This window comes from Gopherus flavomarginatus, chromosome 5, assembly GCF_025201925.1.
Source record: "Gopherus flavomarginatus isolate rGopFla2 chromosome 5, rGopFla2.mat.asm, whole genome shotgun sequence".
NCBI classification, from domain to species: domain Eukaryota; kingdom Metazoa; phylum Chordata; order Testudines; family Testudinidae; genus Gopherus; species Gopherus flavomarginatus.
This window is the reverse complement of record NC_066621.1, coordinates 153,626,733-153,691,981: the sequence shown is the minus strand read 5'-3', so window position 1 is coordinate 153,691,981 and position 65,249 is coordinate 153,626,733. Positions and strand designations below refer to the sequence as shown.

At 48.0% G+C, this 65,249-nt stretch overlaps 2 protein-coding genes across 2 annotated transcripts; both read left to right on the top strand.

Moving 5' to 3' along the window:
* Nucleotides 1–5,070: 5,070 nt before the first annotated feature.
* PTGDR (prostaglandin D2 receptor) lies at nt 5,071–15,922 on the top strand. The gene is made up of 2 exons (XM_050954734.1): nt 5,071–5,886; nt 14,216–15,922. Exons 1-2 carry the CDS (start codon nt 5,071–5,073, stop codon nt 14,411–14,413), a joined length of 1,014 nt encoding a protein of 337 aa, XP_050810691.1. The 3' UTR covers nt 14,414–15,922.
* A 21,309-nt stretch (nt 15,923–37,231) lies between these two features.
* On the top strand, nt 37,232–48,956 carry PTGER2 (prostaglandin E receptor 2). Its single transcript, XM_050954730.1, has 3 exons — nt 37,232–38,140; nt 46,876–47,481; nt 48,509–48,956. Exons 1-2 carry the CDS (start codon nt 37,307–37,309, stop codon nt 47,119–47,121), a joined length of 1,080 nt encoding a protein of 359 aa, XP_050810687.1. The 5' UTR covers nt 37,232–37,306; the 3' UTR covers nt 47,122–47,481; nt 48,509–48,956.
* Nucleotides 48,957–65,249: the final 16,293 nt, after the last annotated feature.

Here is a 65,249-nt window from a genome sequence, read left to right as displayed (position 1 = left end):
GTTCATGTAAATTCTAAGCAGGGGTAAATATGCAGCAGATCTGCCCTATCTCCAGGCATTACCGCCTGTAGCAGGGTGCTGGTGCAAAGCACCTAATTAGCACCTGCCTGGTTAGCTCCAATCAACGGAAGCAGATTGGGGCTGATGGAAAAGGCCTGATGCCGGCCCGAGGATTGGCAACACCCGCTGGCCTGACAAGCCAAGGGCTATAAAGGCTGAGAGGGAGGCAGGAGGCAGCAAGGGAGAAGTCAGTGAGCTGAGCTGAGTTGAGCTGAGTTGAGCTGAGCTGAGCTGAGCTGAGCTGGAGGGTTTCTAGCTGAAGGTTGACTCTGCCTGTAAAGCCTGTATATAGATGGACACTGGTGGTGGGACAACCTTAAATAAATAAAGACATGGGTGTTGCACAACCCTGAAGTCTCTCTGAGCCTTATTGGGGAGAGCAAGTGGGCTCCGGGAAGAGGGGCAGGTCGTGGACCCTGTTACACTGCAAAACTGCAAAAAAGGGTCAGAAATGCACTTTGTTTTCCAAACCACTTTCTTTTTCAACCTAAACCTAATACGCGAACGACTGGCTAAGTGATTTTCAGAGGGGCCCAATCCTGCATTCTTTATACAGCTGGAAGTTGCTGAGCTCTCAGTGTGCAAGGAATGCAGGATCAGGCCCCAAATATGCAAAATATTTATTATAGCCCTATCTTCACAAGCATAAAATACATCGTCTAGTCAGACATTAATAAGCAGAGAAGAAGTGAAAAATGTGTTCTTAAGAAAAGCATTTTCTGTTCTTCATCTAAAAGATGCTGACATGTCGTCTCCCAGTCCAGCTTGCTTGGCTGCGCTAAAGAATGTAGTATGTTTCCTTTATAAGAGTTTGATACTATGTTCTCGTTTGGAAGATTTCATGTTCATTATTTTCACACTGAGAATTGTCTCCCCCGCCCTCTTTAGGCCCAGATTCAGGAAAGCATGTAAGTATATGCTTGTGCTCATTACTGTTCAGGCCAGTACTTAAAGATAAGCATTAAGAGAGACTTTCCTGAACTGGGGCCTTATCTTGTATCTGCCATAGAAATACAGGGCAGAAAGGGACCTCAACATCCCCCATAATGAGACAGGACCAATTTTACCTAGACCATCCCTGATATGTTTGTCTAACCTGTTCTTAAAATCCTCCAAGGACAGGGATTCCACAGCCTCCCTATGTAACCTGTTCCAGCAGTTAACTAGCCGTATAGTTACAAGTTTTCCGAAAATCTAACCTGAATCTCCTTTGCTGCAGACTAAGTCAATGACTTGTCCTGCCTCCAGTGAACATGGAAAGCAACCGATCACCATCCTCTTTATAACAAGCTTTTACGTATTTGTAGAGTTATCAAGTCCTCTCTTCCTCAGCCATCTTCTTCTCTAGATTCCACCCCCCAAGTATTTCAACATTTCTCTTGCTTTCCAAACCTCTTGATGTTGTTGTTGTTGTTGTGCTCTCATCTGGACTTTCTCCAATTTGTTCACATCTTTCCTACAGTGCAGTGCTCCAGACTGGACACGGTGCTGCAGCTGAGGCCTCACCAGTGCTGATATAATGCCTTAGATGTAATCTACTGGTATATTTTATAGACAACTTGAATATTAGTCGTTATTTTCCTGCAACATTTGAAATGTAAAGCAAACCCATTATACTCATACATCTAAAAATTTACTAAAATTGACACCTGCCTTTTTAGCCTAGCTTATATATTTCTAAGGCATCTGTCACCTTGGTACTTTGGGCAGGGGTGCATTTATTTAGATGTGCAAAAAAATGACAGAGCTGAAAACATTTCTTCAGACTTGTTCATTTCAAAAAACGTTAGTCAACAACCTGCAAACTACAATAACCGCACCTGGGTGTGTCTGGGACTGACACGTGAATAAGCTGGAAAAGCAAAATCAGTGCTAAGAAACAGCTGCTGAGACTTCTCTTACACACAAGTTTGTGACTTTTGGAGGAATGAGGATTGGTGGTGGTGCTGGGGGGGTTATGATTTTGTTTTGTTTTTTAAGAAGAGTACAACTGAATTTTGGGGATCCCAAGGAGCAGACATGAAAAAAATACCAGAACTTTACTAACCAGATGCCAGTAGAAAAGACTGGGGAAGGGTAGTCACCAGCAAGAGGGGGTGGAGGGCAAAGGAGAAGTGATGAGGATCTCTACCTCCCACTCACTGGAATCTGGCTGCGGTCCCTAACTCCTATTTGAGAGCACTAACTCTCTTATCAGCCTCTGCCTTGTAGCTATGATAAACTTGGGATCTTTGTCCACCATTAGCTGAAAGAAGATTTCTCCTTCCAGACCTTTGCTGGCTGCTGGAGGAGTGGATGTCCTCTCTAGCCCTTCCACTGATTTATTTGCCGCAAAGGTGGGGAGGGGGCTCTTCCACCTTCATGATGCTTTTGGGTCCTCTCGCATGGGTAGTTCCAGAGTGGAAATGTAAATGAATCTTGTCCCTTGCTCTGCCACCTACAGCGTTCTCAGCTGCTGTTGTGAAACTGAGCAGCTGAGTCAAAGAAGTGTGGATTGGATAATATGGTGGATCGAAAGCTGACTAGATCGTCGGGCTCAACGGGTAGTGATCAATGGCTCGATATCTAGTTGGCAACAGGGCCAACTTTATGAAGGGTGGGGCCTGATTTGAATACTTAGTGGCAGTCCAAAGGACCCCCTGCCACCAAAATGCCACCGAAACCCCGGAGTGGACACTCCCCCCCTCCCGCCGCTGAAGATCCAGAGCAGACCCCCAAATCCTGCTGCTGGGTGAGTAAAAAAAATAAATTTAAAAGACTCCTAAGGCACGGGGTCCTCTTAGGTGTGGAGCCCAATTCTGGGGAATTGGGGGGATCGACTTAAGGCCGGCCCTGGTTGGCAGCTGGTATCAAGCAGTGTGCCCCAGGGGTCGGTTTTGATCAACATCTTCATTAATGATCTGGAGGACGACATGGACAGCACCCTCAGCAAGTTTGCAGATGACACTAAGCTGGGGGGAGAGGTAGATACACTGGAGGGTAGGGATAGGATACAGAGTGACCTAGACAAATTAGAGGATTGGGCCAAAGAAATCTAATGAGGTTCAACAAGGACAAGTGAAGAGTCCTGAACTTAGGACAGAAGAATCCCATGCACCGCTACAAGCTGGGGACCGACTGGCTACACGGCAGTTCTTCAGAAAAGGACCTGGGGATTACAGTGAACGAAAAGCTGGATATGAGTCAGCAGTGTGCCCTTGTTGCCAAGAAGGCTAATGGCATATTGGGCTGTATTAGTAGGAGCATTGCCAGCAGATTGAGGGACGTGATTATTCCCCTCTATTCGGCACTGGTGAGGCCACATCTGGAATATTGTGTCCAGTTTTGCTCCCTCCACTACATAAAGGATGTGGACAAATTGGAGAGTGTCCAACAGAAGACAACAAAAATGATTAGGGGTCTGGGGCACATGACTTACAAGGGGAGGCTGAGGGAACTGGGCTTATTTAGTCTGCAGAAGAGAAGAATGAGGAGGGATTTGATAGCTGCTTTCAACTACCTGAAGATGGGTTCCAAAGAGTATGGATTGAAACTGTTCTCAGTGGTGGCAGATGACAGAACAAGAAGCGATGTTCTCAAGTTGCAGTGGGCGAGGTTTAGGTTGGATATTAGGAAAAACTATTATTTTTTTCTCGGTAAGGAATGGTGTCCCTAGTCTCTGTTTGTCAGAGAGCGGTGGTGGATGGCAGGAGAGAGATCACTTGATCATTACCTGTTAGGTTTACCCCCTCTGGGGCACCTGGCATTGGCCACTGTTGGTAGACAGGATACTGGGCTGGATGGACCTTTGGTCTGACCTAGTATGACCATTCTTACGTTACTGTTTGGAGGGTGGTGAAACACTGGAATGGGTTACCTAGGGAGGTGGTGGAATTTCCAGCCTTAGAGGTTTTTTAAGGCCCTGGCTGGGGTGATTTAGTTGGGGTTGGTCCAGCTTTGAGCAGGGGGGTGGACTAGATGACCTCCTGGGGTCTCTTCCAACCCTGATAGTCTATGATTCTATGAATTCCAGGTAGCTACTCCGTGGCAAAACTGCGCAGCAGAGGAGGCAGAGGAGCTGTCTTTCTGCAGACTCTGGGAGACATCAGTGCATCAGTTCACATTCAAGAGTTTCCCTCTGCGACCACAAGGGCCAAAACTTCATGTGCATGTCAACCTCGGGAAAGGTGGAGTTCTACAGACCCCCCCAGGCTGGCCCCCTGCCTCCCCCCGCAGCCTCTCAACGTGCTGGCAGGGAACTTTCCTCCCCGGGGGCGAGTGGCTTTCTCCAGCCCGTCGGAACGATGCTGCGGGCGCTTCACAACGAGAGCGGAAGCTTGACAACCCGCCCAGGCTAGATTAGAGCCCTGGGGGAAGAGGAAGCCGAAGCCACAGGCGAGCGAAGATGCCTGGTGTCAGAGCGCGAAACCTTCCGCGGAGGTGGCGGGCTGCCGAGCGAGCCGCGCACGCAGGCTGATTGGACGGACGAGTCTCTGCCTGGCGGTCCAGCCCCGTTATCCCGAGCGGCTCGGGAGACATCGCGGAGAACTGGAGAAACAGCGGTAACGGGCGAAGCCACGGCCGGGAGGCTGCATCGGGCCATGGGAGCGGGGGCTGGTTATGCCTCCCATGGACCTCCCGGAGTTTTGCCTGGGGTTTCCCGCGGGACCTCGCCCTGAGTCCGAGGGCGGCTGTGGCTGGAGCCGGCCACGCGTGGGTCCCGGAGCTCCGGTGAGCCGAGGAGACAAACGAGCCGGGGCAGAGCGGCTGCCAGAGCCGGGGACCCGTGGTTCGCCCGCAGCCGGGCGCCGCCGCCTCCCGGGCGGGTCTGAGCCCCAGCGCCCGGCCGCTGCCCGGGGGCCCCTCCTAGGCTGCACCTGGCCGCCCCGTCGCTGCGTTTCCCGGACACCGTCCCGCAGCGGCAGCCCCCGCTCCCCAGCCACCCCCGCCTTCCCCTCCGCGTCCGGCGCGGGCTGAGCTCCCGGACCCTCCTGGGCTCTGCCGCGGAGCCGGGCTCGCCTCTCGCTCCCCATGGACGCCGACGGCTACCGCTGCCGGCACAGCCGCGCCATCCAGGGCGGCGAGTCGGCGCTGCCCGGCTCGCTGCTCTTCAGCGCCGGGCTGCTGGGGAACCTGCTCGCCCTCTTCCTGCTGGGCCAGCAGCGGCTGCGGCGCGGGCGGCCCCCGCGGGCCTCCGCCTTCTACCTGCTGGTGAGCGGGCTGGCGGTCACCGACCTGCTGGGCAAGTGCCTGCTCAGCCCCATGGTGCTGGCGGCCTACGCGGGCAACCGCAGCCTGAGCGAGCTGTGGCCGGGCGGCGGGGAGCCGGGCCGCCTGTGCCAGCTCTTCGCCTTCCTCATGGCCTTCTTCGGGCTGGCGCCCACGCTGCTGCTGCTGGCCATGGCCCTGGAGTGCTGGCTCTCGCTGGGCCACCCCTACTTCTACCGGCGCCACCTCCGGCGCCGCCGCCGCGCCGCCGCCCTGCTGGCCCCGGCCGCCGCCGCCGCCCTGTGCGCCCTCTTCTGCGCCCTGCCGCTGCTGGGCTTCGGCGCCCCGGTGCAGTACTGCCCGGGCACCTGGTGCTTCATCCGCATGGCCGGCGGCGGCGCCCCCGCGCGGGGCTACTCCGTGCTCTACGCCAGCCTGCTGGGCGCGCTGGTCCTGGCCATCGGGCTCTGCAACCTGGCCAGCATGCGCAGCCTCTACCGCATGGCCCGCCGGCCCCACCGCCGCAGCGGGCCCACCGCCGCCCGGGCCCCCGCCGCCCCGCGCATGGAGGAGCTGGACCACCTCGTCCTGCTGGCCCTCATGACCGTCCTCTTCACCGTCTGCTCCCTGCCCCTCATCGTGAGTACCGGCCGGGAAGGGAGGGGGGAATTATCGGGTAAGGCCCCGATCCTGTAGGGGGCCCGTGCGCCCCACCCTAACTGTGGCCATCCTGATCCCAAGGGCCGTCTTCCCACTGACTTCAATCCGCGGGTTTTGGGTCCGGCTGGAGTAACATCTCCCTCGCCCCAGTACAGCCGTACACCGTCCTTGTCCCTGGCCCGCAGGCCTCACCCCTGGCCCTAGTCTAGAAGCACTGGGCAGTGGGACTGGTGCTTGTAGGGGCACCAGGCAAACGGGAGGGCTGGGGCGCTGTGTACCATTCAGGGGGCCCACTGCACTCCTGCCTCTCCACCTGCGGGGGTTATTCTGTACCCAGGGCTTGCCACTGGGGAACACATGGGTTTAAAATCACATCCACCCTTGCAAATCAGTTGTGAAGGGGCCTATTTCGAGGGGACCTTTGGAATGGGGGCTTTCAGGTGCACCCAGGCAAACAGGGTTTGGGGACACACCAGTCCTGCCACCACTGGGCCACTTTATTAGCCTGTGCAAGCCCAGTGAAGTCAAAGGAACTACACCAGTGGGTAAGCGGTTGCCCACCACACCCACCGAAAGGGGATCAAGGCTAGGGACTAAAATCCTCTCCCTGCTCATGTTACTGGCCGGGATTTCCCATCCTGATTCCTCTACCCCCTTTAGATTCCTCAGGAGGGCAAAATGGGGCTGAAAACTTAGTACCACTGCCCCGGTGTTAGTGGTGGTCAGGATGAGTGGGGCAAACCCCCTGTACGTACGCTTGCTGCAGTGAACGAATGCAAGGGAGTGAGTGCAGATAAAGTCCCCGTAGCTCTAACTAGAAGGATGCGGGTAACTTGTCTTCTGGACCTGATCACTTTGGAGGCATTGTTCTTGGGCGAGGAGGGCGGACAGAGGCACATGGGCTGATAAACCAGTGGAAGGCGCTGGGTGCTGTTGAAAGCTGACCAGGGCAGCAGTGACGGAGGAGGGTTAATTGTTTACCTCCCTGCAACCTGAAATAGATGAGTGGACCAAGTCTCTGTCTCTGGCACTCCTGCTGACAGCCACAGCCGAGATACCAAGGGCTGAGCGGACAGGGACATTGACCTACCCTCTCAGCTCTGCCGTCCATGCTGAGCCGTTTCTGGGGGAGCAATCTAGCATCTTTCCACCAACACTAAAAACTTTTTAAGAGCAGACAAAGGGGAAAAATAGAGTGACATGGGCATCACGAGGTGCCCGGAAAGATTCTCCTCTTCAACTGTGGGTATGCTCTCACAGTGACCTTAAAAATGACACTACCTTGCTCCATTTACTCTCTAAGCTCCATGTCTTGCTTGCTTGAATCAACTAAGAAACTCCCCAGTTACTCATAAAACAAGGGATGAGTAAGGAGGTGAACCCCTTGCAGATTACACTGTGTCATGGTTATTACCCCGCAGACTGTAAGACACTTTCACTACAGAGACAGTCATTAGAAACAACTGCATGTTTACAGTGTTACAGAGCCAGGACAGCAACTCTTGCAAGCTGCCCTTTTTCTCAGGCGCTGTCAACAAAGCTGACAGCAAAAGCTTTCATTCCAGAGTCACACTGTTGCGTATGACATATGAAGTATAAACAAGGCAACCTGACTTATGATCAGGGAGATTTTGTGCTAAGCCCCAGAAAGATCCTATTTTGATGAGTACACAGCGAAGTTTAGTACAAAGTTACTGGCCATTAACCAACAAGGAACATCAGTGTTTGTGTATTTCAGTCACTTTTCCACCCGTACACACAGTTTATAGGAGACTCAAGTCTGTTCAGGCATGTGCCCAATGTATTAACATTGTGAAAAATCTGAAACCTTTAGTCAGTCATCATTCACCTTCCACAAATCATTCAAATCTTACCACGTTCTCCTCACACGCACCTGATTTCTTATGTGAGGGAGGTTTTCATGTCCTTCTTTCTAAACATTATCCATTTTATTGATACATGTCTCCAGCACTGGATAACGCTCTGAACTTGATACAGCATTTTGCAGAAGATAGTTGGCTGTGCTAACTTAAGAACTACTCCTGCAAACAGTTATGAAATGGGCCACTCTCCTTACCACTTCAAAAGTTATTTTTCCTCCCTTGGTATCCTGCTGTTAATTGATTTGTCTCGTTAGGCTGACCTCACACTTGGTAAGGTAACTCACATCTTTTCGTGTATTTATACCTGCTCCTGTATTTTCCACTCCATGCATCTGATAAAGTGGGTTCTAGCGCACAAAAGCTTATGCCCAAATAAATGTGTTAGTCTCTAAGGTGCCACAACGACTCCTGGTTAGTCAGGCATTAGGTTACTTGTGTGAGTGCTCCCATATACTGCAATGGGGTTTAGGGACACTCATATTTTGCTGTCCCTAAACCTCTGACTGCCAGAAGCTGAGATTAGATGACAGGGGATGGATCACTCGAGAAGCTGCCCTGTTCTGTTCATTCCTTCTGAAGCATCTGGCACAGGCTGCTGTTGGAAGACTGGATACTGTGCTAGATGCACCATTGGTCTGACCCAGTACGGCTTTTCTTCTGGCATTATTCGTATGAGTAGGGTTACTACTCAGGATCATATGGATTTAAATAATCAAGCCCTTATTTTCTATTCACAACTTCACTTGTGTAAAGTGAAAACTGAAAACTGGCTTAATTCAGTGACCTATCTCATCCAGATCCATCACGTATCTTAATACTGTTGTATATACGAAAGTGGTTTGGAGGGGAAAAAGCCATTAAATCAAAATGCAGTTACATTAGTGGTGACCATTAGTGCAGCTTAAGACACCTCAATATTCAAAATTCCTTTGTCAGTGATTTACAGCTACAAAATCAAAACTAATCATCTGTGAGATCCTAACCACAAGAAGAGACTTTGGGGCTGAATTTGGAGGAAAAGATGCCAAAGAAACAAACCACATACACAATTTTAAAAGGTTTTATGTGGCTGGAAATACAATCTGGTAGATTTTGTACCTTTAATATGCTTCACCCACCTCCCACCCCAGTCACCCCTCTTTAACTCAGAGAGGTTTCTTTTTTTTTTTTTAAAGCATAATTTTGCAGGTAATCATTAGCCCTTTTGTTTCATGCTACAAGTTTTGAAGGAAAGCATTATTTTAAAAACAAAAGGAGCATTGTGCTTGGAAGAATAGGTTGTTACCTATCATGCATAACAATTTTTTTGATCTGCCAAAAAGTTAGTATATTTTTGGGGAGAGGGGATGTGATGCCACTTTGCATGAGCTGTGGTCCGGTTTAGTCAGTCAATTAGATTTTGCTACATACGTCAGACTAAAGTTTAGGATGTGCAGAGATGCATCTTTTAGCACCCAAACTACATTCTGGAACCTGGCCATATCACATATGCCATGGACTCCTGTGCAAGATCAGACGGAGTGTCGCAACTGATTTCGTCTTATAATCCGCAAACAGCTGGGGCAACATAAATAAGCATCCAAAAGCATATACCCCATTGACAAAGCTGTTAATCAGCCAAGGATAGCGGCTTTTATATTTCACATTCACAGGTGAATAAGCTGCACCTCCACTACACAGCGGATACAATAGATAGGACAAATATTTCATAGCCTGGGTATCCTATTCCTCAGTTCTCTTTTCAGATTCATCGTATGCCCCAAATGTATTTACTTATAAAATTGAAATGGACTCAGCACAAAACAAAGAATGTTAAAGGTTTGCTAAGACCACAAAAGAAAGAAAACGCACAGCTGAGGATCTTCCAGTATGCCCTATGTCCTTATCGATGTGTCTGTGTGTTGTTAGACCCTAATTGTAAACATCATTGCTTTTGTGGTCTTGTGTTAGCCTGTTAATGGGAAACCCTTTCAATGGGGTTTTTAATACATACATTTATAGCGGTTCTCCAAGACAATAAACAGTGGTTAAGTGCTGTATTTGTATATGGACTTTCCTATCCTTTTTTAGAAAAGGAGACAAACATACAATGTGTTGTTCCAGCTGAATAATACAGGTGAGATAAGGATCTTGTAAGAGAGTTCAGGAGTTTTGTTTTTAAAATACGTGTGCATTGCAAAGGGGAAAACATTCTGCTCCAAAGTATTGTTATGACCCCATGATCCAAGTTGTCAGAGAAGTTTTAGCAGTCTCTGGGCAGAGAAGATAAAGGCCCTGAGCTGCAGAAAAGTACCATAATCTCTCCTTCAGTATGAACAGTGACTAACGAAATAGAGCATGAATCTGAATCTAGTGAAAGTAAAGAGTGGGCATTGTCTGTGTCCCATAAATAGTGATTATTACATTTACAAGGGAAAATCAACGCCGCATACCAAAACTAAGCCAAAGAAGCACTTTGGGGCATGCATATGCTTTCGTGTGTTTACATGTGTTTTCGTTTTTCTCACCCACTATCCATTATTATTATTTATTTGTTTTGTGGTCGTTCCTAGGAGCTCTAGTCATGGGTCAGGGTCCACAAATGTGCTGCACAAACACAGAACAAAAAGACAAATGTCTGCCCAAAGAATTTACAGTCTATGTACTTAGAATCATAGAACCACAGGGTTAGAAGGGCTTTTTTAGAATCTAATCCCCTTCTGTGTATCCCATCTACACTACACTTCTGCATCTCACCAGGAGATCACATGCCTCTGCAAAGTAAAATAAAATGACAACTAGACTTTAAAGCTAGTTAGGCACCCATCTGTACCATTAGGCACCTAATTCTCAGTGAGAGCTAGGCATCTTTGAAAAAAATCTCACTAGGTGCTTCTCTGTATCCAAATGCTTTTAAAAATCTGTCCCTAGACTACGATGCCAGCCTCCAGTCCAGCTCTGCCTGATTCTGATCACATTTTTGCCACAGAAAACTCTGAGCAACTCCAACAAAGTCAATAGAGTTATCCAGGATTTACTCTGAGGTGGCTGAGGGTTTGTCTACACATGGAGCAATATAGGAATAGCTATTCCAGCGTAATTCCATGCGAAGACAAGCCCTAAAACCATAATGGAACTCAAAGGTGATACATTCCTGTGTCCACAAGGGGGCACTCTTACTGCACAGTAATTATCGTAATACTAAAATGTGCTGAAAACCAGTATTTTATAGATGATGACTTCATAGTTAAAATGGTGTGTATTTTTTAAAGCAACATTTAAGTTTCAAATAATTCAATGTTGCAAATATTTAGTTACTATAAAAACAAGAGAAAAGGTGGGTGAGGTGATATCTTTTGTTGGACCAACTTCTGTCAATGAGAGAGACAAGCTTTCCAGCTACACAGACCTGAAAAGGAGCTGTGTGTCAGCTCGAAAGCGTCTCTCTCTCACCAGCAGAAGTTGGTCCAGTCAAAGATGTCCCCTCATTCCCTTCGTCTCTCTAATATCCTGGGACCAACACGGCTGCAACACCACTGCATATAAAACCCAGCACATTTACGGTTATGGAATAGGTACATTCAAGGAAAGTCTCAAAAGAATAGGCTTCATTTTTCTTTCACATCAATTTTCCACCAGTGTTGTTCCATTAATTTCAGTGGAGTTACTCCTGATTTACACCAATGTCAGGGAGAGGAGAATCAGGTCCAATATGTTCATTTATGTAGGAATGAAAAACAGTCGCACCACCTGCCCATCATCTCTTTGAGATTTTTGCCCTAACAGTTTTTCCAATCCCTAGATTGGAGGCACTACAACATTTTGACTCTTTGTAGTCTCCAGTCTGCCACGGTCTTGCACAGAGGGATTATGCAATGATCAAAATTCAAAAAGCTATTTTAGCTGCCTGCCCAGAAAGCTGTTGCATGCCACAGAAGCAGACCAAAGATGACATAACATTTTACACATCCGGGGGAAGAAATGAATCCAGCCTTAACTCTCACCCAAGAAGCATCATTATGAATTCTTTCAACACGTACATCACTGGATTGTTTTTATAAACACAGTCTGCGATAAATGTACCTTAAGGATGGATATGCGGAAAGAGTTCATTGAACTCTTGCAGAAAGTGTTTCTACAAGCACTCTCACGTAGCCTAGAAAGGGTTAATGCTAAGTCGGGCCCATATGCAAAGTTTAAGGCCCCCTTTCCAAGGTTTTGCTCTCTTCCCTCAAAAATGTTCTCAGATGGTTCAGCCGCGGACCAATAGTTGTCTGCAGAGACCTGACTAGACACACGCGGCTAGCTCATCCTCCTCATTTCGATTGCCTAAGTGTTTGCAGGATTGGGACCTCACCTTGCTGTTTAATGCAACCAGTGATGGGATTTCCTGCTCCATTAGTAATTCCATTTGTCAGAGGATTCTCCAGATCAGTGGTTCTCAAAGCCAGTTCGCCGCTTGTGCAGGGAATGCCCCGGCGGGCCGGGCTGGTTTGTTTACCTGCTGCGTCCGCACGTTCAGCCAATCGCGGCTCCCACTGGCCGCGGTTCGCCGCTCCAGGCCAATGGGGGCTGTGGGAAGGGCGGCCGGCACATCCCTCGGCCCGCACTGCTTCCCACAGCCCACATTGGCCTGGAGTGGTGAACCGCGGCCAGTGGGAGCCGCTCTCGGCCGAACCTGCAGACGCAGCAGGTAAACAAACCAGCCTGGCCCGCCAGGGGCTTTCTCTGAACAAGCGGTGGCCTGGCTTTGAGAACCACTGCTCCAGATGACCTAATTCCAGAGCTCAGGTTTTGCCACTGCAGAGACATCTCTTTGCGCTGCATCAGAAAGGAGGCTGTTTCCTTCCCCAGCTGCACTGTGTTCCTATGTTCTGCCATGTTTTCTAACACTAAATAGTTCCTTCTATGATCTCTTTCCCGGTAGTTATGTTTCACAGAGATGGGGCCTGATCCTCCTTGCCCACCAGGGAAAAATAAATCACAGTTAACTCGATTGAAGTTAAGAGAGTTACGTGAGTGTAAAGTGAAAGAATCAGGGCCATCATGCCTTTCATTCAAGCATTCAAGTCTTCACAAATGTAGGTGCTATTATCTCGTATGTTAGGGACACCCTCAGCCTCTGTCGCAGGACCAGGATGTGGCAGTCATGCCGTGTGGTTGGAGATTCCTAACTGATGCAGCAAGCCTGGCTGGATCAGACCCAGGTTACCTGGAACGAGTCAAGGCAGGGACAGGTGCTGTCACAGCCATGGGCAAATCAAATGCTTTGAGCAGCTGGGGAGTTGCTGCTGCTGCTGCTGGGCTTAAGAGCTGGTCAGCTGACTCTTCCCACAATCACGGCCCGATCACCCTGTCCCAGCTGCTTTGCACTGCACTGCTGGGGATCCCAGCGTGGTATAAAGCGAGTGCAGCTTACTGGACGTCACCCACTCCCCTCAGCCATGTGGGACACGTGCCAGAGTACACAGCATGCTGCCTGATCCTTGGGCAGAGGAGCTCTCCTTAGGGGACTGCTCCAATGGCCATTACGTGGAGCCTTCCTTAAAGCTGCCTTTAGTTATGCTGAAGACTGTTTTGTTTCCTGGCGGCGCCAGGATCAGAGGAATGCAAAGGTTGCTTAGAGCCACCTTGCCCTCCCCAGCTCAATCCAGCTGAAAAGCTAGCCCGGGGAAACTGAGGCGCAGATAGTTTGGAGAAACCAGTTTATTTCCATTTTAGGAAGCAGCCTTTACACATCCTTTAATTTGGCACAAAATTCATTCACATAGGAAGGGCAAAACCGTCCTCTCAGATCTGCATGTCTGCTGATGACATCCAAGCCTGTGACACCAGGGCCTGAAATAGAGATTGAATGGGGGTGTCGATTAGTAGCCAACGCACAGCCAGAAATATGGGCCCCTTCTTACCTCATGCTAGTGCAACGCCATGATTTCAGTGGCACCAGTCTTAAGAGATGGAGATCAAAATCAGGCTGTTTTCCACATGAAACATTTAGTTTATCAAAACCCATCTGTGTTAGCCTTCAAAGGTAGTCCCATGGACCTTATCTATAATCCGCCGAGCACTCTTGTGCTCCCCTGCACACCAGCTACTGAGTCTGTAAGTTGTTAAACAATGAAAGCATATAGGGCCAGATCCTCAATTGGCACCAGTGGGCATCGCCCCATCACCAGCTGAGGATCTGGCCCATGAAGTGTAATGACATGCCCAGAAACTATTATTTTGTTGCCTGATCCCAGATTGTTTACTGACCGATTCATCCGCCTGCCCAGTTGGTGTTAGTTAAGTTTGATGTCGATCTAAGCGAAGCGCAGGCTCAGAATGAAACATGCTGATTCAGTGCTGGAAAGCAGTCGAGTACGATAATTGCATGTAGGGCATTTACTCGAGTCATTAACGAAGTGCTATACTTTATAATAATTAGATCTTTTTATGTAAAACAGGTCCGTGCTTATGTGGGAGCATTTGCCGCTGACTTTAATGAAAAGGCAGATCTTACAGCCCTGAGGTTTATATCTGTGAATTCCATCGTGGACCCCTGGGTGTTCATCATTTTCAGGACATCAGTTTTTCGCAAGTTCCTTCATAGGGTTTGCAGAAGACTGAATTCTAAAAAAGCCGCAACGCCTCGGCTTCTATGAACTAGGCACCAAAGCTGCAGGAGTGAAGAGCTTTCTGCTTTCTTTGGTAACTCGAATTGAAGGAATATTGTTCCAGTAATTGTTTACATAATCAAACTGATCACACTAATTATGCCAAATGTGATTGTGACACATGGCTCTTCTAGAAACACTGTAAGAAAATATAAGACTGTATTGTGGGGAAGGTGAAGTGCCTTAGCCGCTCTGCTGTGGACATGCAGTACGGAGCAGAAGCATTCCTCCGTTACTGCATTTTTGCCTTTCCTGGCACAGACTGGAACTGAAAGTGAGTCATGTGAGTAACAGTGAATCTTACGACGTGACAGCACTCCACTTCCCAGAGAACTTTGTAAAAAGAATGTGTTTGTGGTATAAAGTGCTGCTCTCTGATCTTCGGGCCCACCTGATTCTCCACTCCTATCAGAGTACAGCCCCGATCCTGCAAGGTGGGCCCCATTGCCTTTGGGGGTTCCCATTGATTTCAACAGGCTGCAGGCAGACAGACGTGTCTACCCACAAGGATCAGCTTGGAGGAACAAGGGCTAAATCAGGAATCACCAAAGTCTGATAGGGAAAAATAAAACTCTTCATTTTTAAAAGAAATAAAAGCAGCGTACAGTTTCTTGTAGCTGCCTCCCCACCCCAATAAATTGATCTTGTCATCCAGTAGCCAGATAGTATCCAATGCACAGTACATACAGCGTCAGACCCAGCAGCAATGATTCTCTGGGCTTGTCTGCACTGTCGAGTCAGCTCCAGGTATAACTCAAGTGCACACACAAAAACCTCTAGCCTGCAGTGCTTGAACACAAGCAGTTGGCCAGGCAGGGATGGGTGGGCTGACCCTCCAGTGCTGCTTCCCTTCAAGCTAGCAAAGCTATTTTGTGCTGCTAATACAAAGGCTCTGTGCTGCTGCAGTGTGATGGCTCTTGCTGGGGCTAGTAGATAATGCTCTGTGGTGAGGATGAGCCCTTTCTCCTGCCTTAGATTTGCACACAGAACTCCTGCTGGTATTAGAGACAAGGGGAATTCTTTGTGCAGAACTCCTGCAGTACCCAGCCCCAAGGGAACCTGCAGAGATCTACCCCATGAGCATATCAGGGTGGGAAGGGACCTCAGGAGGTCATCTAATCCAACCCCCTGCTCAAAGCAGGACCAATCACCAGACAGATTTTTACCCCAGTTCCCTAAATGGTCCCCCTCAAGAACTGAGCTCACAGCCCTGGGTTTAGCAGGCCAATACTCAAACCACTGAGCTATCCCTCCCCTCCCAACTTTATTCCTCTGAGTAGTCCATGAATAAAGTTACGCAGGGGAGGGTAGCTCTTTGCCAGGTTGGGTCTTAAGACAGTAAACAGGCTTGCGGTGGAGTAATGCATTTACATTTATATGCTACAACCGTTCAAGTGCTTTAACTATTCGCTGGGGACAAACAAAGGCTGAAAAATATATCTTACAAAGCGACATCATGTTGCATTGTACGGTTTGTTCAATAAATTATTCTTTAGCCAGCGCTGAGATTTATACCTAGTTCGTGATTTCCATTGTTTGGTCAACAAACGTCACTGATCTTTTGCTTTAACAATGGAAGTTTATGCTACCTGGCTGGGAATTATTGTTCTTACCTGATGCATTTTAGAGGGGCCCTCTCCAAGGCATTGTACAACGTTGACAAGTTAGGGTCAGGTGAGTCCAATAGCTAGTTGGCTCACTGCAATTATTTTAATACTATCTGTATGGCAAAATTACTTGATGATTCCCGTTCTGTTCATTCCCTCTGAAGCACCTGGCATTGGCTAGATGGACCTTTGGTCTGACCCAGTATGGCCATTCTTATGTTCTTAAAATAAGCAGCAATTTGATGAGCAAAGGCCCAAATGCTCAAAATGGGAGCAGCTGGGGGAACAGAAAGGTCATTTAAACAGGTTTGGTCTCCTTCTGTGTCACATATATAACTGCCATTAATGCTGATGCGAGTTACAGACATGTATCAAAGACAGAAACAGCCTTACAGGAATATTTAGAACATGAGACCATGCAGGTATTATTGTGGTCCCTGTCTGGTAAAGGGTCTGTTTCAATCCGTGTTTACTCGGCTAATCTATACACAGGTGCAGTCCGGTTTTACTGTCGTATCATGTGATATTTATTCTGCTATATCTGGGCTGGAGTGAGAGTTTTTACAAGGAAGAAACCTGTGCAAATATTTATTGTAAAACTTTGTACCTTAAAGGAAGAAACTTGATGTAGCTGTTTCACAACAGGCTGGGGAAGACTTGTCACATTCCCATAGTCTACGAAAGATTGTGCTTGGCACGCATTCCAGTAGGAGACTTCCAGGGCCTCCCCTCCACCCCAGGCCGGAAGAAAGTCTATGTTTGTCTAGGGCCCAGCGATGAGATAATGCAGCCCTGGTGGTGACCCACCTAGAATCTACCCACACCCCACTGGCAGGTCAGGACACACTGTTGTAGACAAGCCCTCTTCAGGTGGTACTTTCCCCTTTAAGTGCGGAACCAGTGCCCCAGAACAGAGACGGTGAGCCCTAGTGGATTTAGAAATGATTAAAGGAAATACATCCACGGTTACATTAGATAAGGGATATAAACCATTTTGCTTCAGGGTATCTGCCAACTACTAATCTGCCTGGGATTAGGAACAAGCTTCTCCAATTATCTGTTAATTGTACACTGCGAGGTTTCTTATTTTCCTCTGATGTGTCTGATAAAAGCCATTGGCAGAATCATGAGACTGGAGTAGACGGTCCCTCAGCGATCTGGCGTTTTCCTTCCTGTGTTTGCGTGACGTTAGAAGACACAAACCAGAGGTACTCAAAGATCTATGAGTAGCGCCCTACCAAATTCACGGTCCATTTTGATCAATTTCACGGCCAGAGGGTTTTTTTAATTGGTCAATTTCACATTTTCAGATGCTTACATCTGGAATTTCACCATGTTGTAATGGGGGGTCCCAATCCAAAAGGCACCCGGAGGTGTATCTGATCTCTCCCCAAGAGTGGCCATGCAGGGGAAGGACAAGTCTTGTCTCTCCCAGCCCAGCCGGGAATCGCAACTAGGAGTCCCCAGCAGCACGGGGGACATAAGATTTCATGGGGATGGGTTATTTCCCATGAAATAGGTAGGGCCCTACCTGTGGGACTTCTTTAAATGCAGGAGTGTAAAACTAGGCCAACATTTTCAAAGCTGGGATGCTAAAGTAAGGCTAGCTCCCTACGTCCAGATTTAGACACGGAAATAAATTTGCTGGTTTTCAGAGGTGCTGGGCACGCACCGCCTTTAACTGACTTCAGGAGGACCACTTGAAAATCTGGCTATTTAGTTAGGTGCGGAAGTATGGAGTTAGGGACCTCTCTCTATCTCAGGTATTTAGATGGCCCCGATCACCATCGGCTCCGAGCACTTTACAGTGTAATGTATTCACCCTCACAGCATCCTTGTGAGGTAGGCCAATGCTATGATCCCTATTTTACAGATGGGGAACTGAGGCACAAAGGGCTAGGGCTACAAAGGGATTTAGGCACCTACCTGCTACTTTAGCTGCCTAAGTCCAAAATTTCGATCATCAAAACCTCCAGCTCAGCTGTCGCCTAACCCCCTATGTTCCTGCTGACAAAGTCCCCTAACACTGCCGGTGGGCACACAGTCAGCTGCCTACATTCTGATACCCCAGTCAGGGCTAAGCCCGTCGGGATTCACCAATGAGGCATCCTCCGGCCTGTCTCGCCTGGCAGGGCTGATCCAACTCATGTGCTCTGAGGCAGCTCTTCAGGCACCTCCCTCTGAGAATTTGGAACAATTCCCAATTTTGGCTGCCTTAAAATGGTTCATTTTCAAGCAGGCCTAAAACCCCTTTTGATTGCCGAACGGCTTTGGAACTGCATGTGTAACTTGCATGTGGTTTTATCCCTATATTGAAACTGTTCCTCATTTGTTCAGATATATGTTTGGGGTTATTCACGATGAGTTTGTTTTATTGTAAAAGCTCCCAGAATACTTAGGTGGGCCAGAAACGGCCGTCCTGCCACAGACAAAACTCCTGTTGAAGTCAGTGAGGTTTTTTTTGGTGCACTGAAGCTCGAGGGGCATTTTAATTGGACATATGACTCCTCTTCTCTGTTGCGTTGTCTTTCTGAATGTTTCAGAGTAGCAGCCATGTTAGCCTGTATCCGCAAAAAGAACAGGAGTACTTGTGGCACCTTAGAGACTAACAAATTTATCTGAGCATAAGCTTTCGTGGGCTACAGCCCACTTCTTCAGATCCATAGAATGGAACATATAGAGGAGATATATATACATACAGAACAAGATGGCCCATTTCAGACAGTTGACAAGAGGTGTTAAGTATCCTCACACCTCTTGTCAACTGTCTGAAATGGGCCATCTTGATTATCACTACAAATGTTTTTTTTTCTCTGCTGATAATTGCTCATCTTAATTAATTAGCCTCTTAAGAGTTGATATGGCTACTTCCACCTTTTCATGTTCTGTATGTATATATATCTCCTTCCTGTATGTTCCACTCGATGCATCTGAAGAAGTGGGCTGTAGCCCACGAAAGCTCATGCTGAAATAAATTCGTTAGTCTCTAAGGTGCCACAAGTCCTCCTGTTCTTTTTGCTGAATGTCTCAGCTTATTCGTAAAATCACTCGTCTTTCTGAATGGTGTCTCGCATTCCATCCTAGAAGTGGCAGCATTTCACCAATTGGTGAAATAGGAGTGGATCCTGCAAACCCATCAAGTATAGTATTTATAGTTTCATTGAAATCTGTGGGTCTTTGTACAGCAATGAACACTGTGATCAGTAGGAAGGGTTTGTAAGGTTGGGCACCAAGGGGTGCAGTCCTTCCTGCTACAAGATGCACTCAAAATGTAACTTTAAAGACAGGACCAACTCCAAGTTTTTTGCTGCCCCAAGCAAAAATAATTTCCCACGACCCCCTGGCCCCACCCCAACTCTGCCCCTTCCCTGCCCCATTCCAACCCCTTCCCCAAATCCCCGGCCCCGCCTCCTCCCCGGGTGCACCACATTTCCCCTCCTACCCCTCCTGAGAGGGAGAGGGGAGAAGTGGAGCGGCGGCATGCTCGGGGGAGGAGGCGGAGGTGAGCTGGGGTGGGAGCGGTTCCTCTGCGGCCCCCCCCCCGGGTTACTTCCTGCAGCCCTCCCCGCTCTGCAACTCACCTCCGCCCAGGGACGGCTCCCAGCTTTTTGCGCCCCAAGCTGGAGTGCCGCCGCTTGGAAAGTGCTGCCCCAAGCACATGCTTGGAGCGCTGGTGCCTAGAGCCGGCCCTGATTAAAGAGGACTCCAAAGAGACAGATTTTTAAGACTGCTGTCCCGATGGCCTCCAGGGCCTCCCCCGGGGCCACTGCTCTGGCCGCACCTGGGACGGCTGCTGCTCAGGTGCTCCCCAGGGCCAGCAGTAGCCAGTGCAGCTGGCCCCGGGGCCACTCCAGCAGCGATTGTGGAAAAGTCACGGAATCCGCGACCTCCATGACAGAATCGCGGCCTTAGTTATCAGCCATAAAACTCCAGTCTAGCTTGAATCCTGGGGCTTAGAGTTTCAGGCCAGAGCAGATTGTTACTACCCCAAACTTGGGAAAAATCAGCGTGGCAATTATTAAATGGCACAGATGGTCAATGATGAACTAAGCGCCCGTGCTTAGGATGAAAACCTGGCGGGTGCTGGCTGGTGGAACAGCCACCAAGACCGCACAGTTCTTGAGGGCAGCAAATCCTTAATCATAGTGTAAGGTCTGCCTGGGTGTTCCACAGGAGTCGATTAAACCCTACATGCCCTGGCGGTTCTTTAGTGTCAGTGCAAGATGATTCAGGGGCCGAAGAGAGGCCAGCAATAGATACAGGGTCTGAACTAAAGCTTGCTGAAGTAATTGTGATTTCAGTGGGCTTTGGATCAGGCCCTCTGTGAGAACAGAAATAGTGAGACCCATCAAGAGCGATCACTGCATCTGTTTGTGCACTCCGCATGCAGTTGTGAAGTAACAGGTACATGAGTGGTGTGGAGAAAGTGAATAAGGAAATATTATTTACTTGTTCCCATAATACAAGAACTAGGGGTCACCAAATGAAATTAATGGGCAGCAGGTTTAAAACAAAAAAGGAAGTTCTTCACACAGCCCACAGTCAACCTGTGGAACTCCTCGCCTGAGGAGGTTGTGATGTCTAGGACTATAACAGGGTTTAAAAGAGAACTGGATAAATTCATGGAGGTTCAGTCCATTAACGGCTATTAGCCAGGATGGGTGAGGAATGGTGTCCCTAGCCTCTGTTTGTCAGAGGGTGGTGATAGACGGCAGGAGAGAGATCACTCTATCATTACCTGTTAGGTTCACTACCTCTGGGGCACCTGGCATTGGCCACTGTCGGCAGACAGGATACTGGGCTGGATGGACCTTTGGTCTTACTCAGTGGGGCCGTTCTTATGTTCTTAAAGGTGCCAGTGTGCATCCAGTTGTTTCAACTGCAGGATTGGAGTGGACACGAACGAGGAAACATTGACCAATCACACTGGATTGTTCACGTTATAGAAAAGAGGAATAGACCATTGTCAGCAGGGGTAAAAATATCGGAGGTAAGTTCCATGGTAGGTATAACTTAAACACTCTCAGGGTTGGGATGTAGGCAGCCAGGTCTAGTGGTTGGTGACCTGGTTCAGAAGTATCATGTTCAATCACTGGAAATCAGACAGGAGCCGGTCAAACTAATCCAGAGCGGGTCAGAAAAGAGGCCCGTGTCTGTAGGGCTTGATGAGGGGGCCAAGCAGCGGTTAGGTAAAGCCCCGTTGTGCAGACAACTTCCTGTGCCTCTCTTTGGTTTAAATAGGAAGTCCTGACCAATCAGAAGTCCTGGTGTTCCTCCAATCAGGGCCCAAGGGAGGCCTCTCTGATGCAGCTTGAGGTTTCATGGTGTCTCTGCTCTGTCAGTGGTAGCGAGCCACTGGCTGAGAGCAGGGTGGCGCTAGTGGGCTGGGAACCCCGTGGACCCAGATTCAAGATTCGGTGCCATAGCCAGAGCGCCTTGCACTCCCATGAGCTAGGGCTGGTGTAACAGGCCCAGTGGGGCTGTACAGGGCCGGTGCAACCACTAGGCAGCCTCCTAGGGAATCAAGACGCTGGCTGAAGATCGCAGACTGTAGGGAGGGAAGACGTATATGATAAGAACCACGCTCCCAATGAATTGCTCTCCTGCCTTTAGAAAGTCAGCAAAGTCCTTTGGTTTGATTGCTGTGTTGATAGGTACATTTACACAGTACTAGCTCCTCTGTCCTGTAGATTGCACAGCAGCCAGGAGAGTGGAGCAGCTTGTGGTGGGACTGAGCTGTGCTGTTAGTGAGGTGCAGCCGGGCCGGCTTGCATGGCATGCTTGGAGAGCGGGCTGCAGGATTTGCAGGCAGAGGCTCTGCTGTTCCCTGGGGCGAGAAGGGAGGGAGGCCAAGGCTGGCAGCTCTGCAGGCTCTCTCATGTGGAGGGGTGGCTAGGCCGCTTTAACCCACCTCCCTGCACCCCAGCTTTCTACTCTCCTGACCCTGCTTTGACATGAGGACCGCACACTCTCTGCCTCACAGTCCTGCCTGCCCCACGCCCCCCTGCTGGAGCGAGAGCCCACATTCAACTCCCCAGCCCGGGGGCAGGGCGGACTCGTGAAGGCAAAGTAGGCGACACGTTCCCCATTGCCCTGTTGCAATTGCACTTGGCCCTCTGCTGCTGCATGCCGGGGACTGGAGAGGAGAGCGCCCATTTCACCTTGCGGCTCTTTGAATCCTACCCCGCGCCCCGGCCAAACCCAGATTGCGCTCTCTCCCCCCTCCACACCCAAACCTGGTCTGCTTCCCTTCCCCACCCCAGCCAAACCCGAACCCCGACTGACCGAACCAACCCAGTCTGCTCCCCTTGCACACCCCCACCAAACTCGATCCTCCCAATGACCAAACCTGGTCTGCTCCCCTCGCACTCCCCAGCCAAACCCCCACTGACCGAACCCAGTCTGCTTCCCCTCCCCAGCCAGATCTGAGCCTCCCAGTGACCAATCCTGGTCTGCTCCCCTCGCACTCCCCAGCCAAACCCCCACTAACTGAACCCAGTCTGCTTCCCCTCCCCAGCCAAACCCGATCCTCCCAGTGACCAATCCTGGTCTGCTCCCCTCGCACTCCCCAGCCAAACCCCCACTAACTGAACCCAGTCTGCTTCCCCTCCCCAGCTAGACCCGAGCCTCCCAGTGACTGAACCCTTGCACTCCTAACCTGATACCCCACTGACTCAACCTGGTCTGCTCCCCTTGCACTCCCCAGCCAAACCTGAACCCTCAGTGACTGAACCCAGTCTGCTTCCTTCTCCTCCCGGCCAAACTCAAACCATCACTGACCGAATCCGGTCTGCTTCCCTTCCGCTCCCCAGCCAAACCCGATCCTCCCAGTTACTGAACCTGTTCTGCTTCCCTTCCCCTCCCCAGCCAAACCCAATCCTCCCAGTAACTGAACCTGTTCTGCTTCCCTTCCGCTCCCCAGCCAAACCCGATCCTCCCAGTTACTGAACCTGTTCTGCTTCCCTTCCCCTCCCCAACCAAACCCGATCCTCCCAGTGACTGAATCTGTTCTGCTCCCCTTGCACTCCCCAACCATACCTGATCCTCCCAGTGACTGAATCTGTTCTGCTCCCCTTGCACTCTCCAACCAAACCCAATCCCCCACTATGACGGAGTATCTGCCATTCTAATTTTATAAAAACAAGGAATTCGGTGGAACCTTAAAGATTAACAGATTTATTTGGGCATAAGGTTTCCTGGGTAAAAAACCCACTTCTTCAGATGCATGGAGTGAAAGTTACAGCTGCAGGCATTATATACTGACACACGAAGAGGAGGGAGTCACCTCCCAAGTGGAGAACCAGTGCTGACAGGGCCAATTCGGTCAGGGTGGATGTGGTCCACTCCCAATAATTGATGAGGAGATGTCAATTCCAGGAGAGGGGAAGCTGCTTCTGTAATGAGCCGGCCACTCCCAGTCCTATTCAAGCCCAAATTAATGGTGGTAAATTTGCAAATGAATTTTAGTTCTGCTGTTTCTCTTTGAAGTTTGTTTCTGAAGTGTTTTTGTTCAAGAATAGTGACTTTTAAATCTGTTATAGAATGACCAGGGAGATTGAAGTGTTCACCCACTGGCTTTTGTATGTTACCGTTCCTGATGTCCGATTTGTGTCCATTTATTCTTTTACGTAAGGACTGTCCGGTTTGACCAATGTACCTGGCAGAGGGGCATTGCTGGCACATGATGGCGTATATCACATTAGTAAACGTGCAGGTGAATGAGCCATTGATGGTGTGGCTGATGTGGTTGGGTCCTCTGATGGTGTTGCTAGAGTAGATATGGGGACAGAGAAGGCAACGGGGTTTGCTACAGGGGTTGGTTCCTGGGTTAGTGTTTCTGTGGTGTGGTGTGTAGTTTGTTGTTTTTGTGGATACAGACTAACACAGCTACCCCCTGACACTTGACACCATGCAAGGCTCTAATTTTATTAATAATAATAATTGAATATCATAAAGGTAGAATAAAATGTAGTAGATTTTGATATGAAAGAATGAAGGAAGGAAGTGACAGTGTATTGTGTATAATGTATGTGATTTATTTTAAGATCCATGCTATGTTGTGCAAAGTGAAAACAACAATGTCAACACTGTCAGGTTATTCATTTATTTTTATTAAATATGTAGACAAAATAATGAAATTAATAAATTTTCAAGCCGAACGTGTATTAATTCTAATGAACCATGCCATATTATACAATATTCATTTTTGAAAGTTTATAATAAGTGATGCTCCAGGGGGAGGGGAGGAGGTGGGGAGGCGGAAGGTGAAAGTTTCACCTACGGTGCAAAATATCCTTGCACCGGGCCCTGGGGCTGTAACCAGTCTGCACGACTTAGAGCATCCATGGACTTTAACTTGTGCTGGGAGATGAATCAGTGCTCAGCTGCCTGAACCTGGCATAATGCCCCCTCCGCCCACGTCTACTGGGCGCTGGACTCAGCGGTTTGGCTGGATACATGGAACCTACGATCAGGGGTGCATCCTTACCAGCCACGCTCCCCCTCTTTCCGCTTGTGTCCCCAGGCATGTACCTATCTGGCATTGAGCAGGCATGCCACTTACATCACTTTACCACTTACACCCATTTTCTAACCACCTACACCCAACGTGTAACTTACGTTACCATGTGTGTCACTGTGGAATTTGGCCTGGACACTAACCTAAGACTTCGCACCACTGAATTGAACCCAGTGTTTCTCTTGATTTTCTTCGGGGTGTAAATTTGAGCCTTGTCCACACACAGACTTGCACCAGTTTAGTTAAACCAGTGCAAACCCCTTGTGGGCACTCTTATTTCTGTTTTAAGGCTGGCTTGTTCTGATTTCAAAAGCAAAACCAAAATTAAGCCACTCAGAAACGGAAATAAGGGTCCACAAAAGGGCTTTCCCCAGTGTAACTAAAATGGTTTAAATTCACATCTTAGGTTAAACTGATGCAAGTTTCCTGTGTAGACAGCTGGAAGTGGCACAATGCTTTGGAATCTTCTCTTCTTTTAAAAGAACATGTGGTATTTGTTAGAGAGACAAGACAGCCGGAGGTAAACAAGGAACTGGCAGGAGGGAAAGAAATACTAAATAAGAAATGAACAAATCCTGCCAGCTGGTATTTTCGAGCCCAGGCAGACACCAACAACTTTCCCATTACTGGAGAAATGGCGACTATCAACTGAAAATTCTAAAGCCTCGCATGGGTATTTAGAGCTACATTAGCTTCCAAGAAAACAACAAAACCAAACCAAAGAAACAAGAAACCGCACAGCCTGCTGAGATAGCAATCAAAGATTTAAATATTAGAGAGCAGTAAGGGGGGGGAGGCGGGGGGGGGGGGCGTTGACAATCACAGAATAACCACTCTGCAAAATGCATTTTTAACAGGTCTGCAGCGTGCTGTCTTTATTGAAGACTCTTTATCATTAAATCGTCCAGACATATTGGGCCAGAGTCTGACCTCAGCGCCACTTTGGCTTGGACACAACTAAGGGAAGAATTTGGTCTCTTGCTAGTAATATACACACTCAGTCCAGCAAAACCCATAAACCAATGGGACTATTCCCATGCTTAAGTGTATGCACTTGCTTAAGTGCTTTGCTGGATTGGGACCATAATTATTTTATGCATGTTGAAGACAACCAACCACCTGCTTGTTTTTATCGATACCATTGATGATGAAAAGCGCTACATACTATGCACAATTAACCCGACCTTCAGCTAAAAAGCTCAGTGCTGAAATAAAAGAATTCACCCCGTTATATGAAAATAAATCTCTGGCACATTTACGTCACATTCCTCCATCTTGCTCAAGGCAGCCTCCTGGGAGCTCACCTGCGGAGAAGCACGTCTCACCATGCGCATGAGCTGTGAGCTATTTGGAACTGAGGTTATTGACTAAGATGACCTCCTTGGTGATGACCAGCGCTCAAGCCCAGTGATACTAGCTGAGTCAGCGGCTGATCACAAGCCAGTGTTCCAGTCTAGCGTAGTCTCATTTGTGACTTATCTGTGTGTAAGCACACCGGGCAGGAGAGGAGTGTATCTTAGGGTGACCAGACAGCAAGTGTGAAAAGTCAGGACGGGGCTGGAAGGGAATAGGCACCTATATAAGACAAAGCCCCAAACATAGGGACTGTCCCTATAAAATCAGGACATCTGGTCACTCTAGTGTATTCCCAGCCCCCTCCGTGGCCTGTCCAGCCAGGAGTCTGGGCACAAATTAAATACCAGGCTCTACGAGCTGCTGGGGATCAGAGAGGAGTGGGGATCACACACCACCTTGGCTTCACCTCCCTAATTTGCCGGCCAGCAGAGCTGAGCCAGCGCGAGGTGAGGGAGGGGCGGCACCAGTCAGGGGCTGCAGCCAGGGAAGGAATTGCAAACCAGGCTGCTGGTGCAGCATCACCCAGAGCTTTGATCAACAGGGCCATCTAGTCTTAAATCAGGAACATCCACACAAAGGGCCCGATTCTGTTCCTGTGCTGGTGTAAAGTGGGAGTGACCGCACTGAGGCCAGTGGATTTACCCCGGGGTAAACCCACAGTAAGTGCCAGCAGGATCAGAGTCAGAATATCAAGCCCCATCCCATTTTAGCAGCATAACGGTCACAAGCAGTGAGCCCCGTATGTGAAAGCCGTGGGTGGGGCTGGGGCTTGCCAGCTGCAGCTGGGTCTGGTTTAGCAGGGTGGTTGGAGCTTGGGCGTAGCTGGGTGTTGTGGCCTGGAGTCTGTGCTAGCCCCCCTTGCCCCCCCATCTCTCCACTAGTTTCTGCTTGCTGCTACCTCCTCCTCTTGGTGGCTCCTTCTCCCCTGGGGCCCAGCAGGGAGAGCAGCAAGTGCCGGGAAGGCAGAGAGGCCGGCTAGCTGCCGGCAAACCAGGTGCCACAGCAGTACCTGGTGGCCGGAAGGAAATGCCCACTGCCAGTCTGCAGTATGAGAGTCCACCCTAGATGGGGGCAAGTGTGGGAAGGGACAGGTGTCACCTCAGGGGCTGAGCACTTGGCAGTCCTGCATAGAGTTATGGGCCGCAGCACCCCCTCACAGGGAAGCCCACAGAAGGGAGCCCTGCGGGAGGAAAGCTCCAAGAGGATTGCCCCATCCCCAACACTGTGGAGTTTCCCCTCAATCATTGCCCCCCACAGCAACAGGAGATGCCCTCAAGCCCTGCAGCTCCGGGGTGTCAGATCAGTGCGGTCAATGCAAAGCATCCAGAAATCATGAGTTAGGACCCAAAAAATCATGAGATTTTAAAGTAATCAGTGGTGGGCTCTTGGTTTCTGAACCTGTAGGGTGCACTCAGGTCATGTTTTCAAGCTCTTGTCCACTCTCCTCGGACTGGATACTTACTTTGGAAAAAAAAAGAAGCTGAGATTCTCACCTAATCCCATGACTGCAGGAGCTGGGGCTTTAAGAAAAAGCACCAAATACTGTGAGACTCATGAAAATATCTCAAGCGTTGGCAGCAGGGCTGTGAGCACCCGCGCCACCCATGCAGAGGCCCTGTTTACTCCTGCCTGAAAATTGCAGTTTGTCCACACCAGAACCATAACAAGGAATTTTTGTGCCCGAGGCAAGGGCCGGCTCCAGGCTCTTCAGCGGCAATTCGGCATCAGGTCATTCTCTCCGAGATGGACTCAGGGACCTGCCACCGAATTGCCACCGAAGAATGAATGAAGTGGCAGCGGCAATTCGGCGGCAGGTCCTTCCCTCTGACAGGGACTCAGGGACCCACTGCCAAATTGCCGCCGAAGAAGCGGCGGTGATAGAGCTGCCGCCAAAGTGCCGCCAATCGCGGTAGAGCTGCGCCCCTCCGCTTTGCGTGCCTGAGGCAAGTGCCTGACTTGCCTCGCCCTTGTTACGGTGCTGGTCCACACTAAGATTTGCATGGGTCCAACGACACAGACAGTTGTGACAGGTGCAAATCCCCACTTGGGAGAAAGCCTGGTTAATTTCATGCTGATTTATGTGACTTTATGCAAATCACACAACGATGGGCATGAAGCTGAGTCTCCCTCTGCCTCCACCACCAGCGCCCTCCTTCCCACGTCTGGAAGCCTGGACCAGTGGACAGAGTTCCACTGGGTCTGAACTGGGGGAAGGGTAGAGAATGGAGGTGCAGAGCTGGCTGGTCGCCCCTCTTCAGCACAGGAGTGGGTTAACCCACACTGTGATTTTAAATGTTCAAACAAAATTTTAAATATCATGGAACCCCAGCAAGACAAGTGAACATTACACTCAGAACACGGGTACCATGCTCTTAAACCTCAACTTGTCCCAGTCCCGGAGTTCGCCCCATATGTTGTTTCCCGTGTAAAGCTTTTGTAAAAGTGAATGTTTAAGGACAAGTCAAAGCACACAACACCGTTTTAATATTTTGCTGTGATGCATTTGTCCAAGGGCAGCTAGGTGATGTCTCACTTGGACAGTAAATAAGGATTTGTCAACACAAATGGGTAGTGTAGACATGGCCTAAGACTGGCCGCGAAAAGGCCTTGTGAAGGTATAAGGGACACTCTTCCTCTGGCAGCAGGAAATGGAGGGCGGGGGGGGGGGGGGACGACAGCAATACCCTCCAGAAGGCTGAGTGGCCAGTGGCTGTGCACCAGTAGCCTGCTGCTAGAGCGACTGTTTTACTAAGGCTCTGAGTTAAAAGCCAGGCCATTTTGGGATGATGAACGAACTGGCGCAAGGGACAGACCTGGGGAAGGGACTACGCCATCTGCAGAGCCTTTGAGGGAAGAGTCTGTGAGGTTTTGTTAGGAAGGCTTGAAATAAAAAAAAACAAATAACCCTGCTGGGAAACTGCTTGCCTGGATTTGGTGAGAGAGCTCCAGGTAGAATTACCCCAGGGAGTCAGCTGGCTCGGCAAGAGCAATACCTGGTCCAGTAGGAGGAGGGCGCTGTAAGACAGGCCTCAGTCCTTTACAGCAGTGGTTTCCCACCTGTGGTCTGCAGACTGTGTCTGATTTCGAAAGGGGTCTGCACATTCATTCTACATTTTTGTAGGGGTCTGAAAATGAAAAAAGGTAGTAAACCACTGCTTTACAGGACTGTTAAGGCAGGTCAGAACATTGCAACACAAGTGTCCAGTAAAAGTCCCTCACCCAGTCCAGGAAATGGGGGAATGCAAAGCTGAAGGGGATAGCTTGGAGGAACAAGGATCAGCCCTACAGTTTTTGTTGATATCTGGGCAGTTTTAAGTACATGGAATCATAGAATATCAGGGTTGGAAAGGGACCTCATAAGGTAATCTAGTCCAACCCCCTGCTCAAAGCAGACCAATTCCCAACTAAATCATCCCAGCCAGGGCTTTGTCAAGCCAGGCCTTAAAAACCTCTAAGGAAGGAGATTCCACCACCTCCCTAGGTAACCCATTCCAGTACTTCACCACCCTCCTAGTGAAAAAGTTTTTCCTAATATCCAACCTAAACCTCCCGCACTGCAACTTAAGGTCATTGCTGCTTGTTCTGTCATCTGCCACCATAGGCGCCTACATCTTCTGGCACCAGTGGGTGCTCAACTCCCCAAACCCTGCCTCGACTGCACCCCAACCCCGCCCCCTCCAACCCTTTCCCCAAAGTCCATGCCCCAACTCCGACTCCTTACCCAAATCCCCATCTCAGCCCCACCTCTTCCCCACCTCCTTCCCTGAGTGTGCCGTGGTCCTGCTCCTCCTTCCCTCTGTCCTACAGCGTGTTATGCCATGAAACAGCTGTTTTGCAGAGGCAAGCACTGGGAGGAGAAGCGGGGATGCAGCACGCTCAGGGGATGAGGCAGAGGTGACCTGGGGCTGAGGCCGGGACAAGGAGCTGCTGGTGGATGCAGAGCACCCACCAATTTTTTCCTGTGGGTGCTCCAGCCAAGCTCCATCCTCTTTGGAACCCCCCTTCAGGTAGTTGAAGGCTGCTATCAAATCCCCCCTCACTCTTCTCTTCTGCAGACTAAATAAGCCCCATCCCCTCAGCCTCTCCTCGTAAGTCATGTGCCCCAGACCCCTAATCATTTTTGCTGCCCTCTGCTGGACTCTCTCCAATTTGTCCACATCCCTTCTATAGTGGGGGGACCAAAACTGGACACAATACTCCAGATGTGGCCTCATCAGTGCCAAATAGAGGGGAATAATCACTTCCCTCGATCTGCTGGCAATGCTCCTACTAATACAGCCCAATATGCCATTAGCCTTCTTGGCAACAAGGGCACACTGCTGACTCATATCCAGCTTCTCGTCCACTGTAATCCCCAGGTCCTTTTCTGCAGAACTGATGCTTAGCCAGTTGGTCCCTAGCCTGTAACAGTGCATGGGATTCTTCCGTCCTAATTGCAGGACTCTGCACTTGTCCTTGTTGAACCTCATCAGATTTCTTTTGGCCCAATACTCCAATTTATCAAGGTCACTCTGGACCCTATCCCTACCCTCCAGCGTTTCTACCTCTCCCCCCAGCTTAGTGTCATCTGTTAACTTGTTGAGGGTGCAATCTATCCCATCATCTAAATCATTAATGAAGATGTTGAACAAAATCAGTCACAGGACTGACCCCTGGGACACTCCGCTTGATAACAGCTGCCAACTAGACATTGAGCCATTGATCACTACCCAATGAGCTCAATAATCTAGCCAGCTTTCAATCTACCTTATACTCCATTTATCCAATCCATACTTCTTTAACTTGCTGGCAAGAATCCTGTGGGAGACGGTATCAAAAGCTTTGCTAAAGTCAAGATATATCACATCCACTGCTTTCCTCATATCCACAGAGCCAGTTATCTCATCATAGAAGGCAATCAGGTTGGTCAGGCATGACTTGCCCTTGGTGAATCCATGTTGACTGTTCCTGATCACCTTCCTTTCCTCCAAGTGCTTCAAAATGGATTCCTTGAGGATCTGCTCCATGATTTTGCCAGAGAATGAAGTGAGGCTAACCGATCTTTGGTTCCCCAGGTTCTCTTTCTTCCCTTTTTAAAATATGCGCACTATATTTGCCTTTTTCCAATCCCCAGAGATGGCCCCCTTTTGCCATGAATTTTCAAAGATAATGGCCAATGGCTCTGCAATCACATCAGCCAACTCCCTCAGCACCCTCGGATGCATTAGATCCAGCCCCTTGGCCTTGTGCATGTCCAGCTTTTCTAAATAGTCCTTGACCTGTCCTTTCATCACTGAGGGCTGCTCACCTCCTCCCCATACTGTGCTGCCCAGGGCAGCAGTCTGGGAGCTGACCTTGTCTGTGAAGATTGAGGCAAAAAAAATCATTGAGTACTTCAGCTTTTTCTACATCACCTGTCACTAGATTTCCTCCCCCATTCAGTAAGGGGCCCACACTTTCCCTAACCACCTTCTTGTTGCTAACATACTTGTAGAAATCCTTCTTGTTACCCTTCCCATCCCTTGCTAGCTGCAACGCCAATTGTGCTTTGGCCTTCCTCGAGCAACATTTTTATACTCCTCCCTAGCCATCTGTCCAAATTTCCACTTCTTGTAAGCTTCCTTTTTGAGTTTAAGCTCACCGAAGATTTCACTGTTAAGCCAAGCTGGTCGCCTGCCATATTTGCTATTCTTTCTGCACATTGGGTTTGTTCCTGCATCCTCAATAAGGCTTTTTTAAAATACAGTCCCCTCTCCAGGACTCCTTTTCCCCTCATGTTAGCCTCCCAGGGGATCCTGCCCATCCGTTCCAAGGGAGTCAAAATCTGCTTTTCTGAAGTCCAGGGTCCGTATTCTGCTGCTCTCCTTTCTTCCTTTTGTCAGGATGCTGAACTCAACCATCTCATGGTCACTGCTGCTCAGGTTGCCACCCACTTCTCTTTCCCCTACCAATTCTTGCCTGTTTGTGAGCAGCAGGTCAAGAGGAGAACAGCCCCTCATCAGTTCCTCCAGCACTTGCTCCAGGAAGTTGTCCTCAGCACTATTCAAAAACCTCCTGGATTGTCTATGCATTGCTGTATTACTTTCCCAGCAGATGCCAAGGTGACTGAAGCCCCCCATTAGAACCAGAGCCTGTGATCTGGAAACTTCAGTTAATTGTCCAAAGAAAGCCTTGTCTATCTCATCCTCCTGGTCCGGCAGTCTATAGCACACACCCACCACGTTGCTCTCGCCTCTAAACTTAGCCCAACATTAAACAACAATAATGGGCATTTGGCTATTGAGTGTATACTAGGATCTGTGAAATGCACAGGAATAGTGGACACTGCCTCGAACGTAATTATTAGACCAGACATGCTAACAATGCTAGGGAATAGGGGATCTAACACTGAACCTCCTAATTGGTCTCCAATGAAGGCAGTTACTGGGGAACATGTGTAACCCACATGCTTACTTTGCAGAAGTTAGTGGTGTAAATAAGTGAAGGAATGGTGGAGAGGACACACAGTTCTTGATTTTGTTTTGGGGTACTCTGCCCCTGCAGACTTGCCAGAGCTGGGAGGTGATTTCCATTGTGGGCAAGCAGCCTGGCAGGACACATCCAGGGTCACTTTCTGAGAGTGGAACCAGTGGGAACTCAAGAGAAGGGAGAGGAGTTTATAAAAAGGAGGGGTGGGAGTCAAACAGAAGAATTTAGCAGTGGAATAGTGCAATGACCAGAATGGTCTGCTGAAAGCATTGGGTTCCAGGGTCTTTGCCAGCTCATTGGATTTAAACTGCAGGCTCCCACACCCCACCGGAGAAGGTGAGGACTAGAACTGCTGCAGGCTGTGTACGCTGCACACTGTCACTGCAAAGACTCAAAAGGTGTTTCATAGAATCATAGAACTGGAAGGGACCTTGAGAGGTCTAGTCCACTCCCCTGCACTCAAGGCAGGACTAAGTATTATCCCTGCCAGGTGTTTGTCCAACCCAGGGCCGTCCTTAGGCATAGGCAACATAGGCAGCTGCGTAGGGCACCTGAAAATTTGGGGCACTACTGGGGTCTTAGTGTCCACCCGCTTGTTTTCCTATCCCTGTTCTGACCCTTCCTGCAGGCTCCCACAGATGGCTGCTCTAGCCTGGTGAGTCTTCCTTGGGAGGGAATCTAGTAGTTAAAAGTGAAAAAACCTCCAGCCTGCCAGACCTATTAGCACAACATTGAAACTGTTAAAGAGACATTCAAGGGGTAATAAAGCCATTTAACAGGCATTTGCCAACCCCAAGGTATATACTGACAGGTTTCAGAGTGGTAGTCCTGTTAGTCTGTATCAGCAAAAACAAGGACGAGTCCTTGTGTCACCTCAAAGACTAACAAATTATTTGGGCATAAGCTTTTGTGGACTAGAACCCATTTCATCAGATGTCCACGAAAGCTTATGCCCAAATAAATTTTTATACTGTCAATTTCTGACTTTACTGACAAAAACAGTTGTGCATGAATGTAATATTTACACAGAACATGTCAGTCTACAGGACCTTAGTTTAAAATTTGCTTTAAAAATATTTCATTAGTGAGCTGGTGAAGATTATAAAATCACATTTCTAAAAAATGCTTGCATAGAGTTTTAGATGCACAATCATCTTTAGCCTTAAATGTGTGGATCTTCAGACATAGTTTTTTAAATAAATCCTTCAAAAGACCTCCCTTATCTAAAATACACATTTTAATTACTACAGTTAAAAAAAAAAGTGCTTCCAAGTCTTCCTGTGTCGTTTCTGTCCATCCCTTCACCACCTCTCCCCCCACTCCCCACTGAAGAGAGCCCTTAAAGGGACAACAGTCCTTCCCTTCCAGATAGCTGGACAAAGAGTTTCCCTTTCTTTACTTCTGACTATCCGACGAACTAGTTTTAAAAGAACCCTTCAGCAAAATCAGTACCTTAGTAAGACAAAATCCTTGTTATACCTAAAATCTTTGGAAACATATTTTTTTAAAGTTGGTGAAATTTCATAACCATGTCTCTTGTTATGGAGATCACACAAAGTAAATTACTGTTCCCTTTTTCTAAAAGCAATGAACATTGTTATGAACACACTAAATCTCTCTGATTAATTTAAAAGAATGTCTTTGTTTCAGTGAGTTAAATATGTAGTAATCTGGAATGCTGGCTTAAGATTTGAGTACATTTAAAATATAAATTCAGTTTAGAAATACTGATTAAGAAAATGTAAAACAGAGAAGAGCTGCATCATGTATTCCATTATATGTAATGTTGTATTCAGCAGGACAGCTGACTCACCCTTACTATGAAGTTTTTGCAAATAAATCTCTGACAAACTTCAGGGCATATCAAAAAACCTGTGACTGACATTTTTTATTCCCAAATTTTAGTGCTTTTAATTAGGTACTTTCTTCATGTCCATTCTGCATGAGGGAGAGTGCATGGAAGTCTCTGCGGGGAACTGTGACTCTCCGCCACCATGAGGCAGGCCGGGCATCTCATTATCCTTTGCTGTCAAGTCCCTCCTACCCCTCCCCCACCAGGCTGTGAGCTTGGGCTGCCATCCGGCATAGGGGCACCAGTTTAATAATACTGCGTAGGGCCCCATAAATCCTAAGGACGGCCCTGGTCTAACCTGTTCTTAAAAACCCCCAGTGATGAAGATTCCACAACCTTTGTAGGCAAGTTATTCCGGTGCTTAACCACCCTGACAGTTAGCTGCCCCTCCCTGACTTGGCTTGATTGTTACGTATTTATTTACTTAGGCCAGGTCTGTTACTCCTGACAACTCCAGCTCCGCCCCTAGACAGACACTTAAAGCACTGAAGCAGTTCCCAGGATCAGCACTGGGGCGTATGTTGGAAAGGTGGCATCCCATTGCCTTTTTTCCATTGGGTGCACCACGCAGAGCTCTGAGACTCCCAAAAATTGAGCTCTAATATATTAATCTTTGAATATCTTCACATGCCATGGCATTCTCGGCCCCAGGATAATTGTCTGATTTGGGATAATCCCCCAGACCTAAGGCTTTTCACTTTCTTGACCCAAGAGGTGGTTGCTAGGTTGATGGAAGAATTCTTCTGACAAGCTAGTGCTGTCTGCACTGGGGGTTAGACTCTCAGGGGTGTGAAATCCACACTCCCGAGAGACAAAACTATGCCGATGTAAGTCCCCAGTGTGGACCAGCCCTTTCACAGCGTATCCTTCTCTTCATCGGAGTGATTCTTGATTTACTCGAGTATCAAGTGAGATCAGAATTGGGCTGTTTCTCCCTTTGAGCTGCCCATTGACACGCTGTGCCAAGCAGTAGAAGCACTCATGTCTAGTCTACACTAGGAAATTAGGTCGGTTTAACTAGGTCGCAAGGAGTGTGAAAAATCCACCTGCTTGAGCGCCGCAGTGACACCGACCTAACGCCTGCTGTGGGCAGCACTAGGAATTCTCCCACAGAGGAGGAGGATTACTTACACCCACGCTACAGATGTGCCGCTGCAGGGTTTCAAGTGTAGAAAAGCTCCTGGTCCTTGTTCTATGCTGTTTGCTGAATGCTTGTTGAAGAGCCGTCGGTACAAAGAAGTAACCACATACATATTTGTCTTCTGAGAGCCCATGTAGCAGAGTGTTAAGATTTGTACTTGGGACTATAAATGGCCTGGGGTTTTTATGTGGATCTCAGCCAGTAAATCTCTGAGGGAATTTGAAACAAATATCCCTCTGGGACCTGAAGAGTTCCAAAGTGGTCCGTTTTTTTTAACAAGTCCCAATGGGAGTTGCCAGATGAGTTGATAGTGTGTTAGGTAAGCACGGAGACATGCTTCCAGCTGCTTGAGGAAAGTGGTGTCGATGACCTGTATGTACCAAACATTCACTTAGGGAAACTTCGGCACGTGAGGGCCCCTTGAAATTCAAGGGCTGCCCATTCCTTATTCAGCATTCCAGAGCTTAGGCTGAAAAACACACCCATGATGGGTCCTACCCCCGCCCCCACTAAGAGGGCAACAGTGTGAATAGTCTCACAATCACATGACATGATCCAGCTATCTCCTCCTCCCCTGTAAATCAGAAACCACTCAATGGAAGTCAAAGGAATGACTGGGGTCAGGGAGATCAAAACCAGGCTGCAAGGATGCTTCGTTGGATGAAACAGCACATGTACAGATCAATGAAACCGTCAATCACCAGTGAAAACCAGGGCTCCAGTTCTGCTGTACTTATACCGGTGTAACTGCGCTGACCTCAGTGAAGTGACCCCTGAAAGCAGGTGAGCTATAGCTGGGATGAGTGTGGCCCTGTAGCCCTGTGCTCACTGGGAAGGGAACCCAGGTAGCTTCTGGTGATCAGCAACCGGGAGCACTGGACTGGTATTGAATGCTCATGTGCGTGTGCAGATGGGAGCAGACCCCTTTCAGGGAATGTGAATGGGGCTTAGAAAGAAAAGCCTGTCTCAATCAGGAGCTGTGGCAGACACTACGACAAGCCTGTTCTCAGGGCGTCTCCCCATGAGTCCTGCGTGTCGACCTGGTGTCTGCTGCATGTGCATTTGTGTGTCAGTGCTTCTGTCCGCCTGTCAGTCCACAGTCTGTTGTCCTGGGGGGCACATGGGGGGGGGGTTGCCCTGGAGGTTTGCTCCCTCTCTCATTCTCTCCCTCTGCCCTTTCCAGGCCACTTAGAGAAGAGACCTGAAGAAACCCCGGTGCATCCCCAGGGCTTGGACGTGAGGGTCACAACTGTCCTGTGGGGACTCCCCGTCCCGGGTGTGGCTGGCTAGCGGCTTGGGATGCAGCAAGGTGGTGAGCCTCCCCTCGGGCTGAGGCGCCGCGTGGAGCCAGGCTGCTGGGCACGGCCGCAGTCGGGCGAGCCAGAGGCTGCGGGTGGGAGGCTGGGGATCCCTTCCCGGCGCGCACCTCAGAGACCCAGCCAGCCAGGGAGGGAGCCGGGGCCGCACCCCAGTGCTGCCGGGGAAGGGGCAGGGGCGCAGGGAGCTCCGGCTGTTTGGGAGGAAGGACGCAGCCTCTCCCCGCGCGCAGGGGGACCCAGCGGGCAGTGACTGATCTCCACCCGCTGCCCAGAGGTGCTGGGAAGGGAGGAGAGCGCAGGGGGCGGTGCCGGGCTCCCCGGCTGGGGCAGGGAGGTGAGCAAAGGGGGGACCCGGGGCTCCAGCTGTCGGGAGGGAGAAGGGCGCAGGGGGCGGTGCCGGGCTCCCCGGCTGGGGCAGGAAAGTGCGCGGGGGGGAGCCCGGGGTTCCAGCCCTTGGGAGGGAGGACGGAGCCTCTCCCCGCACTGCCCCGGCTGGAGGGGGAGGGACCCTGAGCAGCGGGCAGCAGCGCCAGGGGAGGCGGGTCCGAGCTCCAGCTGTTGGCGAGGGAGGAGCTGCGGGCGCCTCTGGCTGGTGCTGCGCTCACGTCCCAGTGCCGGGCAGCCGGCGGGCGGGCGCGACCATGAGCGGGGCCGGCTCTGCCCGGAGCTGCGACAAGCAGCTGCCGCTGTCGGCCGAGGAGAGCCCGGCCATCAGCGCCGTCATGTTCTCGGCCGGGCTGCTGGGCAACCTGACGGCGCTGGCGCTGCTGGCCCGGCGCCGGCTGGGGCGGCGCGGCCGGCCGCTTCCCCTCTTCCACGTGCTGGTGACCGTCCTGGTGCTCACCGACCTGCTGGGCACCTGCCTGGTCAGCCCCGTGGTGCTGGCCTCCTACGGCCGCAACCGCACGCTGGTGGCCCTGGCCGAGGGCGGGCGGCTCTGCCTCTACTTCGCCTTCGCCATGAGCTTCTTCGGCCTGGCCACCATGCTGGTGCTGTTCGCCATGGCGCTGGAGCGCTGCCTGGCCCTGGGCCAGCCCTACCTCTACGAGCGCTTCCTCCGCCGCCGCTCGGCGCTGCCGCTGGCCCTGCCGGCCCTCTACGCCCTGGCCGCCGCCTTCTGCGCCCTGCCGCTGCTGGGCTTCGGCCGCTACGTGCAGTACTGCCCGGGCACCTGGTGCTTCATCCAGATGCGCCTAGGGCGCGCCGCCCAGGGGGACTCCGGCGCCTGGGAGGCCACCTACTCGCTGCTCTACGCCACGCTGCTGCTGCTGCTCATCCTGGCCGTGCTGCTCTGCAACCTGAGCGTCATCTGCAACCTGGTGGGCATGCACCGCCGCGGGCAGACCTCCCGCCGCCTGGCCTCGCTGGAGCAGCCCGCCGGGCGCCGGAGGCTCTCCATGTCCGAGGAGGTGGATCACCTCATCCTGCTGGCCATCATGACCATCACCTTCATCGTCTGCTCGCTGCCCTTCACGGTGAGTGAGTGCAGGGGCTGGGCCCCCTGGATAACTCCTGCCCGGGGGGGACTCCCGCACCTGGGGCCTTCTCCCCCGGCCCCCTCGCTAACCCCTGCCCTTGGGGGCCTCCTGCACCTGGGGCCTTCTCCCCCGGCCCCCTCACTAGCCCCTGCCCTTGGGGGCCTCCTGCGCCTGGGACCTTCTCCCCCAGCCCCCTTGGTAATCCCTCCCCTTGGGGGCCTCCTGCACCTGTCCCTTCTCTTCTCTGCCTGTGGCTCATACTAGCCTGGTCTCCTGTGGGCTGTTTGGGTTGTTGGGTTTAATGTGCTGGTGCTAAGGGTCTGTGAGACACAGGAGGTCAGACTAGATCTGTGTTTCTTAGTGACCGGCCCATGGACCGGCCCCAGTCCCTGAGATCAAAAAGGTTGAGAAACATTGGATTAGAAACACTGATCTGGGCTTGCAGAGTTGTCCTTTCTGGGTTTAAATTCTGACTCTCCAACAAAATTATTTTTAGTCCCTAAATTAAAAAGAAACCCCTAGAGATGAGGGCCCCGGGCAGCCCCACTGAGTTGCAGAATTAAGGCACAGTAACTCCTCACTTAACATTGTGGTTATGTTCCTGAAAAATGCAACTTTAAGCAAAACGATGTTAAGCGAATCCAATTTCCGCATAAGAATTAATGTAAATGAGGAGGTTAGGTTCCTGGGAAATTTTTTTCACCAGACAGAAGATTTTATATATATATATATAATACACACAGACACACACACACACACACACACACAGTATAAATTTTAAACAATTTAATATTGGTACACAGTGATGATGATTGTGAAGCTTGGTTGAGGTGGAGGAGTCAGAAGGTGGGATATTTCCCTTACTTCTAAATGATGAATGAGCAATTGGCTGAACCCTCAAGGGTTACTCTCTCTACAAGAGGCAGCAGGAATGGAGGGAGATATGCACATTTCCCTTAAGTACACTGCCTTGTTAATTAGATCAGCTTGCTGATAGGCAGCTGCCGCAAGCTTCCTCTGTCCTGAGTCCTGGTCTGTCCCCCCTGCTCTATGGAAGATGGGGTAAGCGGGGTGCAGGAGCAGGGGGGCACCCTGACATTAGCCCTCCTCTTCCTTCCCTCCCCCCTGCACAGCAAGCAGGAGCCTCGGGGAGCAGCTCCAAGGCAGAGGGCAGGAGCAGCACATGACAGTGAGGGGAGGGACACAGCTGAACTGCAGGCAGCTGCTGCACAGGGACCTTAGGGGAGCTGATAGGGGGCTGCCTGTCCACCCTGGTTCCAAGCCCACACCAGCTAGCTGCAACGGGCTGCTCTTCCTGAAAGCAGTGGACAAAGCAGGTGGCTGCCAAACGACAAGGGAGCATTACACAACTTTAAACGAGCATGTGAGGAGTTACTGCCCTAGACTAGACTGAAGCACAAAGATCCTTGCTCTGTTCCTGGCTCTGCCACAGCTTCCCTGACCAAATCTCTTAGGCTACGTCTGCACTGCAGTAAAAGACCCGTGGCTCAGGGCTCCGGGACTCTACAATTGTTGTGAAGTCATTTGGGGTCACTCTGGAGCCCACACCCCGTGAGGGGCAAGGGTCTCAGAGTTCAGGCTTCAGCTTCACTGCCCGAGTCAGCTGATCCGGGCTCTGAGATGGTACCGTGGGCTTTTTATCACAGTATTGGCTCTGTACTTCTGTTTCCTCATCTGTTAAATGGGGATAGCACTTTTCTAGCTCTCCGGGGACTCGTGAGGATAAATCCACTTTCTGGGAGCTGAGAGATGATGATGACAGGGATCAAGATGCTTTCACAGGGCACTGGCATGGCAGATGCTTGACCGAAGTTGCATGGATCAAGTGTAGGCCCATGTCGCTGAGGTTACATGCCTGTGCCACTGGCACTGAGCTGTACCGTTTCGAAGGGGGTAGCAAGATTGAAGGGGTTGGTGCAGTTGCAAGGAAGGAGTTGAGGTGACATAGATCAGTGCACTTGAATGTGTCATAATGAGGGTCACAAATCAGTAGGTCTCCATGACTGTAATTGACGTAACATAGGTCAGTTAAATTGCCAATGTGGAACCGAGGTTGCGTAGATAAATACAGTTAGGTGAGTGCAGGGATGCCCAAAATCACTGGGATAGGGTGGACATGGGTTGCTGTGGTGTCAGTGAGCGTGCATGCATCCATGCGGTTGAATAAGTTTAAACAAGGATGTAGTTTTGCCCACTGAGCCAAGTTTTCAACTGTGAGGGGAAAGGATGCCTCAGCAAATACAGACAGACAACAGCCACTGCGCACACAAACACCCTCACCTGTACACAAATATTAATTTCTATGTGAAAAAGCTGGCTTGCATGGTGTCCCTGGAGCTGAAGATTGTGTCCATAAACAAAGATATGAGATAGGAGAATATGCTCAACACACTTACAATTCATAAGAACTTTGAGCATATACATTACTTTTGACCTGAAGGCATGAAGATGCTTGATAAAGGTATGTCTTTTCCATAGTCAAAAGGTAGGGAAACCGAGGCACACTGAGATTAAGTGTTTTGGACAACGGCAGGTTTGGAAATATAACCCAAGTCTTCTGCTTCCCGAGTTCTAACTGCTACAATGCTGCCTCTCAAAAATATAACCCACGTGACACAAGTAAAGAACTCTAACCATTAGTCTGACTTTCTCTTGCCGTTCGAATTAAGTAGGATCTTTTAGGAGCTGCCATGTCACTCAACCCTTTACTAGTCGACAATATTCAGATAGTTTGATTCTTCCCACTTTTGAGGGAGCAGATGGTTTGGGTGATTTTTTCCTTCTGTTTCTCAATTCTTTTTTCCCTGGGAAAAGCAAAACCTGCCCAGACTGGGAATATGGCCAAAGCTAATTTTACATTCCCGGCGTTAGATTGACATTATCTTTCATTAGCACTTGGAGAGCTGAAAGGCCCAATGGACAAATTAACCACTGGACATGCTGCACCATTATTTTTGCATTTCAAGAGCGTGATAAAGGAAATGTAATAACATCTAGCAGCCTGTTGTGTTTCCTGTGATCTTGGACTTGCAATCATCAGAGCTGCTCCACCACCAATTGATGGGCCTTAAATTTGTTTAGAGGTCTTTAGCTCTGCTCCTAATGGTACTTTCCCCCATCTGGCTGAGTCATGTGCAGACATGAGACATAACTGCTGGTGTGCTTGTGACAGGAATTATCGAAAGTACGTATACATTTGCAATGGGTCTGTTTTGGAAAGGAAGGTTTTTGCAGGCTGGTGAGCAGCATAAAGTGATCAGCTAGTTAAAAATGCTCGATGGTAGAAGTGTATTTTTCTACCAGCCTAGCATTTGTACATAGGATCATTTCATTCAATCAGATATCTAGAAATCCCACTGACTGCCGCAAAGGAGAAATTAAAAATTTGTTGTGTTATCAGGTGAACAAGCATCATGAGCATGGACAAAGGGGACACTGGAACTTTCACTTCAGGACACCATGTCCAGGTGCCAGTACCTAGTTCCTATAGCTTTGAGAGCTGACTCACAACCAGTTACTTTCCTTTTAGCTTTAGGAGATTGTGTTTCTGGTCTACTCTTTCCATAGAAGAACACAGATATTGCCATAGAACAACAGACCAACTAGCTGTAGTTGCAGGTAGCAGAACAGGTCAGTGACCAGTGGTGAAAGGAAAGCATATAAACCCTTATAAATGCACCCAGTTGTACAGTAGCATACCATGTGGGGGTTTCTTCCTGACCCTACCTCCTTCTGCCCTGAAGCATGAGGACTGAAAGTCCTAAATTTATCCAGGTAATATAATTGTAGATACTACTCGTATTCCTTGCCATGCCTAATCTTTTTTTAATTAGACACATGTGGATGATGGTTGAATTTAGTGCCCATGAAGGTGATATACCAATAGCACCAGCTATAATGCCTACCCTGCATAAACAGTTGTAGGGCAAACTTTCCCCAAAACTAACTAAGTCCTGTGTCATGACATGAGTTCTCAGAACATCTGGTGCTTTTAGTGGCTAGAATGAGATGATTCAATTCACTTTCAGCTGCAGCACGTACAGGATTTGAACCCAGGTCGTTAGAAGTGAATGGCTAATGCATTAATTGTCTGTCTCAAACTCTTCAGCTCCTTTTTTAATACACAGCTTTAGAAGTTAGATACATCCGGTCTTGCTAAACAGCTCTGGGTTCATGGGGACCAGGACCTGAGACAGAGCAACTGGTCTCACATGAGTAAAATTTGCTGCATCATCTTCCCAGGAAGGATTGTCAGTTCTTCCATAAAGTAGCAAAGAAGCATATTTAAAGAAGTAACTGATTTTGGCTGCCAGACATAGATTCATACAGTAGGTCAGAAACATTCCACACCCATTGATTGCACCTACACACGCTGGTGAAGGGCACTATAGGCAACCTGCCATTAGACTGGATACAGTAATAAATGATCCCCTAAGCATCTATTGACTGACTTCATTTATCCAAAAATGCAATGATCTCTTGATACGCTCAGCTCAGGGCTAGCTATGAAGCTCAGTGATGGATTCATTTTTGTGGTTTCACATGCTCACATCTGGCAGGGGAGAGGGGGAGTGGAAGGGATGTTTTGAATGGGACTAGTCATACTTGTCTCAGCTTCTTTAAATACCAAAGCCCGCTGATTGGTTCCTTCGGCATGTGAGGAGGAAAATAGGCTCCCTGGGGAATCTTAAATTGCAGGTGTCTAAAGCTGGTACTGAAAAAATCTTCTGGGACTTTGAGGGCAAGCCGAGCCTCTTCCTCAGGCCTTACTTTGGCATCCTCTCCTCGTTTTTCTTTTAGCAACTTGACATTTTGCAGGGCGGAAAATGTGTGAATGTTCATTTTGGCCTAAATTCTTGCCACTGGGTTGTCATGATAATGTAGCCCACTGGCAAATTTAGCACTGCTGGGAGGGATTAGACTGGAGTGGGCAAACTTTTTGGCCTGAGGGCCACATTGAGGTTCCAAGACTGTATGGAGGGCCAGGTAGGGAGGGCTGTGCCTCCCCAAACAGCCTGACCCCTGCCCCCTATCTTCCCCCTCCCACTTCCTGTCCCCTGATTGGCCCCCTCCGAACCTTTGACTCATCCAACTCCCCCTACTCCTTGTCTCCTGACCGCCCCAACCCCTAGCCACATCCCCGCCCTGTGACAGGCCGCATGGGACTCTCACACTTGTCCAACCCCCCCTGTTCCCCATCCCCTGACTGACCCCCGCCCAGAACCTCCACCCCATCCAACTGCCTCCCATTCCCTGTCCCCTGACTGCCCTCCGGGACCCTCTGTCCCTTATCCACCTCCCCACTCCCCGCCCCCTCACGATGCCGCTCAGAGCAGCATGTCCAGCAGTCATGCTGCCCGGCCAGAACCAGCCATGCCACCGCGCTGCCCGGCAGGAGCTCGCAGCCGTGCTGCCCAGAGCACTGGTGGTATGGTGAGCTGAGGCTGCAGGGCAGGGGGGACAGCAGGGGAGGGGCCGGGGGCTGGCTGGCCTCCCCGACTGGGGGATGGTCCTGCGGGCCGTAGTTTGCCAACCTCTGGATTAGACATTGCTGTTGTGAAACAAGACGGGCAGCCTCTCCTAGAGTGTGTAATCCCACCTTTAACATCACATTGTTCGTGTTGTTTGTAGCACTGCACCTAGTGTAACCTGTCGCCCAAGAAATACGCATTTAAAACCCCTAAACTGAAACTTGACTGAACTGTCCAAACTCCCTTAACCCGAGCTGAAATCTCCTGCTGATGGACCTAAAGCCAAAAGACATTAAGCCCATCAAAATGGAGACAGGCAAAGATGAAGGTCTGAAGTTATGTCTTTAAATAACCTTTTTGTTATTTGCCGTACGTATCAGAGATCTACAGAAAAAGAAGCCACGGGTTCTCGAGTCTAGGCCTGCGTTTCGGGACAGCTGGGCTTCTGTGGCCAGCTGCGTTGCTGAGTCATTCTGTGACCCAGAGCAAATTTCGCCCTCTCTCCGTACAGCTGGGGAGGCAAGGCACAATCAGAACAGCCACCTAGCTTTTAAAACGCTTTGAAACCTTGGGGTGAAAGCGATACCTAGTTGCAAAGTGTCATTACTAAAACAAGGACTTTTGCAGGAGGGACTCTGCATATGCCATGTACAATGGTAATGGTACCTAAAAACAGGGCGGGGTGTTCATGCCCTCTTCATTTAATTTCCTGTTTGGGTGGATGTGACGGGTTGGATCACATAACACCCCTCCCCCCCCCAGGAGCTGCCACCTGATGTGCCAAGACTACCTCTGCTCCTGTTTTCCCTGCCAGCTCAGGACTCCAGCACCCTGTGTTGGAGCAGACGAGAATGTCTGGCTCAGCAAGACAGGGTGCTGGAGTCCTGAGCTGGCAGGGAACAACCCGTCACAGCAGAGCTAGTCAGAAGAGGGAGTCATTGAAGTGTATGTGAGTCCTTTCCATATAAATACATAGTGATGGGGAAACAGGCTTCTCTTTAGACTTTTTTCTCCATATGGAAGTTGTGTGATAGAGCAGGCTGCCACAGCTGATCGAGCCACCCTGCCATTTGGATCCCTGCAGCTACCACACATGTGCAAAGTGTCTGCGTGCTCAAGCATTTTCCAAATAAAGGCTCAGGATCAGTCCTAGGTCCGGTTCTGTTCAATATCTTCATCAGTGATTTAGATAATGGCATGGAGAGTACACTTATAAAGTTTGCAGATGACACCAAGCTGGGAGGGGTTGCAAGTGCTTTGGAGGATAGGATTAAAATTCAAAATGATCTGGACAAACTGGAGAAATGGTCTGAAGTAAAAAGGATGAAATTCAATAAGGACAAATGCAAAGTACTCCACTTAGGAAGGAACAACCAGTTGCATACATACAAAACGGGAAATGACTGCCTAGGAGGGAGTTCTGCAGAAAATGATCTGGGGGTCATAGTGGACCATAAGCTAAATATGAGTCAGCTGTGTAACGCTGCTTTTCTCTTTAACAAATATCATTCTGGGAAGTATTAGCAGGAGTGTTGTAAGCAAGATATGAGAAATCATTCTTCTGCTCTACTCCACACTGCTAAGGCTTCAAGGGGACTATTCTGTGCAGTTTTGGGTGCCACATTTCAGGAAAGATGTGGACAAACTGGAGAAAGTCCAGAAAAGAGCAACAAAAATGATTAAATGTCTAGAAAACATGACCTCTGAGGGAAGATTGAAAAAATTGGGTTTGTTTAGTCTGGAGAAAAGACTAAGGAAGAAGGTGATAACCATTTTCAAATACATAAAAGGTTTGTTACAAGGAGGAGGTAGAAGAATTGCCGCATTAACCTCTGAGGATAGGACAAGAAGCAATGGGCTTAAATTGCACCACGGGCGGTTTAGGTTGGACATTAGGAAAAACTTCCTAGCTGTCGGGGGGTTAAGCACTGGAACAAATTGCCCAGGGAGGTTTTGGAATCTCATCATTGGAGGTTTTTAAGAGCAGATAGACAAACACCTGTCAGGGATGTTCTAGATAATACTTAGTCCTGCCTTGAGTGCAGGGGACTGGACTAAATGATCTCTTGAGGTCCCTTCCAGGCCTCCAATTCTATGGTTCTATCCTTCCTCTCACTACCTGGGGGATAGAAAATGTGTAGGACTATAAAAAAGCCCTAAATCCAGTGATTCTTGTATAACAGGAACATTGATAGAGCTGAGCAAGAAAATAATTTTCCATTTCTCAGGAAATTCTTTGAGTCAACTTCCCCCGCCCCCCATTTCGGAACAAAACTAAAAAAGTTAATTCCCCACAAAAAGAAATTCGGAAAAAAATTACTTTCTGGTCAGAACATTTTGTTCCGATTTTGATATTTAAAAAAAGAAGAAATTTTGAAATGAAAAGTAGTTTTAAAACAAAATCCAAACATTCTGTTCTGCAAACCTTGAAGTAGAATGCTTCATTACTGTCAAAAAGCTTCCCCACCCTCCACCCCAATTAAATAGATGTGTTTCCATGAAGTTTCACTTAACGAATCTGCATTTTGCAATGGAAAAATGTGTCAGAAAGTTCCTGATCAGCTCTATATATTGGTTGCATTGTGTGAGGTTGCTAATACTCTGCCTGTCCTGTGGATAAAAAGAGAATGTCAGTCTTTAGAACTAGTCAGGAATTTTTTAATTTATTTTTAAATGAAAAAAATCAATTTCTTGAAACCTAAACTGTTAATGAAACAGGTTGAAGTTGGACAAATTTCCTGACTTGAAAAAAGTGTTGAGGGAAAAAAAAAAGTTTTGAAGTTGTCTGTGTTGTTTTGACACATTCTACCAAAAAAAATGTAATTTTCCAGTTCAAAATGATTTTTCCTTTTGAAATTTAAACTAATTAGACTGAAAAAGGGTAAAAACATTGAAATGGCAAATCTTTGAAATCAACTTTTTGATTTACCTGAAATGGAAAAAAAAATTTGTTTCTCAGTTCACAAATATTTTCAAGATTTTGACTTTTCATCCCAAATCAAGACACGGAAAAAAATTTGAATTCTTGAAAATATTCACGGGACACAAAAACAGTCTCTCACCCAGCCCTAGTCTTTAGGTCTGCCAGCTTGGTATCTCATTAAAACGAAATTCACTTAAAACAGTGAAAACAAAACATCTGTTGTGAATATAGAAGTTTCTTTGAAGTGGTGTCTTATACTTGTGCATCAGAATATTCCTATGATCAGTCTTGCATTTTATTTTCCTTTTGTTTTACAGATTCGTGCCTATATGAACAAGTTTATGCAAAACGAAGACTATAAGAAGGACCTTCTAGCACTGAGGTTCTTAGCAATTAATCCAATTATTGACCCTTGGGTCTTTGTCATCCTTAGACCTTCAGTTCTGAGGGTAATCCGTTCTGTACTGTGCTGTCAGATGTCCCTAAAGACCCAAGAGAACATGCAGACAACTCCTGCTGCAGAGTCAAAATCCAATAAGCAGATTGACCTTTGCGGGCAGTAGTCCCAACAGCTTTCAGTGGAAACATCTGGAAGATCATGCTGAAATGACTCCTCAGGGTAATGAACAAACTTAGAAGTATAAACACGATGGGAAGCTGTGCTTTTTAGGTTAATAAACAAATACATTTACTGTACGATGGATTGAGCTGCAGTCTGGCTGACAAGACACTGCAGGATTTGTCAAAAAGCATAAGGGGAGTCCATCTAAAGTGAGTATTTTCTATTTATGGGACGGCATCCTAGAGGTTAATCAATAACTGGATTTCTGTTGCCACTAGACAGGCACTTCCATGTTGAACTAAAGACGTGCTGCACCCTAGTGCGTTTGAAACTCTAAAAAGCTAGTGGCTATTTACTGTGAGTCTCGGGCCATGTCTACATCTAAAATTTTGCAGCGCTGGTTGTTACAGCTGTATTAGTACAGCTGTATAGGGCCAGCGCTGCAGAGTAGCCACACTTACAGCAACCAGCGCTGCAAGTGGTGTTAGATGTGGCCACACTGCAGCGCTGTTGGGCGGCTTCAAGGGAGGTTCGGGGAACGCGAGAGCAAACCGCGGCGAAGCTGGTCTCCTTTCCCGGTTTGCTCTCTCGTTCCCCGAACCCCCGAACAAGCAGGTCTCCTTCCCTGCGGTTTGCTGGGTGGTTCGGGGAACGCAAGAGCAAACCCGGGAAAGGAGACCAGCTTCGCCGCGGTTTGCTCTCGCGTTCCCCGAACAAGCAGGTCTCCTTCCCTGCGGTTTGCAGGGTGGTTCCGGGAAACGCGAGAGCAAACCGCGGCGAAGCTGGTCTCCTTTCCCGGTTTGCTCTCGCGTTCCCGGAACCACCCAGCAAACCTCAGGGAAGGAGACCTGCTTGCTCGGGGTTCGGGGAATGCAAGAGCAAACCGCGGCGAAGCTGGTCTCCTTTCCCGGTTTGCTCTCACGTTCCCGGAACCACCCAGCAAACCTCAGGGAAGGAGACCTGCTTGCTCGGGGTTCGGGGAACGCGAGAGCAAACCGCGGCGAAGCTGGTCTCCTTTCCCGGTTTGCTCTCGCGTTCCCGGAACCACCCAGCAAACCTCAGGGAAGGAGACCTGCTTGCTCGGGGTTCGGGGAACGCGAGAGCAAACCGGGGAAGGAGACCAGCTTGATTACCAGAGGCTTCCTCAGGTATGCTGGGATACCTGCTTATTCCACGGAGGTCAAGAAAAGCGCTGGTAAGTGTCTATATTTGATTACCAGCGCTGGATCACCAGCGCTGGATCCTCTACACCCGAGACAAAACGGGAGTACGGCCAGCGCTGCAAACAGGGAGTTGCAGCGCTGGTGGTGCCCTGCAGATGTGTACACCTCCTAAGTTGCAGCGCTGTAACTCCCTCACCAGCGCTGCAACTTTCTGATGTAGACAAGCCCTCGGAGACAAATGTTTTCTGTAACACTATGCCTTGTGGTACAGTTTGGTGGGGAGACACAGAAGAGTTAATCATATAGCTTTGGCTTATTGGTTTGTGGCGAAACCCACCAAGTCCTTATTAGCTTCATGGAGGCTTAACTAACCATTTATCTAACTACTGAAACTGAAGTCTTTAGACCCCCTCTTGTATTTCTGTCTCGGAGATATCTGTATTGCCATGTGCCTTCGTATAACTACAATCCTGCCCTAGGGTGCGGGGGGAGCAGGAAGGCTAAAGCTAGCGCCGCTTCTTGTCACTCTATTTTCCAAGTGCCCACAAGCTAGGGGAAGAAAAGCCAGTTGGGTTTCTGTCTTGGGGCCAAAGCTATTAGGAGGGACAGAAGCAGGGTTACAGCTCTCTGCTCCAGAATCCTGATTTCTCGAGCATGGGTAGGGTCATGCTTAATGGTGGGCAAATATCAGTTGAGCCCCCCGGTGCTGGAGCACTCAGCCCTTCCCCACCACCTCCTCAACAACCTCTTGGATCGAAGGGCTTTGCTTTGGGCTGCAACCAGATGCCCATCCCCCACCTATTTGTGCTGGTAGGATAAGGAGCCGAACATGCTTCTAAGCATGCGGCTGATGCATCCGCTGGGGTACGGCCTGCTGCCCGTCAGTGCTGGGAGAGGTGGCTGCTTGTGCAGAAGGAAGGAGACTTCCCATGCCAGGGGTTTTCAAGGGGCCCCAACACCTTTTGTATCAAAGTGCCTCTTCCCATGCAAGCCTGATACAGCCCTGTGCGTGACCGGTCTTTGCAGCCCCTGCTCATAGGCATTTTCCCTAGAAGGCCGGGGAAGAAATACCATGCAAGACACTGACGTAATCATCACATCTCATCCTAGGTAAAGCTGAGAGAAGGACAGCGGGAAGGCTTAAATATCAGCGTCTCATAGGCTGGCTGCTCCAGAGTCGCTGTCCTCACTGTTTCAGAGTGGTAGCCATGTTAGTCTGTATCAGCAAAAAGAACGAGGAGTCCTTGTGGCACCTTAGATCGGAAGATCACCGATGGATTGTAGTTTCCTCTGGAAGGCAGTGATGTCTCGAAGATAGCTGGGAGTGCTAGTAGCATAGGGCCTGAGGAGGGAATCTACATAGTCAGACAATCCTGCTGTCAGGGTGCCAGTGCCTGAGATGATGGCGCATCCAGGATTTCCAGGTGTATGGATCTTGGGTAGCAGATAGAATACACCTGCTCAGGGCTGGAGGGGCGTGTCTGTGCAGATTTGTTCCTGTGCTTTTTCAGGGACTTTCTTGAGCAGATGGTGTAGTTTATTACTCACACCTTCTTGTCAACTGTTTGTAGTGATAATCAGGATGGCCCATTTCAAACGTTTTTTTCTCCTGCTGATAATGGCCCACCTTAATTGATTGCTCTCGTTAGAGTTGGTATGGCAACACCCATTTTTTCATGTCCTCTTTGTGTGTGTGTATATATATATATATATATATATATATCTTCCTACGGTATTTTCCACTCCATGCATCTGATGAAGTGGGTTTTAGCCCACGAAAGTTTATGCCCAAACAAATTTGTTAGTCTCTAAGGTGCCGCAAGGACTTCTCCTTCTTTGACCTCACTGTGATTCTAACCAGGAAGCTGCCTTCATTTTACATTATGGGCCTGCTCTCACAGAACCCATGGGGAGCTTTGCCATTGAGTTTGATGGAAGCAGGATAGCTGTCTCCTGTCCAAGCCCACCGTGTGCTGGAAAGACCTTTTTCCTAGAGTGGCTGGCCCCGATTCAGGAGAGCACTTACGTTCTCGATGCTTTTCTTAATCAGGGCCCTAAGTTATGTCTTAAAGTCCCTCCTCTGAAAAAGATACGGTTTCCCTTAAGCATCGCATGTAAAGCAGGTTTTCAGACAGACTGTGGTATATTGTAGGTGACGCTGATATAAGGATGTTATTGTAGATCAGCAGCTGTCCTTTTGTCTGCTATGCCATGGAGGACCCAGAGGTTCAGAGAGGGGTGGAGAGAAAATTGCCCCAAAAGAATTCCACAGGGTAGACATGAGGGCACATTTTGGAGGGTGGAGCTAAATTGACCCCATAATACGGAGGATAATGTTAGTTACCTAGGTCCGTAGTTCTCAACCTCTGCCCTGCCCAGATCCCCTCTCATTTAATGAGATGGGAGTCTCAGGATGACCATGATCCACTGACAACCTAATAATACCCAATTCTTATTCTAGTACCTTTCCTCAGTAGATTTCAAAGCACTTTACAAAGAAGGTCAGTAACATTTTGCTCACTGGGAAACTGAGGCACTTTTTTTCTTCGTTAAACGAAAGAAGTTATTTTTATATGATAGCGTTATTTCCAATGGTCCATGGGGTTGCTTTCTACTGAGATTTGTATTTAAATAAAAATGAATTCAGTTTGTCAGGTACGCACTCTCTGCTACGTATATTCTTGTCAATGGTATGTTATCAGGATTGGTTCATCTGTTGTTAGTGGTTTCAGACCAAATTCTGCATTGATTTCACACCCTGTGCAATCCGCGCTAAAGTCTGTGCAAGAGGATCCAAACCCATTAAACTTCAGCTGAGAATGGCCTTATTTTATGTAAGCTTTTCCCCTTCCCTTCTATGGGACCTTCATTGAAGTCAATGGACTTGCATACACTAGAGATGAATTTGCCCAAATGGGATTACCCACAATAACTGTCACATGTTGCTCCACTTTCTTAATAAACCCCAAAACATACATGGTATTTTATTGCAAGTGGATCTTGTATATTTAAGAGTTTTATTCCTGTCTAAAAATACCCCAAATGAACAGATTTGAAGCTTTTTGTATTTCTGCATTTGACGTAATGTAAAATTACTATAATAAAAATCATCTGTCCAAAGTAGCTGTCTGAATCATATGTGGTTTATGCAGAAGTCACAAGTCAGAAAATAGTCGGTCATATGGATGAAACATGTAGCCTACGGACTAGCTTACAACATAATGGGGGAATAAATAGAAGGAAAAGAACATTCAGTATAACATCAAGAACATTCTTGGGAAGGGTGACTAGGTGGGTTTATTCTAGAACTGGGTGGGAAATGGTTTTCCAATCCCTCAAATATTTGTAAATCTGAAGTCCCTCACCCCCACCCCCTCCACATACACAATCTTTGATGGGGACAAAGTCAAAATCTCAAAGATATATCAGTGAACCAAAAAAATCAACGTTCAGTTGAGGTCAACTGAAATGTTTCATATCAATAACTTCAGAATGTTTTGTTTAGCTTTTGACTGTTTTGCTTTTAACTTACCTTCGCCTGTAATTAGCTTATCTTTAAAAATAACAAAGCTCTTTCAAATTGGCAAACCAGAAACTTTCATTTTGAAATGTTTTTCCAATTTTTTTTTAGTTAGGAGATTCATTGAATCCAAGCCTCTTTTGGAGAAGTTTCAGATATGATGAATTGGCATTTTTTAACAAACATTTTTATGAAAAATTCCCTACAAGCTCTTGTTTATTCAGGGTTGAAAGACACAACTTCTGACCAGAACAAAAAATACTAAAACGAAGCAAGCAAACATGACCGCCCCCTTACCCAGCGGTGTGATTAAATATCTATTTTTCCACAAATGATGTGTCTCCCAAGTTACACAAATAGATTTGATGTTGAGCTGTTTGCTGGACAAGCATTGGAAATGTTGCTTTTCAGGATGGAAAGGACACCAACCATGAAGGAAATGCTATTTTGACTCCTCTAATTCCAAGACACACACGTTCTCCCCAAATGACTTATTACAACCTAGAACTTTGCATGCTATTCATAAGATACAAGTAATACTAGAGGGGTTGTGAATTTGGTCTCATCAAAAGAATTATTGAAGGTCAGGCATTTGATGCTGTTGATTTTTATACAGTCTGAATGGGTGTGAAGAAGGAGAGCCGCTAACAACGGAGATTGAAATAAAAGTCAGTGGTTGTGTAATTTGTCAGTTAGCCACTATCCACAGGAAGTTCTCTAGCCTCTGAAATGTGGGTGGGCAGATGACAGACACAGAATAATATTGCACAAGGGAGATGAAAATCTCTTCCTGGTTTAAGAATAAAAGACTGCACTTAGCTGCTTTGGGGGGAATTATTGCTACTATATTCTTAGCTGTTGTGGAGGTTTCAGTGATAAAGCTATGGTGTAGATTCAGTGCATAACCTTCATTTTGTGGAGCAGATTTTTAGAAGAGGTTGGAACGTCACACTTACAAAGATCGGCTTCCACTGGCTGTGATTGGAGCTGTGGCTGCTCTGCACTTCTGGAAATTCAGGCCTCAATAATGACTTGCTCAGGCAAATTCCTAATTTGTGCCTGCAACTCTGGGAAACGCAAACCTGTATTTCAGCACAGGGCCCTCATGCCTTTGTTTAAAAACATGGCTGTGGGGGGAGAGGGAATGCAAAAATCTTAGAGGTGTCCCATCCCTTTCCCCCAGTACCATGAAAAGCAACATACAGATTTACGTTAAGTTCTTGTGTTTTATTAAACTTGCAGGGCAGTTATACTGTAGCTTTGTACTTTTCTTACTGACATTTCTGATCTGGTTGCATAATACAGAAGGGTGGGAGGGGATTTCTTTCATAAAAGACGGCGTCTGAAATGCAGAGTGTTTGGGCTCGGGAGTAAACTGGTCTGACCAGGTATGTGATAAGACAAATGGAGATATAGTGGATAACAAATTGAATATGAGCCAACATGATGCAATTGGAAAACAAAAAGGCTAGTGATATTCTGGGGGTTAGTAACAGGAGTGTCATATGTAAGACATTGTCCCCACTTATTCAGCACTGGTGTGCCCTCACCTGGATGGGCACCGCCCTTTAGGAAAAATGAGAACAAACTGGAGAGACTCCAGAAGAAAGCTACAAAACTAATAGAAAAACCTGACCTATGAGGAAAAGTTAATAAAAACGGGGCATATTTAGTCTTGAGAAAAGAAGACGTGGGGCCGGGGGGGAGCTGATAACAGTCTGCAGCTACATGAAGGGGTGTTTTAAAGAGGACAGTGATCCAGTGTTCTCCATGTCCACCGAAGGTAGGACAAGAAGTCATGGGCTTAATCTGCAGCAAGGGAGATTTAGCTTAAATACTAGGGAAATCTTTCTAACTGTCAAGGTCATTAAGCTCTGGAGCAGGCTTCCAAGGAAATTGTGGAACCCTCGTCGCTGAAGATTTTTAAGGAGTGAGTGGACAAACCCCTGTCAGGGATGGTCTCAGTATATTTGGTCCTGCCTCAGTGCAGGAGGCTGGGCTAGATGCGCTCTGGAGGTCCCTTCCAACCCCACCTTGCTATGGAATCTGTTCAGTCGTACAGGTCTCCATCTACAATGGGGGGGTCCCTGGGAGCAGCTGAGATAAGGGCTTGGGCCAATATCTTTAGTAAGACAAAAGCTTGCTGTAAGTTTTATGTTTGTAAGAAGGATCCAGTCCTGCAAACCACAGACTCAGCCCCTGAAATAGTACTTTCTAACTCCTTGCTATCTGCATCCGTACATGAAATTCAGGAGTATGTTACAGTTACCCGACGTCCATCTAGCTGTAATGTGGTCAGTTTCCCAGCATGGGAGCACCACACGAGTTCAGGGGCAGAGGAGGGAAACGGTGATGGTAGGAAAAGCTGCAGGACCCCAGATCCACCTCAACGCTTCCTGCAAACATGCATTTGTCTCTCTAGTGGTCGGTAGTTCCTTGAAAACCAAGGATCTTCCCTTCTCTGCTACCGTTGTAGCAGCTCATTGAGCTGGTTGAAAGGAGCAGCTCCCAGCAATAAATAGATTTTATGACTGGAACAAACCATTGGACCATGGATGGGGCAAAAGGTGGCAACATGGCTGCCCCTGTGGTATTTGGGTCAGCTGTGGATTCTCCCAGGTCCCCAGCATCCTGTAGACTTCTGGCGAGGGGAGGATCAGAGTTCCCAGAGGGGAAGAAGAGTCAGTAAAATGCATGTGCACGAGCCAAGCAAAAATATAGAAAGGAAGAGCAGAAAGAGAAGAGGGAAAGGAAGAGCTGGGAGCAGCTCTCAGGATGTGGTGGGAGGGTGCAGTCAAAGTACAAATCCATCCCAAGGAGGGAACTGCAAACAGAGGACGGGTGAGAGCCAGTGAGTAAAATTATTGGGGTTCCTAAGAGCTATTCCAATACAAAGAATAATCCCCACCTGTAAGCAGGAAGACAAGCAGGTGGAGAGACCATGAAGCTCAACAGTCAAGGTGCAACTCGACCCTGGCAGAGATCATTTTAAGAGTTTACGGGTATGTCTACATAGCAAAGAAAAGCCTGTGGCTGGCCTGTGCCAGCCAACTCGGGCTGCAAGTCTGTTTCATTGCCGTCTAGACATCCAGACTTGGGCTGGCACCTGGGCGCTAGGACCCTGTGAGTCTACACCACAATGAAACAGCCCCACAGCGCAAGACCTGCGAACACGAGTCAGTTGGCATGGGCCAGACATGGGTTTTTCTTTGCACTGTAGACATAGCCTAAGGTTCTGGTGCAAATGATTCTGGGATGGGGGCGGGGGATGGTCATGGGAGCAGGAGAAAAAAAATCCTGGTGATTGGGCACAGGAAGTAAAAATGTGAGATTTATTTCTGCAGCCGTTACCTCCAACGTGTCAATCTGACAATCACAGGCATGTTCCAGGACAGCCACTAACCTGCCTTTCCCTGCTACAGGAAGTATATAGTTATGACAGGAATTCCTGCACAATGGCCCTTGCCTGAATTTATACTAATACTGAGCCAATTTTGTCTGCAAGCATGCATGTCCCGCTCCCATTGGCTCCCAGGGCTTTCACGTGTGTGTCTGGGGACAGACTTTGGCTCTCCATCCCTCGCTCTATGTTCTGCCATGAAATCCCACAAGATACTGGCGTTTCCAAAGGTTTCCATCTCAACTCTAGTTAAACCCACTGGTCTATGGCTTCCTTGTTTGTCTTTTGACTCATTAATAAGTTACTAAACAACGCAATGTTTGCAAATTTCCAAATACCAGGCACTGCGCCTGGAGCTGGTAAACTTTTCAAGACTGCAATTTCACCGGTGTCCTTACTCATTTGTTAGGAATTAGTTTGTGACTGATGTTCCCTGGGCCAGGGATTCTGCTTACTTTAAATGTAGCTAATCGTTTGGAAAGTTATTGCAGTGCTATCTTTGCTCTACCTTGCGCCTTCTCTCTTAGAGAAAGGAGCCTTTACTTTGGCAGCTTTCTAATGTCTTTGTCTACAGAGGGTATATCAAACTAACTCCCTTGTTTGACAATTCTGCCATCCACTTATTGTATATGGATAAGGAAAAGTTATTTACTTATTCCCATAATACAAGAACTAGGGGTCACCAAATGAAATTAATAGGCAGCAGGTTTTAAACAAATAAAAGGAAGTTCTTCTTCATGCAGCGCACAGTCAACTTGTGGAACTCCTTGCCTGAGGAGGTTGTGAAGGCTAGGACTATAACCATGTTTAAAAGAGAAATGGATAAATTCATGGTGGTTAAGTCCATAAATGGCTATTAGCCAGGATGGGTAAGGAATGGTGTCCCTAGCCTCTGTTTGTCACAGGATGGAGATGGATGGCAGTAGAGAGATCACTTGATCGTTACCTGTTAGGTTCACCCCCTCTGGGGCACCTGGCATTGGCCACTGTCAGTAGACAGATACTGGGCTAGATGGACCTTTGGTCTGACCCAGTACGGCCGTTCTTATGTTCTTATAGTTGAAATTGCCCTTCCTTTGTAGAAGGTCTCTGCCATGCTTTTCCTTTGTTGCGGGTTTGCTAACTTTCCCAATCATCCTCCCATGCTAGTGTTCCGTATTTATTAAAATACTTTGTGGCTATAACTCCTGCGAGACCCTTTATCCCAGGGAAATTAAAATAGCTAAGAGGGTAGAAGCAGCAGTTGGGTAAGTAGGTAAATGTGGATTGTGGTCTCCAGCTCAGAATTTGTAAGGATTGCGACTGCTTGGTTTAGGATTTCATTTTGAGGATTTCATTTTGAGGATTTCATTTTGAACTGAATTTCAGTTAGTTTCCTCAAACGCTTTTTGCATTCTTGGCATGCATGCTTCCCGCCTCCCCTTTCCTTTTCAAACACAAATATTTGGGTTAGCTTTGGGGTCTCTGCCCAGTTACAGTTTCCAATGTAGAGTTGAGCAGATTAGAAAAATCAGAGGGTATTTTTTCCAGTTTCAAGCATGGTAGGGATCATTTCACACATTCCTTTAAAGCATGTTACTACCCTTTGTACAGGCAAAACTTCAACCATATTTAGCTCACCTAGCTGGCCTCCTGTTATTATACTAACTTCTGTTCTTGTTGGCAGTTGACTGTACTGTGTAAGAGGGCAAGCCCCACCTAACCTACGTCAGGGTTTCCTTCCTTGGTTTTTTTTTTTTTTTTTTTTTTACTCATTTCATTTCCCCATCAGCATGGCAATAGCCTTTTTACAGGCTTCTATTATCCCCATTTCCTGATCCAACTTCCATCTGGCTCAGCCAGTCTAAAACGGATACCATTCAACACTGGACATTTACCACCTTCTGTTAAGTTTAATAAGATTTCCTATCTGAAAATCAGAGACAACTGAAATACAAGGGCAAAAAGAAATAGGCTGGGGGTGATCTTCCTTTTTTTAGAGGAATTCTTAGTATAGTAGCACTTCAGGGTCACCCTCTTTAAACAAAGAATTAAAATAAAAAGGGTGAAATTCTGGCATCACTGAAGCCAGGAGTTCATCCTCTCTCTTTACAAGACAATGCAAACACCTTACTCTTTGGCTTGTAGGCTGGAGGACAAGTATCACCCCAACATAGGCATCTGTCCTTAAGTAGTTGGCCCGAGGAGGAGGGATAGCTCAGTGGTTTGAGCATTGGCCTGTTAAATCCAGGGTTGTGAGCTCAATCCTTGAGGGGGCCATTTTAGGGATCTGGGGAAAAATCTGTCTGGGGATTGGTCCTGCTTTGAGCAGGGGGTTGGACTAGATGACCTCCTGAGGTCCCTTCCAACCCTGATATTTTATGATTCTAAGGTGAAGGTAAATGGTGACCAATAGACACTAAAGAGCACTTTCTTGGCCAAGTCTGTTTTGAATCTGCCTGTTACTTCTTCCCCTCCAGGATTTCTTACCCAGGAAGGGAGTCTTTGTAGAGTTGGAGAATTGGGGCCCTAATTCTGCTCTCATTGTGCATGAGGAGTAACTCCACTCACATTCACAATCATCAAGGTGTAAAAGTGGAGGAAGCATGATCGGAATCAGGCCCTTCAAATCCAACCTTCCCCAGACATTTTCAGTCACAGCTTTATTCACCCAAAACACCAATAGAAATTGTGTTTTGCTCACAGTATTTGCTCACCCAGATGGTCCCGCTGCCTGCTCTCTTGTTTTGCTCATCCCTCCTGCAAACACTTGGACACTAGCATTTGAGTCTCCTACTGGAAGGACCAAGGTCTGTGCTGAGTGGCCCTCCATCGGACCTCGCTGGCAGATGGTACATGTGGCAAGGTGATGGTGAATTTGACAAGGTCCTGGATTCACCAGGTCTCTCTCAGGCCAAGATGACCCTTCACTCTGAACTCGTCTGCTTTTAATCCAACACTTTTGTCACATACACTCCTAGGAACGATAGAAATCCCATTTAGCCCCCATTACCATTCTATTTTCCCATATTGCTGGGAGAAGGGTGGCCTTCGTATTCCTCCCCTTCTATAGGCCAAGTAATTCTAACTATGTTATTGGCAACTTGTCTGGCCATACCTGGATAGTTTCTCTGTGCCCTTCATTGTGGTGGTACCTCCACATCCATGTCAAAAACTCACCCCTTCCTGAAATCCCTCAGCTCCTAACCTTGGACAGCTCACTTAGCCCAAATGCACAAAGGTATTTAGGCTTCTAACATCCATTGATTTCAATACCTTGAAGGAACCAGCCCTTAAGACTCTGTGCCTCAGTTTCCCCTTCTGTACAATGGCAATAGCAGCAGAGCCCTACCACACAGGGGTGTTATGGGGATAGATACATTAAAGACTGTGAGGTGCTCAGAGACGATGGTAGTGGAGGCTGTATAAATATGATAGATGCTAGTCACATTGCTTAATGGACTGGAAGGTGCTGTGAGACAGGGGGATGAGGGTAGCCTAAGGACCTACAGGGAATAGAATAGTTCTACCAGTTTCAGTGGATCAGTGCAGGTAGAAATGGATTAGATGCTCATCGGTATGTGACCGTGGCAGAGGTCTGATTTTAGGCTATGCCTCGATTGACGGGAAGAGTCAGCAGACCAGCTTTTACGCCCAGCAGCAGCAGGAGTTCAGTGGCTGCTCAAGCTCCTGGGCTTATTTGTTCCCAGCCTCACTCCTGCCTTGAATCCAGTGTTGCCCCTCTGCCTTGTCTCACTGCAGATAACCCGGCTCTAATCCTCAGCTTCAACTCCTGACTTCGCCTCTGACCTGGGCTCCTATTCCTGGCTACTGACTCCAACCACTAGGCATGGCCACCCACATACCAGTCAATGACAGCCATCAGTGGAGACCCCAGAGATGGAACCCTGCTGGTACAAGAGAGAGGGGGTAGCTGGCAGGGCATTCGCCAGGAATTGACTCACCCCCCCCCCCCCCAGTGGTCTTAAAAACATAGTAAGAGGACCAGAAACATGCCACCAGGGATAAACAAGGGAGTAAAAGAAATAATTAGAGGCAAAAAGGCATCTTTTAAAAATGGGAAGTTAAATCCTATGAGGACAATAGAAAGGAGCATAAACTCTGGCAAGTCAAGTGTAAAAGTAGAAGTAGGCAGGCCAGAGAAGAATTTGAAGAGCAATTAGCCACAGACTCAAAAACTAACAGCAAGAAAATTTTAAGTACATCGGAAGCAGGACACCTGCCAAACAATCATTGGGGCCACTGAATGATCGAGATGCTAAAGGAGCACTCAAGGAAGATAGGCCATTGCAGAGAAGCTAAATTAATTATTTGCATCAGTCTTCATTGCAGAGGATGTGAGGGAGATTCCCACTGTGCTATTCCTTTTAGGTGACAAATCTGAGGGACTGTCCCAGGCTGAGGTGTCAGCAGAGGAGATTTTGGAACAAATTGATAAATAGTAATAAGTCACCAGGATGTGTTGGTATTCATCCAAGAGTTCTGAAGGAACTTAAATATGAAATTGCAAAAATACTAACTGTGGTATGTAACCTATTTTCTAACTTCTGTATCATATGACTGGAGGATAGGTCATGTGATGTCAATTTTAAAAAAGGCTCCAGAGGCAATCCTGGCAATTACAGAATGGTAAACCTAACTTCAGTACCAGACAAGTTGGTTGAAACTATAGTAAAGAACAGAATTATCAGACACACATGATTTCTTGGGTAGGAGTCAACATGGCATTTGTAAAGGGAAATCATGCCTCACCAATTTATTAGAATTCTTTGAGCAGATCAACAAATGTTTGGACCAGGGTGATCCAGTGGATATAGTGGATATACTTGGACTTTCAGAAAGCTTTTGACAAGGTCACTCAAAGGCTCTTAAGCAAAGTAAGCAGTTATGGGATCATAGAATATCAGGATTGGAAGGGACCTCAGGAGGTCATCTAGTTCAACCCCCTGCTCAAAGCAGGACCAATTCCCAACTAAATCATCCCAGCCAGAGCTTTGTCAAGCCTGACCTTAAAAACCTCTAAGGAAGGAGATTCCACCACCTCCCTAGGTAACCCATTCCAGTGCTTCACCACCCTCCTAGTGAAAAAGTTTTTCCTAATATCCAACCTAAAACTCCCTCACTGGAACTTGAGACCATTACTCCTTGTTCTGTCATCTGGTACCACAGAGAACAGTCTAGATCCATCCTCTTTGGAACCCCCTTTCAGGTAGTTGAAAGCAGCTATCAAATCCCTCCTCATTCTTCTCTTCTGCAGACTAAACAATCCCAGTTCCCTCAGTCTTTCCCTATAAGTCATGTGCTCCAGCCCCCTAATCATTTTTGTTGCCTCCACTGGACTCGCTCCAATTTTTCCACATCCTTCTTGTAGTGTGGGGCCCAAAACTGGACACAGTACTCCAGAGATGAGGCCTCACCAATGTCGAATAGAGGGGAGTGATTACATCCCTCGATCTGCTGGTAATGCCCCTACTTATACAATCCAAAATGCCATTAGCCTTCTTGGCAACAAGGGCACACTGTCGACTCATATCCAGCTTCTCGTCCACTGTAACCCCTAGGTCCTTTTCTGCAGAACTGCTGCCTAGCCACTTGATCCCTAGTCTATAGCAGTGCATGGGATTCTTCCGTCCTAAGTGCAGGAATCTGCACTTGTTCTTCTTGAACCTCATCAGGTTTCTTTTGGCCCAATCCTCTAATTTGTCTAGGTCCCTCTGTATCCTATCTCTACCCTCCAGCATATCTACCTCTCCCTCCAGCTTAGTGTCATCTGCAAACTGAGAGTGCAGTCCACGCCATCCTCCAGATCATTAACAATGATATTGAACTGGCCCCAGGACCGACCCTTGGGGCACTCTGCTTGACACTGGCTGCCAAGAGGGAAGGTCCTCTCAGGGACTAGAAACCAGGTAAAGGATAGGAAACAAAGGGTAAGAATAAATGGTCAGTTCTCAGAATGGAGAGAGGTAAATAGTGGTGTCCCCCAGGGATCTGTACTGGGCCCAGTCCTATTTAGCATATTCATAAATGATCTGCAAAAAGGGGTAAATGGTGAGGTGGCAAAATTTGCAGATGTTACAAAACTGCTCATGATAGTTAAGTCCAAAACCGACTGTGAAGAGCTACAAAGGGATCTCACCAAACTGGGTGACTGGGCAACAAAATGGCAGATGAAATTCAATGTTGATAAATGCAAAGTGATGCACATTGGAAAACAATCCCAACTATACATACAAAAAACCTGGGGTCTAAATTAGCTGTTAGCACTCAAGAAAGAGATTTTGCAGTCATTGTGGATAGTTCTCTGAACACATCTGCTCAATGTGCAGTGGCAATCAAGAAAAACTAACAGAATGTTAGGAACCATTAGGAAAATTTCATAATGCCACTATATAAATCCATGGTGAGCGCACAGCTTGAATACTGCATGCAGTTTTGGTCCCCCCCTCTTAAAAAAGATATATTAGAATTCAAAAAGATACAGCGGAGGGCAACAAAAATGATTAGGGGTATGGAACAGCTTCCGGATGAGAGATTAAAAAGACTGACTTTTCAGCTTGGCAGAGAGATGACTAAAAGGGGATGGAGGTCTATAAAATAGTGACTGGTGTGGAGGAAAAGGTGTATTCACATAACACAAGAATTAGTGGTCACCCGGCGAAATTAATAGGGAGCAAGTTTAAAACAAACGAAAGGAAACGCTTCTTCACACAACGCACAGTCAATTTGTGGAACTCATTGCTAGAGGATGCTGTGAAGGCCAAAACTATAACAAGGTGTAACGATGCTGGTTCTGGTGGGACCCAACTGAGAGTGCCAATTCAGGACAAATTACTTAAAACAAAGCAGTTACAGCCCAAGGCTGCAGTTTTTCTACCTCTAAGGCAAACCAAACCAGCCAGACAAAGAGAACTTTGGTCTCACCCCACTGGTTAACCACAAGTCACAAAAGAAATTCCCTCAGATACTCCAGTTTCCCACCAGTGCCACTCGTACGGGGACAAATGGTTATGAAAACCAATACCCCAGTAAAAGAAAACAAGTTATCCTGATCCCAAAGGACCAAGCCCCAGACCCACGGCAGTGTAGAAATCAGATCTTACCCACAAATCACACTGTTGCCAATTCTTTAGAATTTAAAATCTAAAGGTTTATTCATAAAAGGAAAAAGATATGGATGAGAGCTAGAATTGGTTAAATGGAATCAATTACACACAGTAATGGCCAAGTTCTTGGTTCAGGCTTGCAGCAGCGATAGAATAAACTGCAGGTTCAAATTAAGTCTCTGGAGAAAATCCCCCAGCTGGGATGGGTCATCAGTCCTTTGTGTAGAGCTTCTGTTTGTAGCAAAGTTCCTCCAGAGGTAAGAAGCAGGATTGAAGACAAGATGGAGATGAGGCATCAGCCTTTTATAGTCTTTTCCAGGTGTAAGAACACCTCTTTGTTCTTACTGTGGAAAATTACAGCAAAATAGAGTCTGGAGTCATGTGGACAAGTTCCTGCATACTTTGCTGTGTTACAAGGCATATCTGCCTTCTCTCAATGGGTCTTTTGTATAGCTGATGGTGCTTAATGGGCCATCAAGCAGGCTAGGAAGAGCTAACACCAACTTGTCTGTGCTGTCACCCAGAAGCACAGCACAAGTTTGAAATACAGACAGTATAGAGCTAATATGCATAACTTCAACTACAAAACACACATACAGACAGCATAATCATAACCAGCAATCTATAACCTGGTCTTAGACACCTCATTTGACCCCCTTTATACAAGATTTGGTGCCATTACAGGACTTTGGTTGCAACTATGTTCTATAAGATCCCAGTTCAAATCAATAACTTGACAAAGGATTCAAAAAAGAACTGGATAAGTTCATGGAGGAGAGGTCCATCAATAGCTATTAGCCAAGATGGTCAGGGATGCAACCCCAGGCTCTGAGTGTCCCTAGCCTCTGATTGTCAGAAGCTGAGAGTGGACAAAGGGGACAGATCACTCAAGAGTAACGTGTTCTGTTCATTCCCTCTGAAGCACCTGGCACTGGCCACTGTTAGAAGACAGGATACTGAGCTAGATGGACCATTGGTCTGACCCAGTATGGCCGTTCTTATGAAATACTCCTACTTTGCCAGCCTTCAGCCCCCCTGCAAGGCCCATTCGCTTTCCCTAGATGCAAGGATGCTATTTGGAGATCACACCAGTTATGGTTTTAGTACCTGGCTTCAACTTTATGTTAATTATTGTGCAAAGATGGGCTCTTGATGGGCCCCTCCCTTTTACTTTTGAAGTTTAAGTTTTTCAGAAAACATTTAAAAGCCTGTGACCCTTTGAAAGAGAGGAAGTTTGCCTGATTTCTCTGGGTTGCTCCTCTGCAGTGGTGCTGGAAGTTGTCTGTCTGATATTTATATTGTTCTGGTCACCCTAGTATTTAGGAATTATACGAAGGGCAGTATTCGGGCATTATACCAGTAGCATGCCCGAGCATATCGGCCCAGCTCCTCAAGGGTATTTAAGTGTTTAACTGACATGGTGTTTGATGCCCAAGTACCATATTGGGCCGTACTGCTTTGGGATCCTCCAGGATGAGAAATGTATGTATGTGAAGTAGTGCCCTTCTCTAAACTCCAGTAGTGCCTATTGAGTTAAACCCTAGTATTCTCCATTTGGAGGCTAATCATTAAAACCCTGCTCGGCAGAAAAGCATCTTAAAGCCAGTAAATTCCTCCTGCTCACTGCTGTGGACTCCTGCGCCTTTTGATGTCAACTGGTCAGTTGTGGAGCAGGACTGGTCCACAGACGCACAGAGGGGACTAACTGCAGGAAGTAAGCTTCACTGCTGCTTCTCCAGCCACCATGCTGTGTGAGCATGCATCCCAGAATGCAATGCATCGTGTAAATCAGGGTCAGTAACCTTTCAGAAGTGATGTGCCAAGTCTTCATTTATTCACTCTGATTTAAGGTTTCGCGTGCTGGTAATACGTTTTAACATTTTTAGAAGGTCTCTTTCTATAAGTCTATAATATAGAACTAAACTATTGTTGTATGTAAAGTAAATAAGGTTTTTAAAATGTTTAAGAAGCTTCATTTAAAATTAAATTAAAATGCAGAGCCCCCCAGACCAGTGGCCAGGACCCAGGCAGTGTGAGTGGCACTGAAAATCAGTTTGCGTGCCGTCTTTGGTACACATGCCGTAGATGGCCTACCTCTGGTGTAACTCTGTCTGCATTAATCAAGACCAGCTACTAGTTGGCACTTGAAATCTCACTTCAATTCAGAAGTCACCGCAAGAAAGAGATTCACTGTTAAGGCAGGAACCAATTTAACCTTCTCAATTGTCTTCAGTAGACAAATGGATCCTTATCCTTTGCCATTGTCAAGCTGGCCACATGGTGGTCCCGGACAGTGATGGCGCATGGTTTGCGTCCAGTCTTTGCTTTAATAGCAACTTCCCAGTGGGTCACCGACCTGGGAAATACCATTTCTAAGAAGTGAGCTGGGTCGCTAATGGCTTCATTGTTTTCAGTATCACCTGGGGCGTGTGTGGGGGGGGTGCTTCTGATTGGCTGCTTTCCCCACTTCCCTGCCTCCTGGGGTAGAACAGCCAATCAGGGCTGCCACAGGAAGCAGGTAGCATTCTCTCCCCCTACAACCCAAGCCCTTCTCAGGGGGACGAGGGTAGAGCAGAAAGAACTCAGCAATGCCAGTGACTCACCTCCGTCCTCTCCTATCCCCTCCTGTGAGCAAAGAACAGCTCCTTTCCCTCTCAGCTGACCTGGGAAGGGGCGGAGGGTATCCAGCTGCAGCCCACCCCGCCAGCCCCCCAATAAGACCTGGGAGAGTAGAGGTGAAGAACCCCACTTGTTGCAAGAGGTTGGGCAGGAAGGAGGCAGAAGAGATGGGAGGCTGGGGAGCAGGAACAGAATTGATTTGGGGGCAGAATTAATTGCTGTCAGGGAGACAGGCAGATGTGAGGGTGCTCACAGACCCCCCACTCTCTTCTTCCCCCTTCCCCCAAGGCTTTTCAGACCACTACGCATTGGATGCAAACA

Excerpts from the sequence above, each read along its gene's own strand:
- PTGER2 (XM_050954730.1), top strand. The coding sequence starts at position 37,307 with ATGAGCGGGGCCGGCTCTGCCCGGAGCTGCGACAAGCAGCTGCCGCTG. Across the intron at positions 38,141-46,875 it reads TCTGCTCGCTGCCCTTCACG|ATTCGTGCCTATATGAACAA; the intron begins GTGAGTGAGTGC and ends TTTGTTTTACAG.
- PTGDR (XM_050954734.1), top strand. The coding sequence starts at position 5,071 with ATGGACGCCGACGGCTACCGCTGCCGGCACAGCCGCGCCATCCAGGGC. Across the intron at positions 5,887-14,215 it reads TCTGCTCCCTGCCCCTCATC|GTCCGTGCTTATGTGGGAGC; the intron begins GTGAGTACCGGC and ends TATGTAAAACAG.